The 72,089-nt window shown below is 41.9% G+C and overlaps 1 protein-coding gene and 2 long non-coding RNA genes across 3 annotated transcripts; 1 reads left to right on the top strand and 2 right to left on the bottom strand.

Moving 5' to 3' along the window:
* Nucleotides 1-38,333: 38,333 nt before the first annotated feature.
* Nucleotides 38,334-59,833, bottom strand: LOC102077578 (V-set domain-containing T-cell activation inhibitor 1-like). The gene is made up of 4 exons (XM_005464054.4): nt 59,591-59,833; nt 46,435-46,593; nt 40,702-41,052; nt 38,334-38,645 (listed from the first exon to the last, which is right to left on the bottom strand). The coding sequence occupies exons 1-4, from the start codon at nt 59,625-59,627 to the stop codon at nt 38,458-38,460; spliced, it is 735 nt and encodes a 244-aa protein (XP_005464111.2). The 5' UTR covers nt 59,628-59,833; the 3' UTR covers nt 38,334-38,457.
* Nucleotides 59,834-60,368: 535 nt separating this feature from the next.
* LOC102077474 (uncharacterized) lies at nt 60,369-61,737 on the top strand. Its single transcript, XR_003217519.1, has 3 exons — nt 60,369-60,744; nt 60,905-60,978; nt 61,094-61,737. It is a non-coding gene; the product is annotated as an uncharacterized LOC102077474 (long non-coding RNA).
* Nucleotides 61,738-65,021: 3,284 nt separating this feature from the next.
* LOC112844766 (uncharacterized) lies at nt 65,022-67,367 on the bottom strand. Its single transcript, XR_003217518.1, has 2 exons — nt 67,138-67,367; nt 65,022-67,035 (listed from the first exon to the last, which is right to left on the bottom strand). It is a non-coding gene; the product is annotated as an uncharacterized LOC112844766 (long non-coding RNA).
* Nucleotides 67,368-72,089: the final 4,722 nt, after the last annotated feature.

The raw sequence follows: 72,089 nt of genomic DNA, 5'->3' as shown, positions 1-72,089 counted from the left end.
AGAGTAGGGGCCTCTCTCTTTTTTTTTCTTTGTGATAGTAAAGAGAACAGAGCACATGCCACGGGAGCGTCACCCCCACCCTTGGTGGAAGCAGAAAAACAGGGAGCCAAGGTCATAACTCAGGCTCACAAAGAGTCAGAAAGAATGTGAATGCTTAGTTTTGTGGCTGTGGCGCATTCTGTATAGCTTCTTTTCTTTGTTTAGTAGCTTTCTGCCTTCACCTGAGGGTGTGCCCTAAGCATGTGACTTCAGGTCTCCATAATTGGAGTTTATTTAAAGATAAATAAGATGATTTCATATATTGCTCGCAGATCATGCACTAGACGGTATGTTGCAATAGTAGCCTGCTTCAACACTTAAACAAAACATCACTCTTTGTTTTATTATTATTATTATTATTATTATTATTATTATTATTATTATTATTATTATTATTATTATTATCCTGTCTCAAAACAGAAAATGAAATTGTAGTTGTTCTTGGCTGAGAAACACAAAACCTCTCTTTTTTTTTTCAAAACAAGAAACTAAGTTTTAATTTTTCAGCCTTGTCACATAAAACAAAACAGACAACCCAGCTCTCAGCTGGCTCTGGACTTATCATCATCAAGGACACATGGTGAGAGCTACTTCAGAAGTTACAGTGCTCATCACTCAAGCAACATTTAAAAAAAGGAACAAAAAACAAAACTCAGCACACTACACAGAGAACAACAACAAGACACAACTAAAGGTGTTGTTCTTGTTTGTTCTCCTTGAATTTTAGAATAAAGTTATTACATCTCCATTAGTAAATCATATGCCTAATCATTATGTGCCACTGTGATCCACAAGTATGATCACAAATTTATTTATTTTTCAACCCAACAAAACAAACAAACAAAAACAAAAAACAAATTGCCGATGGCATGAAGGCTTTACACACATGAGTCAGGACACAAAAAGAAAAAAGAAAAAGCTGCTGCCAGAAACAGAGCAGAAGTGTGAGGAAAAAACTGAGCTCACAGACAGCTGCATGTGTGAGCTTTAATATGCAGCTTCTGCTCTAAAAAACAAATAAAAATAAAAAATGTGTAACTTGCTCATCAGCTTGGTAGTGTCCACATATTTAGTTCATTTTATTCAGCTTCTCAAACCTGTAGCTTTAGCTGTTGTATACAGGGTTTGGCTTATTAGTTGTTAGTATAGGATTGCTCTTCATCTCAACAATGTCTCATCTAGGATGACAGGTTTACAACCAGGTCAAGTGTCTCTATGCACTTGATTAGTTTAGGTATTTTCCTTATTTTCTTCATCTCATATATCATTATACTGAGTTTGAGCAAACCTTAAGCTTGAATCAGACTACTTTTAACAATTATCCACCTCACATCATAACTGACTGAGGTGCCTCTTCTTATTAATAGTTTGAATACATAAGCTCTAATTTAATTTAACCCTTTGTTTATTCCACTATGCATTCCTCTTGTATTTATATGTATTCAGTTGGGTCTGTATCCAGCCCTTTTTAAACTTTGATCTCTAATCTTTTACTTGATGAGGGATTATTATGTTCTTCCTGATATGGGTGAATGTATAGTGGGACGTTTTGTTTTCTTAGGCTTTCTCCATCTACAAGCACTAATTTGTCCGGCGCCTGGACATTTTTCTCTAGCCACTGCTCGTCAGCAGTGAGTTTTGTTGGCTGATTACCAATTGTTACAACACAACTGCAGAGCTTTCTCTGGTATGAGACTCAGGAGTGGTTGCTGACACGCCCTTCTACTACTCGCGGAGCGGTGTCAGTTTTACGGGACGGAGCCCAACCTACTTCTCCTTTGTCACCAGTACTTCAGCGTCTTACAGCAAATAAAATAACAATAACAAATGGAAGCAACTCAGCAGCGTATTGTGCTGTAAAATTAGTTTACTTCCAACAGACAGAAAATGACATACACAAAACACATATATTCACTCTTGTTTCTTTACGCGCGCGGGTCCTTGCGGCGGACCAGGCCAGTTTTAACTTTTTCAAGTTAAGTTTTAGACGTCTTAAATCCTTACAGCGGATTACTCTCTTTGTGCACCCGTGCAGTGGGTCAGCCTAATGCGCTATTAATCCTTGCGGCGGATAAGACCTATGCGCTTCTCTTTTGTGCACCCGTGCAGTGGGTCAGCCTTAACGTGTCTAAACGGTTTTATTTATAGAACAAAACTTGTGTCTTACCTCCTTCACAGGGTGTGTTGCGAGTGCTCAGATCACCTCACTGCACCCCACCGTCGTGGACCGTTTCTAACACCTTGGCCTAGACCCGAATTCACGTTCTAGGACTTCTCTCCTCTGTCTAGAGAGGGCTGTCGACAGACTTCAAGGTCAGCTTCTCACGACGTCGGGATGCACTGAGGGTCTGTGGTTTGGAGTCACAGCTCAATCAGCTGTTGTTTCCAATCCGGCTCGGAGGACCAAGAAATATGTCAAATGAAAACCTGGAAGGAGAATAAGAAACACAAACTCAGTTTATTTCGTGTACACGGGCGAAGCTTACTGCGTGGCAAGACACAAGCAAGTCGCGCAGAGCCTCAGTCCGTTCTTTATTTTATAGCAGAGAATAGATTATACAGCATCTCTAGGTGGAGCATACGTAATAGAAAAACATCTCTAGATATGGTTATCGCATGAGTGGCCATTATCCATAAGACAAGAGGAACTAGTATCTTTTGTCATATCAGCTTCAGGTTGGAACTGTCTCTGCCTGAGTGTGACTTTGTATGCTTCTGTTCCTTAATCTGTAGGTTGCAGGCACATCATGTTTTCACAAGAAATTATACTTAAGCAAAATAAAAGTTATCAAAGTAAATACATGTAAAAAATCTCTTAACAGTGTGTTTGTCACATTTAAATGTTTCAGATCATCAAACAAATTTTTACTATTAGACAAAGACAACTTGTGTAAATAGAAAATGCAGTTTTTTTTAATTAAACACTGTTTGTGTCGGGTCCTTTTATCACACACTCCAAAAACTTCATTTTGTTTGTTTGTTTTTTAGCCATTCAGAGGTCGGCTTACTGGTATGTTTCAGATCATTGTCCTGCTGCCTGAGTGCTCTTGAGCTTCAGGGCATGAACTGATGGCCGGATGTTCTCCTTCAGGATGTTTTGGTAGACAGCAGAATTCATGGTTCCAGTAAAGGGAACCATCTCCTGGGTCTGGGGGCAGATAGCCCCTCCGGGGATGCTGGTGCCTGGACCCAGGAGTATAGATTATGTATGGGGAGTGTGAGTGTGTGTACCCCATACAGTTCTGCAACTGGTTTATTAATGTTTGTCTTTATTGTAAATGTGTTGTTTTGGATTCGAAACAGCTTTAAGAGAAGTGGAATTTAAAAATAAAATATATATACATGCTAAACATGTTACTTTGACCTCTTCCCTAAATAAAATTCAAACCTGACACAGTCTAAACAAACACACCAACAGTTTATTAGGTTTCATGCAGACGTCCAAAGAGCACAAACATCTCCAGGGGAACAAAGTGAAAATCAAACATCAGAGAAAACAGAAGAGAAGCTTCAGAGTCCAGGAGTCGAAGCAGACGACCAACAGACAGGAACTTAAAAAAGTAAAAAACTCAGAGGGGAGCAGAAACAGTTCAGGAGGGCATCCACAAGGTGGAGCGAAGAAGAGGAGCACTTCAGGAGAACGGACAGGCTGGTGAGTCAGCAGTGGAGGCGAGGCCTCTCCAGAGGTGTAGCATGCAGCCAGCAATGGAGGTGTAGACCCTTTGGAGGCAGAGGAGGAGGTGAGTGAGAGCAGAGCAGTATTCCATCAACACTGCAGTATAAGGGACCAGCAGAGGGTGGCTGAACTGAAGGTTGAGGGCAGTGGAGGCAGCACCACCCACTGGACTCTGCTGAACTGGAAAGTGTTGCTTTTAGTAGGAAAGCTGGGAAATGGAGTCCTGGTCAGATGAAGCTGGAGAGTGAGAACTTACCAAGTCCCTGAGCCACAGCAGCAAAACATCTACAAGCCATCATTGTTCCAGAGTCTCCTCATGAATCCTCCACAAAGCTGCTTCTGTGGAGTCTGAGCAAAAGTCTTTGAACACATTGAATCTGCTGATCCATGACTGGTCAGAGCATCCTGTAATGACAGAGCAGGGACTGGACCTAAAGGTTAGATTAAGGTCAACATTATAAACTCATCTTGTGTTGGTTTGTATACAGAAGTCCAAAGAATACAAAAGAGAAACCAGGAGCACATGAGGGAGGATCACAAGGAAGTGGGAACATCAGCTTTGACAGTGAACAAAGGAAAAATCTGTGAATCACTAACAGTATGTTGGGAGCTGAAGTTTTACCAGGCTTGTGTTCAGCAGTAGAAATGCTCATGGGGAGTAACTGTGGGTTAAGAACACAGTGGGCCTAAACCCTGTTTTTGCTCTGAGGTTGCAGTGACAGTTGATGTGTGGACACATGGAGGTTTGTAATGTCTATTATACTCCCTACAGGAAGTGCCCTACCTATTTTAATGGTTCAGCCCATATAATGTTAGCTGGGGGAGTTCAGCTCTTAGTTTTTATCATCATCACATGTTCTTTATCCGTCTCCACAGCAGCACTAACTAACAGTTTGTAGCCTCAGTATCTAAATTATTTCTCACATGTTATCTCACCATGTAAACCACAGCAGCCACTGGGGACATTTACACACTTCTTCTTACAACCAGCAGATTTTACAAACACAGTTTATTAGAAAACATGTTTTACCTTTGACTGGTACATAAATATGAACATTTCACAGGTTAATGTTGGGAAAACGAGACAGAACACCATCACAGACTTTTGATATAATATTAACAGAAACAGGCTCTTTGTAAAAAAGTTCATCTGGATTTGAACATAGTTTCATACGTCGGGAATATCAGGCTGAAGTTTTCTGTATTTAAGCGTTAACATGTATGAAACCAGTCTGATGATTTTTAAAGAAAGTGTCTCGTGTAGAGCTGCAACGATTCATCGAGTAATTCCAATAATTCGATTATAAAATTCTTTGCTTCCATGTTTCACAGACCTCCAATAGAAACGTGTTTATGAGCAGCGTGTGAATAAAAGTCTGAGCACATTAAGCCCACACAGCCTCCAGTGTTAAACACAAACACTGATAACAGCAGCAGTGATGATGCTGTCACAGTTTAACGTGGAGGCGGAGTCTGTTTACACAGAGAGGCGGAGTCTGTTTACACACTAAAATAATGGATAGCTGCAGGCCTGGTCTTGTGTGTGAGAAGCTGTAAATCAAATATCTTCTACCTGCAAAATTCCTTCAGTTTTATTTCTACAGCAGCAAATGACAACAACAGTCACCTCCAGGAGTTTCTACTGTAAAGTAAAGACTCGACAATAACAGAGAGAAACTCCAACAATCAGACGACCCCCCTATGAGAACGGTGACGGTGGGATCATCTTCATGTTCTTACAGCGTGGTTACAGCGTGGCTATGAAATCTCCACCATGTTAAAGAGTTTTTGGACCCTCGATGGGAAACTGCCCGCTCAGGCCCAGCAGTTTGCTTCAATGACCTGGAGAAGAACGCAGGAAATCCTCCAAGGTTTCAAACATGTTTCAGTCCTGGAAATGTGCAATACTACCTGCTGCATTATGAGCTTCAGTAATGAGCACAGCAGTGGACTCAGTCAGTGTTTCCATCACATCCAGGCCCAGAAGACTTGGAGGAAATGAAGATTTTGTTCTTCCACTTATTTCCTGTCATATTCTGCACTTCTTACTTCTTTCAGCTGCCCATGAAATAATGAAACTTTCTGCAAGAAAGACAATAAAGATCAGTTTGATTGTCAACATGAAGTTTGTTTTTATTTGACAGCATCAGCTGTTGCATCAAGTAAGGAGTCAAAGGCAGCAAAGAGCTGTTTGTGTGTTTTTGGAGTGGATCACTGCGGCTTTATTCACGTGTCCTCTCTACAGAAGCTCACTGGCTGTTGGGAGGACCCGGACATTTCCCTCTGGGTTGTTTGGCTCTGTTGGAACTTTGAGGAAGAATAAATCTTATAAAAGCTGATCTCTAATAATTCTCTCTGTAATGTTCAGTATATGTGTGCGTGCTGTGATTGGTGTTTTCCCTGTGAGTGTTTGATGTGACACCTGTAGCTTTAGCTCACCTTGAAAACAGAGGTTATGTTTTTGGTAGTGTGTGTGTGCGTGTCGTTCTGTGTGTGAACACGAGAGCTCGAATAGTTGTGAATGAACTCTGATCAAACTTTGTAGGGGTGTAGAGCGGGCTCATGTTAACAATCTATTCAAATCTGGCTCACATCCACCCAAGTCTTCAAGGTTGACTTCATGATTTATTGATGGAAACTGAGAAAAAGATATTTAGGAGCCTCAGACGGTGTGATGATGATCATGAACCCAGGAAAGAAACAAAGAGAGAATTGATTGGAGATCAGAGCTGAACACACACTTTTTTAAAAGCATGCAGGAGCCGTGAGGACGAGCACGGATTCATTCATTCATATCTGCACTGTAATCTGAACTCTCTCTCCCTCTCTTTCTAATCTCATGTCTGAAGGTGAGAAGGACACCGTCTCCCTAACAGAAAAGCTTCTCCACCCACACAGCTGAAGAAGAAGAAGATATTTACAGTGTGTACAATGGCATCACTCTTCCACACACAGACAATCACTTGTTGATGCAGCGTGGTCCAGCTGGGAGTAAGGAGGTAGGAAAGCTGAGCCAGTGTTCCCGCTTTAAAGAAGGCACCTTCAGCCAATCACTGACTCCACCCACAACTCAGCATAGTGACAAATACTCAGTACAGGCTAAACAGCACCACCCTCAGGCCAACATGGAGAAAAACATTCACACTGAAACAAGACAAATGATGATCTGGGCTCCAAACATTCATATCCAACACATGTAAAGCCTTCAAACGTCATCTGCTAATGTTTCTGTTTATTCTATGATTATTTTAAAATGAGCTCACAGCCACCTGTCGTCCTGCTGAGCTCCACCAAGGGGCCACTTTAAGGACCTGTCAGATAATCTTATTAGTCAATCATTATCTTATCATTTTACAATTCTCTTTAAACTTTCAGCAACAGCCGTTTAACTTCAGTGATCCTCAGAATGTCTTTGATATCCAGGAGTTTTACCCACGTCCAGTGAAAAATGACAATCTGGACAAATGAAAAAATCCACACTTTTTCTTCTTTGAGTCAGTTCCTGAAGAGGGTCTTATATCTGCCAGACTCCCAGAAACTCAGTGTGTTCAAGAGTGAGCTGACAGTCAGAGTTCCTTCAGTCTCAGCGTGATCCAACCATATTTGTGTGAACAGCATCACAGAGGATTCAGCTGCTTTAAATGGGACAGTGTGAGTAAATAACAGGGACTAGAAAGAGAGAGCAGAGTTCTCCTCAGTAACACCAGGATACCTGACCCCCTCTGAGTCTCGCTTCCCCGCCTCCATCATTTAGTGACGGCCTTCTCTACCATGTCTGTGCCGAGCGCTTTGGTCAGGGCCAAACCTTGTGTAACCATGGCAACTACAACATGACAGCATCCAGAGAGAAACTTGTGAGCCCACGACTACATTAGATGTTTGCTCTGCTGAATCCAGCCAGCCCCTACCTGGCTTTAGTCATATGGGATAAAACGGTAGGGCCAGAGGTGGAAGTAACAAAGTACAAATACTCTGTTACTGTACTTAAGTAGGATTTACAGGTATCTGTACTTTCTACTCCTTACATGTTCAAACAGGCTGGTTACTTTAGGTTTAACACATTTGAGGGGAGTTATTATTTCATCAGTGCGAGTCTTCAAACATCAAAGTGATTTGAGCCTAAACAGAAACACATGAAAGGAAATCCTGTTCATTTATTAATCACATAAAAAGAGACCAAAGAGTCAAACTGTGAGTCACAGTCAGGGCTTAAAGTGAGCCATGTTTTTATTTGATATGTTTTTGGGACGACACCTGAACGACTGCAGGTGTCTGTAAGTTGTGTTAGCGCTACTTTAGCATCTAGCTAGCCCTGCTGAAGAGGAGCGAGCATAAAGGGAGGAACGTTTTTGAAGTGTCAGCTCATTTCAAATGCAGCGTTTCTATCAGCTCAACAAACATCAGCAAACGCACAAACTGTTTGTGTGCAGTTTGTCTCACAGTGTGTTGCAGCTAAAGGTCCAGCTGCTGTATTTCACAGGGAGAGAAAAGAAAGAAAAGAAAAGCTGCTGTAGGAGAGGAACCCAAGCTTTGGCATCGCTCTGAAAACTATCACTAACAAGCAAGCATAAAGGGAGGAACGTTTTTGTTTTTGAAGTGTCAGCTAAAACCCTTAAAACTATCGCTAATCCTTTTACTCGCTGGCTTTCAAATAAAAGCTGAAATGAAATTTGTGGCGTTTGCAGGATCGAATCAATCACACAGGATCAGGGGATAAGACAACAGAGCAGCTGATTTTACACCTGAAGATAAAACCGTAATATTAGAAACATATGAAGATATTACACACACACAATACAGACTGCAGCTCAGACAGCTGCTGGAGACAGGTGTGTGTGTGTGTGTGTGTGTGTGAGTACTTTAACTCCTTTATTTCACACAGACAGCTTCAGCATTTGTTCTGCTTTCTCTGCTTTTATTTGACTGTAACAGAAAAACACGACAAGAATTTACACAAACGTGTTTACAGGCTGACTTTAATGTGTTTCTACACATGCTTGTCCTCTGGTCATGTGATCATGTGGTTTGTAGGAACGCTCCTCTTCCTCAGAGGATCCACCTGTGCTTCCTCTCCTCTCTCCTCCACCTGTTACAGTGAGGGAACGTCCTCCATGATGGAGGAGCTGCTGGAAAGTGCTGAGAGTTTCCTCCAGAGTGAGACCTCTGTCACAGTTCAGAGGATCTACGGCAGCAGAGACCTTCATGGACACTAAAAGTCTCAAACACACAACAACAACATCACACTGACTCCACTCTGACATCACTGATCAATAATCAAAGAACACACAGATCAAACTGATTGATCAGCCATCAGAGGAGTCGGATCAATGGAGCTGCTTCTGTTCCTGATGTCCCCTGTTTGATCCTGGACCTGAACTCTCCCTGCAGAGGAGACACAAGACAGTCAGAGACACACACACACACACACACACACACACACACACGCAAACAAACCTTTGACTTTGAGCACAACGTTTTTGTATCTCCAGATGTTGCTGCTGTAGACGTCACACCTGTATCTCCCACTGTCTCTCTCTGTGGGGTATTTCAGGGTCAGACTGAGTTCTCCAGTTTTCAGCAGGTCTTCATTCATCTTCGTTCGGCCTCTGTAAACCTGGTGCTGTTCGTGAGAGCCGTTTTTATACACGTGGACGATCAGTGACGGTTCAGGTTCAAGACGTTTCCACTCCACTTCAGCATCTTCAGGCAGGTTTTGTGTGGTTTTGAAGGGCAGCTGGACAGACTCCGCCCCCTCCTCCACCTCCACCTGACAGTCTGAGAGGACAACAAACACAACATGAGCTGTACAAAGTGTGATTGGTGTTGACAGAGCAGCATCATGTGACTCTTGTTCTGCACTAAATGAAGCGATGGAGTGGCACCTCCTTCAGGCAGAGAAACAGCTCATGGAGAGAAATAATTATTAGAGCAAAAACAAGAGTGGAGCTGCAAATAAGGCCGAGAGGAACGCTGCAGAAAACTGTTCATGTGTGAATTCATAACTTCATAGATTTATTTGAGCACTAAAATCAGAGCTGCTTCTATTTCTAATATGACAGCTGTACATTAGAGCTGGAACACTTTAAATGTGAGCCATAAAAACATGATACTCTACAAGTGCATCCAGCTCTGTGGCCGTGGGGCGTTTGGGCGGCTGCTCGGCCTCCACACCTGGCTCTCCTCTGTGTGTGACTCCCACAGCCTGGGCTTTAGAGACAACTTCAATGTTTTCTGGGACAGGAGGCATCTTTCTGCAGCAGATGGGCTCCACTTCAACCAATCAGGAGCCAGATCCTCTCTGCTAACATATCATATGGAGTCCAGCGTGCAGGAAACACTCCATCAAGTACCTGTCCACACCTGCCCACACCTGCTGACCGCTCCGTCACTGACTGACGTCCCCCAGGTCCTAGTCCCTATCATCTCAGTTCCACTCTAAACACTAATACATGTTCAGCTGGACTCGGAGCCTCTGGAGACATTTTGGATATTCCAGTCATAATAACTAACAGGACAGTTTGTGCAAGGTGGAGAAAATCTGCTGCATCATCCCATTGATGAAGCATTCAGCTCCACCCTACAGTCTCTCTGCTGCCTCCATCCACCTTGGTTCACTTTGCTCTTCTTAATGTTGGAGCTCTGAATAGTCAGGCTTTTATTCTGAAGGATTTTACAACTTCCCCTCAGCTTGATTTGATGTTTTGCACAGAAACATGATGAAATCTGCACAAAATTACATTCATCCAATAATTCATTGGATGAACGTAACTTTATCTTGACACTTATATTCCATCTAAACAAATTATGTTATATTAATCCATCTAGATTGTGCTGTTTGTAAGTGTACCATAATATTCACATTAACATTCAGCCTATACAGGTGGTGCATCCATGATTAGATGAGGCTTTGATGGCCTATAAGTAGAGTTCACTGAACTAAAAGGGAAATGTGATTTGATGATGGTTGACATGTTTTCCAAATAGAAGTTTTTCCTTCTAGTAAGGAGAGACAGACAGCGGCCAGAGTATTGGTGGAAGAAATCATCCCAAAGGTTGGAATCTCCTGAGAAATCTTCAGAGGCCCAGTGAGAAACAAGAACCATTCCAGGCATAGCTGACAGCCCAGGCAGTGGTCAAGGTCAAAGGCTGTGCTGTTTGGGGCCCTATTGGTCATCATGAGAAGATTCAGGTGCCACAGCAAGGACCATGAAGCTGCATTGGAATGAGAGCTGTGCCACGGGGCTTTCCAGAGGCCAACAGACGGGCACCTGAAGGATGAGGGGAGCATGCCAAGCTCCAATCAACAGCACAGAGGGAGTCCAAGGATGGCGTCATGATTCCGTGAAAAGCACAGGAACCAGAAGCTATGGTGGTGAAGACAGCAATTTCCTATGAACATCACCTAATGCATCGCCTAATACTGTGTCATTGTATGTGCTATGCATACAATGACACTTTGAACAGGGTCTTCCTTTGTGCCATTGTTGTTGTCATTTGCTTCATAACCACTTACAAGACTGCTGAAGTGACCCAACAGGGGGATCATAACAGCATTAAGACAACTGGATCCAACACCCTTTCCACAAAGGGGTTTTCTGCAGAGATGAATGGACAATAAAGGAGCCATAAAATCCCCCTCGCAGGACAAAGGCCTGAAGTGAGGTGATGGGGGTTGATAGAGGCCATAAAACAGGAGTGCTAACGAGGCCTGCAGCTTTTTGAGATAGCTGAAAGCCATGTTGACAAACAACAAAACCAACTGGTATGTTTGACTGCCTATTCTACATACATTTGGACTCTGGTCCTATGGACAGTGATAGAAACAACTGTAAGAGGCATTTATGACACCCTGCAGAACTCAAACCACTCTGCAGAGAAGATGTGTGATCTGCATGCCTAGAGGAGGAACACTGCCAAGCTGGAATGTTTTTGAAAATGTTAATTTCTGTTTTGACTATTAACAATTCATTTGCTTGCTCGTAGGATGCAGTTTACCCTGTGTGGGAGATCAATGAGGAATAAGAGGACTGCTAATACATTTGTCAACTGTGTACTACAGTAATTTAGGGTGATTAACAGATGCTGAGTATAAAAATGTTTACACTGAAACTGTCAGACATAAGGTGTTCATAACTTTGAAATTTTGTAGCATAAATGTCAAACAGGGAGGAAATGTCAGGTTTATATTGTTGGATTGTCATTTATGCTTAGAAATATATATTTATATATGCTTAGAAGTAACTTATGCATATTCAGGTAACCTCAATAAAGTGTTGCGAGGGAGCAGACGAGAGTCCGGCGCAGGTCAAGTGGGCAGAATGACACTCGCTTCAGTCGGGTCTCCCTCGTGCACGAGCAATACAAGGAACTTTGCCTACTTGCGTTTTGCTTTTGCTGTTGTAGTAAAATTGTCTTGTTCCAGCGAGGGGTTGTGCTACACAGACCCTTCTCCTGTCCTTGTCGTGCATCCACTCCCCCAGCAGGCCACTGCATAGAAAAGGGCAGTGACTATGACTATGACTACCACAGTGTCATAGAATGTCCTTAACAGAGCCCTGCAGACTCTGAAGGACCTCAGTCTCCGGCCAGAGGTTTGTCCTGGTGCAGGTGTGTCGCAGTGGTCAGGGGAAGAATCTGCGAGTTTCTCTGTGAATTTCCCATTTCAACTAAACTAACAAAACTATTAATTTGATCCAAACTCAAATCACGTCAGAGGCTTTAATTTTGAAGTTAGGGTAATTTTCAATCGTCTTCTTAGTCTGTTCATTTAAACACACAGTTGCTCCGCCTGACATTTTTGGCTTTTAGATCAAAACATTAAAGAATTTATTTTATTTAAATGAACTGAAAAGACATTCAAACTAAATGCTTTTAGAGAATAAACTCCTACATGACCTCTGACCTTTGGCCTGTATCTACAGCACTGACCTCTGACTTTCAGCTCCACCTTTCTCTTCAGCAGGATGTTTCCCTCCCTGCTGTAGACGGTGCAGGTGTAGGTGTAGGTGTCATCATCTGTGGGGTGTTTCAGGGTCAGACTGAGGTCTCCAGTTTTCAGCAGGTCTTCATTCATCTTCGTTCGGTCTCTGTAAACCTGGTGCTGTTCTTCAGGCTGGTCAGAGCCGTTCTCATACACGTGGACCTCCCTGTTGTACATGGTATTGTCCTTCCATTCCATTTTAGCATCTTGAGGCAGGTGAAGTGTGGTGTTGAAGGGCAACTGGACAGACTCCACCCCTGAATCCACCTCCACCTGGGGGACTGAGAGGACAACAAAGCACAACATGAGCTGTTACATTTACATTTAAATTTTTCACTACAAGTATGGATATGGAAACAAGTGAACAACATTTTATAATAAGTTCAACTGGAATTCTGTACACTGAAAAAAACAACAACCCAACAAGAGAGCTAAATGTCCCCTGCAAACTGAAAGAGGAAGAAGTCCCTCTGCACAAAAACACTGCAGATGACAGGCCAGGTAAACATCTATTGATCTGTTTGAATGCCTCCTCATCATGTGAGCCTTGAAGGTTTTTTCTGTAAGAAGACTAAGACCATAGTGAGGGCGTTTCATTTTCATGGACTTTCCACAAGCCACAATTTCATTTAGCACAGAGGGTAGAACACGTGAATGTTCTACCCAATATTCAGAAAATAGTTTAGATGCTGGAGACATCGAGAGGGAGATGGGGCTCCACGGAGAGTGCAGCGGGAGAGAGGCGGGGCTTTACGGAGAGTTCAGTGGGGAGCAGTCGTGAATGCTGGCATGACAATAATTGCCTTGCCATATCCCCACGCTGTATGACTGTCATGTTACAGACAGGGCAGTGAAAGTGCACCGGCATATCATTTTGTCTGTAAGAGAGAAAAAAAAGAAAAAACAACAACATGTAATTTAAATGTAGTTGTATAGAATGCAATCAGTTTATCTAACAATCAGATTGTACATATCAACAAAAACAAACAACATATTGTACATATTAACAAAAATATCCAAGCCATCCTCAATAATGAAAGCAAAATGATGTGGATCACAAGAGCTGTCACAAAATGTGGTGAACAGGAATTTTTTTTTTTTTAATGAAAACACACTTTTTCTCTTGCTGATGAATGCACTGAACTGTACAATGTGAAAAGCAACTTTTAAGTCAACAAAGAGACTGTAGAAGTGCTGAAAAGAAGTGCAACTATGAGGTATATTTAATACCAACAAACCTTTGAAAGGCAAAGCATTTAAATGTGTCCATTTATATGCTCCTCAATCTTTGCCCTGACAGTAGGGCTGAAAGTGGGGCACACAGGGCAGTGAAAGAGTAAAATGGACTGATTCTTATATAGCACTTTTCTACTGTCCCAGAGTACTCAAAGTGCTCTATACAACATATTCACTCCCACTCATACAAGCACTTCTAAACTCAAGTGCAACTAAGAAACATTCACACACTAATGAACTCATTGGCGGGCAATTTGGGGTTAGTATCTTGCCCAAGGATATTTGGCATGCAGACTGGGGAGCTAGGAATCGAACCACCAGCCTCTGGATCAGTAGCTGATCTGCTCTACCACCTGAACCACAGCCACCCAAAAGTGTCCTGCAACATGTGCATTCCTGCAATTTTGGCTTGGAAGGAGAATTCCAAATTGATATGTACATCTGAAACAGAGAGAAAAACAGATAAACACCATATACATATTTAAGTTCAGGTTTTAGCAGAAATAACACGTTACAGTTAGCATTTAAGAGATTTGGGGTGTAGCGACTTCCACAGTCGCTAGAGGCTGGAGATGGAGCCTGCCTGACACACTGTCAACTTTATGCAATAATGCGAGAGGTGGAATTGCTTGCTTGTTTATTAAAGTGCTTTGAAAGTTTACAGTAATGTGATTTGCTCCCGATTCAGACTCAAAACATCACAGGCTCGAATGCAACAAGGGAAAACTCGTTGTGCAGCGGTCAACAAAACTACGACTACCAAGCCCTCTTCTCTGTCAAAATCAAACCAGTGAATGACAGACTGACAACGCCCTCTTAATGTTACCACTAGCACCCAGGTGACTCCCGTTACACATCACCATAGCAACCAAACAAATGAAAACCCAGTGATCATCAAAAATTCTTTACAAAAACATAATATAGGAGACACTTTTATTTGTGACATTTGTATTTTTTGACATATAACAGAAAATTTAACAAAGGCTAACTAAAATCTGGGTAATAAAAAAGCAGAAAAGAATGGAACAGAGAATATTAGTATTTATAAATATATAAACCTCTTTTGTGAAAAACTTTACAATGTTGATGCAGGTGGAATGAAAGACATGAATAAAGTGCAATATGCAGAAAATGGAACAATGTGCATTGATGTTAAAGATAGTGAAAAGTAGTGAAGTGAATTTGTTCAATAACAAGCAAAAATTAAATACATTTGAAACTGGTGTCAAAAGTGCACACATTCTTACTAAAGTTTAGATACCTCGGGGGTATGACCGTTGTTGTAACGCTAACAAAGTGCCAACATATTCAGTGTAAGCAAACAAGATGATTCCTAGAAATATATAATTATTAATGACAAATTTATACATGAAAGACGATTATGTTTTCACAGTGAACCTCAGATATCCGAGTGTAAGTGAATGCAGCATCGGCTTCTGCGCTATGAGCGTCATGTTAGCAAAGTTAGGAGAGCCAAGCATGAAAGACGGCACCGCAGAAAACAGTTTTTCTGCTAAAGATGAACAGTTTACCAGATTAGCCAGATGCTGGCCGATGTGTAAAAATAACTCAGTTGTTTGGTGGTCGCTATGGCGGAGCTTCCACAGAGGCCAGCAGGTGGATGAGGGAAGGGGAGGCAGGAGGAGGAGAGACCCGAGGCGGCCGCCAGTCCGAGTGTCAGGTGAACTGAACTCCAGGTAAGAAGTTATGACCTGCAGTCTATTTGGGTCAGATATAAACCAAGTTTAGGTGGAGTTTATTTTCGTTGTGCTGATTTTTTTTTTTACCGTCATTTACAATAACTCTACTGCGTAGTAGCTAGCATGAAGGAGTTTCTATACAGCTGGGTGGGTGCTGTGATGTTACTGATAGTGAACTTTATTTTATTCATAAGGTTGGTTAGTAGAGTTGCCAACGGCTCCTTAAAAATTGAATGGTCCTTCATTCAGAGAAAATATTACAGGTTTTGTATTGAGCTGAGAAGAGACGCAGTTTGTCCCATACTTTAGCTATAATGAAAAAAGACACAAAACTGGAGTTATTCTGTCTTTATGCTGCACAGCTGCCTCTTCTTCTCTCATTCTCTCCCCTCCCTCTCTTTTCCCTCTCTATTTTCTCTTGTTTATTTATCGGCCACTTTGCACCAGAAAGAGGAAACCAGCGGATGTCGCGCTAAACAACAGCAGCACGTTTAAGCTTGATCAGCTGTTGTTAGAATGTATTTAATATTAATTTCTAGTATCAGCTGATGTTTGCTGGAGCCACAGCTGTAAAAGCTGCTGGTCATGATGTCGGTTTGGATATGTGGTGAGAGGGAAACATGAAGATGAAACCAGGAGATGTCCTTACTGAATCATCAGAGCTGAACAGCTGATGGAGAAACAGGTTTACCTTTTAGGTGACATGAATGAGTTGAAGGGAAGTTATGAACTGTTTCTGACAGACAAATAACACCAGGATCCTTTTCTAAGTAGCTGACAGCTGGTAACTGTGCAGGGGCGGATCTAGCAAAGTTTTGCCAGGGGGGCAGGTAGGGCATTAACAGGGAAAGGGGGGCACAAAGAAATACTTTCCTTTCTTATTCTCATTTAAAATATCTCGCTTTTATTAAATAATTATCTGAATCTCGTGAACAAAGTTTTTATCTGACGTAAAATGTATAGAAATCATACATATACCAACAAGACAGTGTACATCACTGTCACAACAGTGTTTGTTTTCATTCTAAGGCTTTATGGCTTTAATACCTGGTGGGCCGGTCTGTAGTCAAAATGCCCAATTTTTTGTACCAGTCCAGCCCTGCAGGTTAATACTGGCAGTGTCACCATGCCAGCTGACTGTATTTCATCATCAGCCAGTGTTGTTCTTTATACATAAATATTACCAAAGTTTACCATAAGGCAGCATAGAAAGTATTTACTTGCTTTCAGGTTTTATTCAAATATTAGTGTTTTTATTTCTTTCCCCACTTTTTTCCTGTTTCAAAATCAAACACCAGTTTGCAATAAGATTATCTTCTTTTTTTAATAGGCAGATAAAGTTTTGCATTGGCATATTTGTCAATTGTATGTTACAAATGTTCGTATTTTAATATTCAAAAATGTTTTTGCCTAAAACATATGTGCACTATGTTACGACCCGGCTCAAGGCCGCAACATAAAAGAAGATGGATACCAGATTGTGGGATGAGAAGAGGCTTTATCTTAAAATGGACAACCAGGTTGGCTAAAAATGGCTGGTGCCACTAAGGCAAACACAACAAAAGAGATGGACAAAATGGTAAACGGAGAACTAAACTATACTGGGAAAACTAAACTACTAACCCTGAACAGAAACACAAACCTGAACACAAATAACCGCAAGCAGAAAACAGATGACGGTTGGGCAGCAGGGAAACACACGGATGAGACATGGTGGATACACAGACGGACCAGCCCAAACTACAAAGAAAAACAAAGACAGAGGACGCGACTTAAATACACACAGGGAAACTGCACACAGGTGGGGAACACAGCTGGGAATAATCAACAAGACGAGACAGGGGTAAAACTGAACACACTCACATGAGACGCAGACCTTCACAATAAAACAGGAAACGAGAACAAATCCTTAAACATAACATAAAACAAAACACTGACAACATTAAATCATAACAACTATATGTCAGTAAAAATACTATGCAAATATTGCTCTCCTTGAATGCTGAATAAACACTGACAGAGCACTGATTGTATCTCTTGTACTTTATTAACGCAGTTAATAAAGTACTTCATTAACACTTTGCACCGTAGTGGTTAAAATCTCATTCTAATAAGAGTTAAAAGCTAATTCAGTTATTAGGTTTATAGGGTTATTGAATTATGGTTAACGGTTGGTAGAATTTTTTTTTTTAACATTATCTGCCAATTACATCTGCCACCCTTCTCCAAATCTGTGCCCCTACCTTGTCCCCCCCAACAAAAATTTTCTAGACACGCCACTGACTGTGGAGGTCACGTGTTTCCGGTCACGTGTTTCCGGTTACTGAGGAGGTCGCAATATGGCGCTCCCCAGTGGCTGCAGCCAGACCCCTTTCCTCTGATGGCGGTCAAGTGCATGTCGGAGTGCATGAAAAATATCTTGGTATGCAATGCTGCAAGCCGGTTAATGAGACCAGATTGTTTTACGTATAAATGCTAATAAGCTACTCATTTATTAGGCCCCGAACTCTGACCACAAAGGGAATAATGTCTGTCGAGTTATTTATGTCGGAAAAATCCTGGTGAGTCACATGTTTTTGTTAGCTACCTGTTAAGTTAGATAATGTATTTCACTAGCCTATTCAGCTCAGAAACCTTGGAAAAAAAACAGTCGGGAGCTATGAGAATTTGGTGTGTTGTTTTACTTCTCTTTTGTTCTTTACAGTGTGTTATAAGTGTTGAATGCTTTGAGCTAAAGATGTTTTACTGCCGATGCTAAATGCAATGCTAGCTGCTAATAGCTATTAGCCACCCCACTCCCCGAAGCCATATAGGGCTTTGGAGCGTGATGTCACTGGAGGGGGCGTGGTCACGATTTTTGGTCGAGCCGCCATGTTAGTAGACCAAACAAAAGGCCACAGGTGCAAAAGCACATGGAAACATCAGCTATGGCTCGTACTTGCTGTGTTGTCGGTTGCAATGTTAGATCGCACGATTGGGAAGGGAAAAAGCTGGAAAATGGGCTCTCTTTTTATCGTTTCCCCTCATGGAAGCAACACGAGGGATCTCATGTGTGTTACAAAACGAAGACATCAGGCTTGGATAGCAGCAGTGAGACGAGCTGATATCGAGTTCTCTGCCATCATTCTTTGTTGGTGTGCACATGCTGTTTTCTTTGCAAATTTGCATTATAGGATTTATTTTTGTTTTTTCTGCAGTATATAAAAATTGGTGTATCTCAAAAATAAATCTATGAAGACACTCAAAATAAATTTCCTGTTGTTGTAAACTATTTTGTGCAATGTATTTAAAGTTTTGAGGGCTTTCGCGCATTGCATTGTGGGTATGAGTGCCAACAAAATCAAAACACGCATCAGGCGCTAGCATTTCCAGCACTGGTAATCATTAATTCTGCGGTTTTAATCCCTACTTGCATTTCATTTGCCCCAAAAACAGTTATGTACAAAACGATGGAGAACACGGCAGGTCCGTACAAAAACAGAGTTGATGAAAATGCAAAAAAAAGAAAAAGTTCAAGGAAAAAAATCAAAGGAGTAAAATGGTCAGACCCATACGAGCATACAGAGTGGAGTAAGGACGTTAGCGTGCTGCCCAACTTTCATCACGCACATATTTATTATTATATGGTCCTAAGTGTGAGTGCATAGACTCACAAAATGTTTAGTAACTTCAGATCCCTGCAACAAGACCAGGTCCAGTTTACTTTGGTGATTTGGACTATTCCATTTCACAGCTGTTGTTAATTTTTTTTCCCTTTATCTCATGCGCAGGCCAACGCAATCTATTTGTCGTTTCAGGTTGTAGTATTTCACAAAATTTTCAGATCCAATAGAAATAAAAAATTTGTTTCGTAAGTCATTCAATTTATTGTCTTTATTTATAACTGGCGTTATTTTTTCATTCTATTATAGAATCTTACAAGAAAGAGGCAAAATTGTATTCCATCATGCTTTATAAGCTGCTACGGTGAAAAACAAATCAACAATGCCAAAAAAACATATCAAAACAACATACTGAAAAACAGTTATTCATCATTTGATTGCTTCAATACAACACTTGGGCACATATATGTGGGACTTTTTGTGGTTGTTTTGATATCGCTCTCCCTCTTAACTCACTGTAGTAGCAGCTTTAAACTCGTTATGACGCAGGTTGATAGAGTGTGCCCAGTCCCGATCTCTTTTCCACATTTTGTAGGCTTTTCCTACAAAACACAACAAACATTAGCCCGCAAAGCCACAGTGAACAAAGCAGCAAAACGCAACGAATTCAAATCAATATCAGGGCTCGCAAAATTTTTCCAGTCGGGCTACCAGAATCTATCCCTGCCCTGCCCGTCGGGCTATCATAGGAAGGAAAAATACATGTCAATGCTTTTGCATTCTTTCGGAAATGTAGCTGGGTAAATATGTCATTGGCATCGGTGAACCACTGTCAATATGTGACTAGGGCTGCTCAATTAATCGAATTTTAATCTAAATTACGATCTGGGCTTTAAACGATCATTAAAAATGACTGAGCCGATTATTAGCACCTCCCTCGTGCTTTACTCTCGCGCTGCTCCGTGTGGCAAATCGAGCGCACCTCTCTGCGTTTCGAACACGGCACAACAATTAAGAGGAGCTAACAGAGGGAAGCTCGGAAAGCTAAGCAGAAGTTATTTGGAGAGGAGAGTGACTGCCGTTGGTTGAAAAGAGAGGTAAAAACCCTTCAGTGGTGTGGAAACATTATGGGTTCGCGGAGTCAGACGTGGATCAAGTAGACATAGTGTGTAAACTTTGGCGTCGTAGCTGCACCACAGAGCGACATGGCAAAGTTCACTAAACATAGATGTTTACATTTTATTTTTTATATTGCAAACATTTGCACTGTTATCAGTATTTGCACACTATTTTATACTATTTTTGACAATCTTTAAAGCCATTATTCAATACATTGTTATTGTTAAATAAATATCATCAAATAATCGAGATCTCAATGTCAGTGAAAATAATCGTGATTATCATTTTTGCCCTATATGTGACATATTGAAATCGCATTTGAATTTGCGCTTGTTTTTTGCTTTCACTTTGCAATCGCACAAAATGTATATAGAGAGCGGCAGCACTGATTGGTGAGTGACGATAATTTGCGCACCAATTCCTCTGACATCGTCTTATCAATCGTTAGTTTACTATGCAAACATGACAAGTGAAATCTCCTGCAGGAAGCTTAAACATGTGAGAGGTTGATCGCGCAGAGAATCGCTGAGCGTTATGTGAGTGCGTGTGTAAAGGCAGCAGGATATATATTTTAGTTCTGCTGAGCCAAATAAGACAGGTCAGGGTGAAGAAGTGACAGCCAAAGAAAAGCTTACCACAAAACGCAAAAGTTATGACAAATCAGACTATAAGGCAAAAAGAAAGTGCAGCTTCATGGTTTCATGGACAAAAGAATTTCTGTGGCTGGAATATGACAAGCTAAATAACCAGGGGTTCACATAAGTGGTCCACAGGTGCGCATTCGCTGTCAAAATAAAATATGCGCACAAGAGAAGAAGTTGCAACGCGTGTTTGCGTACATAATTTTCTGGAGGAGGACAGACATTTGTTTAGAACTCTTAAAGATGTCGAAGAAGCTCCTTTAAGCAATTACGTTGGTGTTCCTCCACCTCCAAAGAAATGTCAGATGGAGTCCGAACCACAAAAGAAGCGCGTATTCTAGGAAAAGTGGTTGCAGGAGGTGAGCTGGGTTTAAACAAATGATGAACGCACAGAGATTTGGTGCAGAATGTGCCATGAAAATCCCACTCTAGCGGACAAAAACAGTGCCTTTTATATGGACGCAAACGCGCGTTGCAACTTCTTATCTGGTTCGTGTCTTTTATTGTGACAGCGAATGCGCACATGCGGACCACTTACGCGCACCCGTGTAAATAACATAATGATCTGCCGGTTGTGTTGTTGGTTTCCCTCGATTCCTGAGTCGACAAGTGCCTTTGTTACTGGGACCAGTAATTTTAAGAAAGGCCCCCATTAGAACCCTTGAGAAATGCAAGAAATGGATTATTGCTCAGTCTGCAAATAACATACTAAAAATCAACCTGAAAAATCTGTTTAGAACAGCCTACTATGTTGCAAAGAGTGAACTACCACTGGCAAAATTTAGCAGTCTTTGCAAACTTCAAAAAGCAAATGTCCTAGATCTTGGTTCCACTTGCCTCTTACCTGTGATTTCAGTGGAAATTTCAAATTCAGGATCTGACACAGACTGATTCCTGTTGTACAGTTCTTACAAGTTCATAGAAATTTCTGTTCAATTACAACCAAGTATTTGAGTTGATTATTGTAAACCTGTTTTGTTTCTGTTACAATATTATACATTAAAGTATAATATTGTAACGGAAACCAAACAGGAAACAAAAAAAAAAAAAAAATTGCTCCCTTTTTATTCGGGCTACTTAAATTTATTTTGGGCTACCAAAAACTGAAGAGTCCCTGCCCGAAGGGCTACCAGGGATTTTGAAATTTTGCGAGCCCTGAATATAAGACTTATTTGTAACCTACATCAACAATTATGTTATAATTAATTACGTAATAACTACAACAGAAAACTTACCTTTGTGGGAATGCTTGGAGCAGACTAACATGTAAGCTGGAGTGTTCTGAAACGTCATATTTGGCATTCAAATGGTTGCAATCCAGGCCATCCGTAGGCTCTTGGTTACTTCGGAAACATGGCTTGAACAATTTCTCCTCCACGACGTAATCTGATAAAAACCGATCTCTTTACCCGTTGGCTTCCCATGGCTGTCATGCAACTGGCTATTGTAGTTAATAATACAACAGCTTCTTGCCATTCTTGGTGTTTCTTTTTATCGCTGTATGACCGTTTTCATGTGAAAGCCTGCGTACGGTAGTACCGCTTGCCACTCATACCCACAATCCTTTGCGGTTTTACTCCGGAATGATGTCACATTTTCAATCTCTATTGATTTGATCCAAACTCAAATCATGCCAGAGGCATTTATTTTGAAGTTAAGTATTCTGGGACACAGCCAGAGGACAGACAAGTGTTCATTATTGGAAGCAACTTCACTCAAGAACTTTGGAGGAATTATATCTACACAGCTTGATGAACGTTTCAGTTGTGCCACAGTCCTTCAAAGCTCCTCCACAGAGACTGGCAGAAAAGAAGATCAGATATTGTGGCTGGGGTCGGGGACATCAAGAAAAGAATCAGGAGCTGTTTGAATGATCTCAGCAGCTTTAAAACTATTGACATTTATACATTTACATTGATTTGGAGTAAACTAAAAAAACTATTGATTTGATCCAAACTCAAATCATGCCAGAGGCTTTTATTTTGAAGTTAGGATCATTTTTAATGGTCTTTTTAGTCTGTTCATTTACACACACAGTTGCTCCGCCTCACATTTTTGGCTTTTAGATCAAAACATCAAAGAATTTATATTATTTGAGTGAACTAAAATAGATTCAAACTAAAAGCTTTTAGAGAATAAACTCCTACATGACCTCTGACCTTTGACCTGTATCTACAGCACTGACCTCTGACTTTCAGCTCCACCTTTCTCTTCAGCAGGATGTTCCCCTCCCTGCTATAGACGGTGCAGGTGTAGATGTAGTTGTCTCCATCTGTGGGGTATTTCAGGGTCAGACTGAGGTCTCCAGTTTTCAGCAGGTCTTCATTCATCTTCGTTCGGTCTCTGTAAACCTGGTGCTGTTCTTCAGGCTGGTCAGAGCCGTTCTCATACACGTGGACCTTTGTGTCGTAATTGTTCCTCCATTCCACTTTAGCGTCTTCAGGCAGGTGAAGTGTGGTGTTGAAGGGCAGCTGAACAGACTCCACCCCTGAATCCACCTCCACCTGGGGGACTGAGAGGACAACAAAGCACAACATGAGCTTGGATGGAGACATTTGTGTTGACTCTAACAGGCTGAATGCTGCTGCTTCACTGGGAGCTCACTGTTAGATAGAAAGTGGTCAGTGTGAAGAGGAGACGCAGCAGAAAGATGAAGACTGACAGGAAGAAAGCAGTGAACAGACTGTTGGAGCTGCTGTTAGTGGGACAGGACTTTATTCAGTCTCTGAGGACCAGATTTGACTTGATGAAGCAGAGAAACACAGTCTGAGTGTTTCTGTCACACTCACTTCATCACACAGCTCAGTTTGACAACATTTGGAAGAATTTGATAGAAGCCTTCCTTTAGTAAAAGCACCAATAAAACACCATGAAAACACCTCACTACACACAAAACTGCAGTACTGGCAAATTGGACATAAAGTATGAGAAGTCAAAGTACTTATTGTGAGCAAAAAGTTTCCATCAGTGTCTATGGATCAATATTACTGTTGCACATGCTTAACCCTGATGCTCCCGCCAGGGGGAGCGGCGGGGTCGGGGATGCGGGTCCCTAAGGTCGGTGCAGGTGGACCGCTTTCGCCGGCAGTGTCATCGTCGTCGTCCTCCTCCTGCTCATCGCCAGTGCGTTTGCCGTACGCGGGGTCGGCTCCAGTCGCTCCGTTGCTGCGACCGGCCATGTTTCGCTATGGAGGGCTAGGGGTCGAGGAAGACTAAGACCAAGAGCAGCAGCAGCAGCGGGAGAACTCGGAGCAGGAGGAGAAGGAGCAGGAGCAGGAAGAAGAGACCAAGGAAGAAGAGCAAGAGGCCGGGGGGGTTAACGACTCGACAACCCGAACGCTCGCAGAGGAGGAGCGGTACTCGGAGGATCAGGAGGACGAAAACGATGAGGTGGCGGACCATGGGTGTGTGACCGCAGAGGATCATGGCTACGAAATGCCGTTGCAACTTGGCCAGGATGGCAGCTTGCAAGGCGAGTCGCACGGCCGGGAGGAAGACGAAGAAGCAGGCGCCGAACCGGTGCGGGGGGCTTCGGAGCTTTGGCAAGAGGACGTCGGCCGTGCTGCAGGTGGCGTTGATTATCTTGGGCGCGATCGCGGGCTTGGCGATGTCGGTGAAATTTGCGATGCAGATGCAGTCGATGATTACGACGATGACGATGAACAAGAAGATGAAGACTATGAAGACAAAGACTATGAAGAAGAAGAAAAAGAAGACAGCGACACGAGAGATGAGGCCTGCTCGTTCATGGCCTACTTCCCATCAGTTATCGCCATGACCAACCTGGAAGCGGACAGGCGCAGGCCCGCCATCGACGGATGGAAGCCCATGGGCCGCGTCGAGTTCCGGGCCTACGTGGGGCTGCGTGCATGACTGGGGGATGAGAGGAGGAGGAAGAGGAACGACGACAACACTAGCTTTGTTGTATTGTTGTTGGGTTCTGCGTTTGTGCTTTTACATGACTTTAGCTTCCACGCTTGCACGTGTGTTCTCTGTCAAACTCACGTCTCTTCTTCCGTTTCTACCCCAATCTCCCCCCAATTTCCCACATCTCTTTATCTATCTCCCTCTATGTCTCCCTCTCGCCATCAGGAAGGTATCTGTTCAGACAGTACATGACCAGCAAACCGGCCAGGTACGGGATCAAGATATGGGTGGCTTGTGACGCGCGTTCCAGCTACGCGTGGAAGATGCAAGTCTACACCGGCAAGCCCGACAAGCGCGGCCCTCCTAAAAAGCACCTGGCCACTCAAGTGGTCGTGGACCTCACAATGGGATTGACGCCGGGACGCAACGTCACGTGCGACAATTTTTCACCTCCCGCGAGCTCGCCGACAGGCTCTGTCGCGAAAGAGGCCACACTGTGCTGGGCACTCTGCGATCAAACAGACCCGAGATCCCCAGAGAGCTGTGCTGCGTCAAGGGCAAGGCCGTGGGCTCCGTCGAATCCGTAGTACTTGGCGGCTCCGCGGGACGAAGAAGAGGAGGAGGTGGCGGAAGAGGGCCCGACACGATCATCCTCTCCTACGTGGCCAAGAAGAACAAGAACGTGCTGCTCCTCATCACCGCTCCTCGCTACCACCACCACTCCGGCCCCGAGCCCCGGCCTAGCTGCTGCAGTAGCGACGGCGGCAGTGGTGGAAAACCGCCCTTGGTGCTGCATTACAACCGCACCAAGGGAGGCGTCGAAAACCTGGACAAGGTCGTGAGCAAGTACAGCTGCAGGAGAAAGACCTCCAGGTGGCCCGTGGCCCTTTTCCACAACATGGTAAACGTCGCGGCCTACAACGCTTTCGTGCTCTGGAGGGAAATTCCCCGAGGGGGTCACTACGAACCCCCGCGCTATCACCACCATCATCACCATCATCATCATAATAACACACACCCCCTCGGGGGGGGGGGGGGGGGGGGTGTCACCACGACCAATGTTCCCTATAAGCTGCGCACGTGCGCAATTGTGCACTGCTGGCACGGTTTCTGCGCACAGAAATTCTGCGTTGCGCACTGTTACGGCCCTAGCAGGGCCTCCTCCTGAAGGTGCCTGTGTGGGTGTGTCCTACAATCTCCTATCTGCCTGAGGTGCCACCTTTCCCTTTTGTGCAGCTGACTCTCGTCAGTAATTAAAGGGATTTAAGCCCAGGCAATGGTGAGCTCTGGGCCAGAGTGCCATGTGAGTGGTTACAGCTAGTGAGCTGGGTGTTTTTGCCGCGTTTGCAGCTAGTGAGCTGTGTGTCTGTGTTTGCAGCTAGTGAGCCAAGTGTCTGTGTTTGCAGCTAGTGAGCCAAGTGTCTGTGTTTGCAGCTAGTGAGCCAAGTGTCTGTGTTTGCAGCTAGTGAGCTGTGTGTCTGTGTTTGCAGCTAGTGAGCTAAGTGTCTGTGTTTGCAGCTAGTGAGCTGCTCTCTTTCTTTTTGACTTTGTGCTTTATTGACCAACGCTTGAGTTTTGTTTGTTTCTTTAAATGGTGATAGCGGCTTGTCCGTCTCTTTTAGTTAGTTTTAATACAAACTTTAATAAAGCTATTTACTTTAACCATTTTGCCTTCTTGTCTCCTTTTTCTGACCCGGACACTTTTTGTTACTTCCCCTCACCGCGTAGACCCCTCAGGGGACCGTAACACGCACAAAAAAAAAAAAAAATCTAACCTGAATTGAAATTAAATTTAAAACTTTAACAATTCTGTTTTGCAGTGTTAGTCAGTAAGTGACTGGCTGCTCCTGTATGGGATTAGACTGATGCCACCTTATTCCATAGTCCAGCTAATGATGCGATTCACATTCGTATATACGCAGCCAACCAACGTCGTTGACAGGCTATGACAGCGTCCTTATGTGCCGACACCTGTGTTTTAGCTAGCAAAGCGTCGTGGCAGATGTGGAGTGAAGCCACGTTAATGACAAAGTGTACAATCATTGGAGATGTGAGCAGGACAGATAGAACAATTGACGGAAAAAGTGTGGACTTTATACCAGTTTTTAAATTGTGTTGATAGACCACGTAAAACCAGAGTTATGATAAAAATATCTGCAATGTTTGGTTTTCTTTCTGAATACTGTCGTTGTTTATATTTACTGCGGGAAGAAACTGTAAAAACAGCGTTTTATAAGAAAAACGCTCGAAAGCACTCTCCACCTGTGAGCAACCCCCCCCCCCGCCACCAACACCGTTTCCTATTGGTCGAAAAAAGTACCATGTCGACCAATCAAAAAATGATATGGCAACGTGGCATCTAGTTGTTAAGAAACGGGGGGAAGTTTTAGGAGTGGCGGCGGTGTTTAGAGATGTGAGAGATTTGCGACGTTTAGCACAAATCTTGTGTAGTTAGTGTGTAGTGTAGTCAATAGTTTCCTTGTGTGTGTCAAAACAATGAGGCGACTGCTGAATGTTACAGGTGCTACAGGAGTGATACATCTCCTGTTGTCAGGCCTGCAGGTATCAGGCTGTTGTTCTCCTTTATCTCATAGTGGACAGAAATTATTTTTTGGAGTGGCACAAATAATTTGTGTGGCATCAGATTTGATGCAGAACAGCTGATTGTTCTGTAAATAGTTTGAAATGTTTATTTTAAAACGCCTTGGCTGCATTTAAAAAAAATAGCTGCAAAAAACTTTGTTGTTTGCCAAACTGAGTTACTTTTTTGAAGAAGTAACTATATAATTAATTGCCCAACATTGGTCATTATATACTGTATTTGGCAGACAGAGTGACAGGACTCTCTCACAGACCACAGACTCACACTCATAATACAAGTCAGAGCTTTATGAAAAAAAAAGGAAAAAAAGAAAGAAAGTTGTGTTTTCAAAATTAGAGTTAAAGTTATTTTTACTTCCAATACTGTTAACATACTACACAGGTCATGAACAAGATTTTTTAAAATTTTCATTGTAAGTGAGCTAAAGCAGTTAATTCAAAGTAGTCTAACATAAATGTAAATGCTGTAATTTGATTATTTTAATAAACCATGTAACTTGGATGAATTAGATGCTGGCGTGACCACAGTGCACACGTCTGATGTCGCTCACAGTGGTCCAAGGGATCGCTCAGGGAGTTTGTGTGTTCGCTCAGACACATGAAAAATTAGAGGGAACATTGACCACGCCCCACGCCCCGAGAACAGGCAGGCGCACAAGGGTTAAGGCTGAGCTCATTTCAAATCCTTTCTATTGTGTTGAATCTGCAGTAATGCATCATATTCTATAAAATCATATGTTTGTAGTGGCTGTCCTGTGAGGACCACGTATCTCTAAATAAACAGCTGTTAATGAGCTCACAAACACAGGCCTACAGCTGGATTTGAAAAAGTCCATTCAATAGAAAATCAACAATCACAGCTGGATTCAAAGGCTTGAGCTCTGTGTGACATGGTTACCTGTCAGTATCTACAGGGGGATTCAAATATGAAGGAAACATGAAGGTGGTGCATTAGAAAAACTGCTGCTTTCAAGTGCAGAGCAACAATGTGGAGATTTTCACAGTTCTGCTAAAAATCATCTTCTAGTTATTGTGACTCAGATATGACTGATTATAGATGAGGACCAAAGAAGGTTTTTACAGATATTTGAACTGACTTAGCTGAAGCTTTTACATTTGTGTGGAAATCAAATAAAAACCAAAACAGCCACAAACATCAGACATGCTAACACTGTAACATTATTGGATGGATTCCACTGAGACTGAACCACCATCATTAGTCTGACCTCTGACCTTTGACCTGTAACTACAGCACTGACCTCTGACAGTGAGCAGCACTTCTTTTTTCAGCAGGATGTTTCCCTCCCTGCTGTAGACGGTGCAGGTGTAGGTGGAGTTGTCTCCATCTGTGGGGTGTTTCAGGGTCAGACTGAGGTCTCCAGGTTCCAGTAAGTTTCTCTTCATCTTTGTTCGGTTCTTGTATTTATCGTCCTGTTCTTCAGGTCGGTCAAAGCTGTTATCATACACATGGACCTTCCTGTCGTTTATGTCCTTCCACTCCACTTTAGCATCTTTAGGCAGGCAAACTTTTGTTTTGCAGATCAGCTGGACCGACTGCGCCCCTGAATCCACCCCCACCTTGTAAACTGAGGGGACAACAAAGGACAACACAATAACATCAGCAGCAGCTGTGGTGGTTACATGACCTCCCTTTCCCCTCCTTGTCTTATAGGTCGTTCATGGGCTGCATCCTCCTGAGAACCCAGCCTTCGCGGTCTACGTGCGCCGGGTCCTCAGAAGGTTGGGTAGGCCGGAAGTAAACAGCTGTGAAATGGGACGGTCTAGCCTTCTGATTAGCGTCACCGCTGTCTCGGTGGAGTTTAATAAACTCCGCCGTCTGCTCCTTGCTATGTAAAATATAACAGGACACTGGCGTAAATTCTCGACCATCTCACACTTCTGTTTAATCAGTTTTCTGTTTGACGTTTATTCAGCTGTGTGAAAACCAAGGAGGAACCCACCTGGGGGATTAATAAAGTTTTATTTTATCTAATCTGATCTAATAACTTTAATCTCAGCCAAACCCATTTACTCACGAACAAATAAAACACTGCAAAAGCCAAACAATTTCATTTTTAGGTTATCTAAGTGAATTATATATATCATTTAACCTGCGTAGCGAAACTCTGCGGTGTTCTGAAAATGATGTGCCGGGAGTTCGCTAACAGACATCTCAGAAAATGTCGGAGCACTTTTGCAAATATGTGATATCTTGATAAACCGAGCAGATATTTGAAGTTTACACAGCTACATTCTCACCTGAAAATGTGTTAAAAGTTTATTTTGTGACCCAGAAAAATTAATAAGAGTAATATTAAAAAATTTGTAGTGGCTGCCATTGTTGAAAACTGGAATTAGCTGGGCAGCGCTATGAATTCTGGGATATGGTGGGCCATGAAGGACACACCCGACCCATCGTCCAAATTCGGGGAAAAGGAGGACGCATTTGTCGGCTGCATTCGGCACGTCGCTGTGACATAATCGGCCTACAAATGCGGCCTCAGGAGGATGCAACCCATGAATTTGGATACACCCTAGTCTCAGTTAGATTATGGGGGGTGTGCCAATCCAGCGACCGCACACTTCGTAGTGCGCATTTGTAGACCAATTATGTCACAGCGGCGCGACGAAGCGTATCCCAATTCGAAGTGTACTTCAAATGCGGTTGACAAATGCACTGTTCATTTCCCCAAATTTGAAGTGTGGTCTGGTGTAGATATCCTGGCCCCACATTATCCAACATTTCATAGCGCGGCGGTGGTTGTGGATATTCTTTTCGGAATAAAACGGCAGATGGCTGAAACGGGGCGACCGAAGAGTAAACTTTCAATGGTAAGTACTGAATATTATGTCACTCATTTATTTTTGACTGTTTAATAATGAAGAACATTAAAACATTACTGTTGGCCACATGTTGGCAAAGTTATGTGACATTAGTGATGTTTGTGCTTTCAGCCTCAACTTGGTTTTAGAGCAGGCATGTCCAAAGTCCGGCCCGCGGGCCAATTGCGGCGCGCGGTCCAGTTTTAATTGGCCCGCAAGTAATTTTATAAATAGAATAGAATATGGCCCGCACTTCAACTTTTGCTTAAGTTTATTGCACTTCTTAGTTTTAACACCAGGGGGAGCTGCTGTTGATCAAGGCAGTTGCTCCACCAAAAAGCACAATCACAGAAGAAATTTACCCCCAAGTTACTGAACATGGCAGAACCAAAGAAGCGAAAGGTAGAAAGTGAGTGCAGAAAATTTCAGACAAGGTGGGAGAGTGAATATTTCTTAAAAGAATTCAAGGGGAAGTGTGTCTGTTTGATCTGCACTGAAACTGTGGCAGTTATGAAAGAGTATAGTGTACGACGTCATTATGAAACCAAACATCAGGCCTATGCATCCTACACTGGTGCTGAGCGACAGCAGAAATTAAAGCAAAGGGTAGCTCTCCTGCAGGGTCAGCAACAGTATTTTTTTCGTGCTCAAATTGTCCAGGAAAAGGCTCCAATAGCAGCTATGAGGTCGCCCAACTCATCGCAAGACATGGCAAGCCTTTTTCAGATGGAGACCTCATAAAACGCTGCCTCGTTAAAGTCATCAAAATAATGTGCCCGGAAAAAGTGCAGGACTTCAACAACGTCAGCATGTCCAGAAATCCAGTTGTGCCACGCACTGAAGACTCATCAGCCAATATTAAACTGCAGCTGTCTGATAAAGCTGTGCTTTTTATTTTTACTCCATCGCATGCGATGAGAGCACCGATGCCACAGACACGCACAGCTGCTAATTTTTTGCGGGGAGTGGACGAGAGCACGAGCGCTTTAGGTGAGTAAAAAATATATTCCACAGTACCCGTGTGTTAATATGCAGTTACACGTGCTTCAAATATCAATAATGCGCATCAATTCTGTCACTACCCTGCTTTTGCGCACCACTTTCTTATATGCGTTTTTCTTGTTAACACACAGAGTACACACCGCTGTGCACAGCGCACGCACAGGCAAAGTCAGCTGATCTCATCTGATGCAGATCTGCTCCTTGATCAAGTGACATTTGTCTGGATTTTTGGCACGAGTGGCGTACAATCAGCACCGCGGCTGGATGGCTCGATTTACATACCCAGCGCAGCTGATACTCACCAGAATAATTTACTAAAATTATATGCACTCATGTTATTAAGTCCAGTGCAGTCTGTTAATGCTGATAACGGTTTCAAACGAACATTAATAGATGTTATGCTAAGCCTAATAACGTAAATAACAAACTTGAAATGTATCCGTCCCATTTTCCCCTTTAGTGTTTTTTCTCTGTGCTGTAAATCTTCTGTCTAAGAAGAAATCTGCTGCTGTTCTGAGAATGAGCTACCAAAGCTTTTTCTGAATAAATCAATAAAGATCCATTTATGGAAAACTGTGATGAAGGCAGTTTTGTCTTTAATTATATTCAACAATATAACACATTTGACCACTTTTATGTGATTTTTAATACAGTAAAGTTAAGGTTATATACCTAATTTCTAGTAAGTGGCCCAGCCCCTCCTATATTTTTATGTATGTGGCCCTCAGCGAAAAAAGTTTGGACACCCCTGGTTTTAGAGCCTTTACTGTAAAATATACGTTGTTAGATAATCGACCTTAATCTTACAGAGAATGTGATGATTTTATGGATAATTAAAGTCAGTCATATATCCACAAACACAACAAGCTGAAAGTCAGTGATGCTGCTCGGTTTGCAGTCCTGAATATGACGGCACAAGCAGGATTCACTGCACTGTTAATGTTAGCTATGTTATATTGCTGCCTCTGTTCGGTGGTGTCGAGCCAAACGGACTTTAACGTGTGTTTGAACGAGCTGACGGTTCACTCGTTAAGCTGAAAGAAAGATGCTTTAATCACAGGAGTCACACATGTGTCCACTGGACCATCTGGAACTCTTCTTGTTTAGCACTCGTAATAACACAAACACTAAATCCTCCTTCTCTTGTGCTGTTTTGTAGCAGTGTGTACACCTGAGACTGTCACCTGTCTGTCTGTCCTGCACTCTCTCTCTGTTTCTTTCTCTCTGATTGTGGAATAAAAGTATGAACATGTATTTATAAGTTACACTTGTGTTTGAATCCTGCAGCTTATCACACATTTGATTTCCATGTGTGACAACTGCAAGTGTCCAGAGTGAGGACAGACTGAGGGACCCACTGCTCCACATCATCTGTGAGGCTTTGCACCCCTGATGATCCACCAGGACAAACTCAGCAGTGTGTGAGGAAGAGGAGGAGGAAGAGCCAGCAGCAGCTGACAGATGGAGAGAATAGACAGACTGTTCCTGTTTGTGAAGCACTGCTAGGAAAGTTTAACATAACTAATTGTCTGTCCTAAATCAGTCTTATTAGGTAATGTTCAAATAATGTTATCATTCCAGTGTTTTCAGTGTGGGAGAAAGTACTCAGGGCCTTCAAGTTACACACTATGAAAGGCAGCAACAAGTTTAATATTCAGAAACCTAAAGTATGTATCAGCAGCAGAATGGAGCTAAAATAAATGTTTGTTTCAGCTCTTCTGAGGTAAGTTGATCTATAGTGTTACATTGTATTCTATAAGGATGTTATGTGTTTGTTTACTTTCTGCCCAGTTTGACCCATTTAGCAGAAGTCAGCCTGTTTAAGGCTCTGATATCTATTCTGTATGACTTAAAGCAGTTATGACATGGTCTGATTTTCTCACCCAATAAAGGAATATTTCATATATCAGTCTGATCTTCATTCTATCAGAAACAGTTATCACAGCTCGTACATTTTCCTTTACTAGTTACTTCTTCAAAAAAGTAACTTAGTTAGTAACTGAGTTACAATATTCTAAAAGCAATTAATTACTTGAAAAGTAACTATTGCGTTACTTTAAAAAAAACATTTAACCCTCTGGGGTCCAGGGTATAATTGGCCATTTTTGACTACTTTTGATTTTACCTCCACATTTCACCTTTAAAAACTATTTACTCTGCCCTGTTTGGTATCATCCTTTTCAGCACAACCTCACGTGTCTGAATTTACAGTTGTTTTCATTTTGACATACTGTATTAACACAACTGATCTAAAATCAGACAAAAACATAAAATCAGAGTAGAAAAAGTTATAATTTTTACTGTAACAACCACAAACATGTTTAATGAATCATATTTCATAACTTTAACTGCAAATATAAATTGTCAATTTTAAAATCCTATGCACAAGTTTTGCAAACAACAAAGTTATTTGCATCCATTTACCTTTTACCCTTTTTTAAAATAACCATTTCAAACTATTTACAGAACAATCAGCTGTTCTGCATTCAATAAGATGCCACACACATTATTTCTGCCACTCCAAAGAAATAATTTCTGTCCACTATAAAGGAGAACATCACAGCCTGATACCTGACAGCAGCAGGTGTATCACTCCTGTTTCTACCTGAAGACAGCAGTCGCCTCATTGTTCTGACACACAACACAAAACTGTCCACAACACTACACACTAACTACTAGAGGTGGACTGATCCAATATTAGGTATCGGTATCGATCCGATACTGACGTAAATTACTGGATCGGATATCGGCGAGAAATAAAAAATGTAATCCAATCCATTAAATATCAAAAAAAGCACTTTGCACCACAAGGAGGAAAACAGCGGCTGAACAACAGCAGCACGTTTAAGCTTGATAAGCTGTTGTTAGAATTTATTTAGTATTACTTTCTAGACCAGGATCCTTTTCTACGTAGCTGACGGCTGGTAACTGTGCAGGGGCGGATCTAGCAAAGTTTAGCCAGGGGGGCCGATAGGGCATGAACAGGGAAAAGGGGGCACAAAGACATACTTTTCTTTCTTATTCTCATTTAAAATGTCAAGGTTTAATAAATAATTATCCGAATCTTACACCCAAAGTTTTAATCTGATGTAAAATATATAGAAGTCCATTACTGTATATAGTAACTGTTAAGTCTAATATACCCCAGTAAGCTTTAGTACTTTTTCCTTTGGGAAGGTACCATCTGTGCAGTCTGCAATTCTGTTGAAGAAAGATGTTGAATCTATTTAATTATTCTTGAAAAATAATTTATTTCTGTGCATTTTTTTTCACACTACATAAAATTAAAGTTGATTATGTCGATTAAGCATCATGAGGTGGAGGGTGGTGGGTGGTTCCCTTTTTTTTTTTTGCTGGGAGTTTGCAACCCTATTAGTTAGGTTGCTTAATATTTCTGCTAAGTACTCTTTAAAATACCAGAATAGGAAGGATGGTGCAGGTTTAAGTTTATTAGATTGATCAGTATTGCTGAACTATGAAATATTTTGGGTGTAGTGTATTTTTTACATACAGGTATAACAGAATAGCTTTAGTGTTATTGTTTATTTAAACTTGAGTATGAACTTATACAAAATGCAGCAAGATATTTAAAAAACAGTTTTATTGATTAAGAAACACACTATATCGGATTAATATCGGTATCGGCAGATATCCAAATTGCTGATATCGGTATCGGACATAAAAAAGTGGTATCGTGCCATCTCTACTAACTACACAAGACAACACATTAACTACACACTCCAAACATGCTAAACATCACAAATCTCTCACATCTCAAAACTCTCTCTCTCTCTCTCTCCTAAAACTTCCCCTGTTTTGTTTTGTTTTTTTTTAAATTTTTAAGTCATAAGCAGAGAGTGCTTGCTAGCGCTGTCCTTAGACAGTTACAAAACAATTGAGGAAAAAACGTCGCGTATAGATTGTTTATCATGACTCTGGTTTTACGTGGCCTATTTATAAACTGGTATATATCGCCTTGTTGCTTTGTCTTTAAGTGGTCATGTGATTGACTTACCACGACTACTTTATTCTTCCTCAGTCAAACAGCAGCACTCATGCCATTGTTTTGCTTCCTTAGCTCCAGGTGTTGTGCTAGACAGTGATCATGACTACCGTCCGCGGGAGCGCACAGCTGCTTAAAGCTGTAGCATCCAGATTACTTACAGCTACTTCCGTGCAACTGATATAAGATGAGGTAAACTGAACACAGCTTCAACCGTCTGTTTGTTGAAAAATAGTAATGGACCGCATTTTCTTGTTAGTAACTGTAACGGCGTTGTAACGACAGGAATAGTAATTAGTTAGATTACTCGTTACTGAAAAAAGTAACGTCGTTGGTAACGCCGTTACTTGTAACGCCGTTATTCCCATCACTGTATATGATACATCTATATATACACTGTCAAAGATACTTGTCTTTGTGTGAAGATTTAAGGTGATAGAAAATACAAATAAATGCAACTTAAATCTTTACTGAAGCTCAGTATTTGACACAGAGTTCAAGCTCACTGCTGTAATATATCCTGGAATATATATATAGAGAGATAGATAGATAGATAGATATAGATCATAATACTCTGACAATAAATATAATATTGGCCATATTATATGTACATTACCAAAGTGTGATGATTTTAGTCTCATGAAAAACATTAGCTAATTATTATTTACTAACTAATCTTAAAATGACTGTTCAGTACAGAAATGAAGCCCAACTATCATGTTTTACAGTCCCGTGGTCTCAGCCTCAGATACTCAACTAATCAAAGTGATGTCATGACAAAAATGAATGACCAACAAAACATTTTTTTCTCCTTCATTTCTGTAAAACAAAGCTGTATGAAACGTTTCTTGCGGTTAGAATAATGGTTGCTAGGCAACCTGAGCAGCGTGACGAAGACCAGACCATCCCATTTCACAAGCCTCTCACTTCTGCACTTCGTAGTACCCGCCCCACGTAGTCCGTGATGTGCGCGGTACTACGAAGCGTGCGGTCGCTGGATTGGGACACAGATTGTGTCTCAGTTTGTTCCTGATGTGTTCCTGACTCGTTCTTTGGTAACTAGTCTGCAGCGTCCTGTAAAGTGCTGCAGACATGTTGGATGAAGAGCAGAAGAACAGACAGACTGAGCCTCCACAGTCGGCCATGTCTCACACACATCAGCACAGAAACCATGAAGATCTCATGTGTCTGCTCTGAACATCTGAAGCTCTCCACCACATGACTGAGCACAACTCAAGGAGGAACATTTACTGAAGCTGCTGCAACATTTACTGTCAGCACATGTTTCCATGTCAGCCTGCTGTTTACCACCACAGAAGAAGAACAGCTTGTCCACATGCAGCCTCTGTGTCAGATCAATACAGTGAAGCACACACACTGTTTAGTAAAGTCATGTTGTGGAGCTGTTTCACTGATCAATGACTGAGTCTGAAGGAAGTTTTCTGACTTCTGGAACAAACCTGGAAGTTTCTCTTCAGCTCTCTGTATCAGCTGTTTGTAACTCTCAAACAGCAACTCTTTCAGCTTCTGGAACAAGTTTGTGTGAGCCACAGTCAAGGAGCCACCAGAGGACACCTGCTAACCATCGGCATTATGGGTAGTGTAGTAGGAGACACTCACCTGACATGAAATAGTGCCGGAAATGAAATAAAAGACCTCCAGAAACCACAAGAAGAACAAGGACAACCAGGAGAACAAGGAGAACTATAGTCCAGGATGGAAACCGTTCTGTAAAGAAACACAAAGAACAGCATGGCCTTGGAGCTTTGACTGAATGAAAATAATGGATTAAATGAACAGGCCCACATTTCAATCAAAGAGCCACCATGGTTATTCTGAACAGGGTTTTAATAGTTTTGCAATTTTCATTAGTTTTTATTTTTATTTCGTTTTGACTTCAGATTTTCAATTTTATATTAGTTTTAATTAGTTTTTACCAATTGTTTGCTAGTTTAGTTTAGTTTTTATTTTTTTGAAAATCCTTAGTTTCAGTTTAGTTTTGATTAGTTTCAGTTATAGTTTTAGTTGTGTTTGCAATAATTAAGTGTAACAAAATCCCAGTTTCATCATATCAGTCATTCTCTTCTGCTTATCCTTGGGTATGTTGCTATTCCAGCTACCATACCCTGCACCCTGGACAGGTCGCCTGTCTGTCGCAGGGCTGACACGCAGAGACAGACAACTCACGTTGCCACCTATGGGTTCTTTAAATAAATAAATAAAGGCAGATGAACAACCATTGATACCAGGCAACTATAAAATGTATATCTTGGCCCCAATGAGACTATTAACTCTTGCAGCACCGGGTGTAACGGCAATTGACTCACACAGTTATGTAGATATCCCAGTCCTGTTGTCTCGGGATGCATCACGCTGCCTTCCCTGGGGTTAGCTTCTGTTTCTGGGGATGAGGGTTGGGCGTGCTCCCTTACCTTCTCAAGGTAAGCTAGGTTAGCCTTCTTGTGTGAGCTTTTCAAGTGCACTTTAAGGTTTGTGGGATTTTTTTCCCTTTAGAAATGTCCCTCATAATTTGTCTCGTTCCGCTACAAGACACTTGCTTTATCCAAAACAGAGTCATATTCAAAGTAATCCCAAATTGGAAGCTGGCGCTTTCTCCAGACTTTTCCTGACATGATTCTGCGTGTGGACGGAGCAGCGACACAGACGACTCGACTAACGTGCTGCCACCTGCTGGCATAATGAGACACAGCAAGAAAAAAACCTGGAAACTAAACTTCTTTTTTACCGTTGACTATTGTATGACACACACACATCAACGAAAACTAAACATATTTTTGTTATAAATTCAGTTAATTTTAGTTAGTTTTGTGAACACTCATTACAGGTTTAGTTCGTTTTCCTTTTTTCGCTTTTATTTTTATTTCCGTTAACGAAAATGTTTTTTCACTTCTAGTTTTCGTTATTTCGTTAGTTTTCATTAACGATAATAAAATTGATTCTGAAATGTTAAAATTAATTTTCATCTTAGTGATGTCAGACGTATCAGACGTATTGTTGCTGACCTTTGACCTGCAGCACGACTTTCTGTCTCAGGATATCTTCGTCCCTGTAGATGGTGCAGATGTATCCTCCTGTGTCCCAGTCTGTGGGGTATTTCAGGGTCAGACTGAGGTCTCCAGTTCTCAGCAGGTCTTTGTTCATCTTTGTTCAATCTTTGTAAAGGTTTTCTTGTTTTTTAAGGAGGTCGCTTCTGTTTGAATACACACGGACCATCATGAGCTCTTGGTCAGAGCGAGTCCACTCCACTTTTGTGTCCTCAGGCAGGTCAGGTTTTGTTTTGCAGGGCAGTAGGACGGACTCTGAGCCTTCCTCCACCCCCACCTCCACCTGCTGGTCTGAGAGGACAGTAAAACATGATATAATAATACTGTAGAAGCAGCAGCAGTTGTCATGGAATTGGCTAAGTGCAGGCAGGCAGTAGAGGACCCAAACGCACACTCAAACACAAAAGGTAACTCAAAATCCTCAGCTTTATTGCTGGCAGGGAAAACAATAAGATAAGATAAGATAACCGTTATTAGTCCTACGCGTGGGAAATACGCTTCGAAGGCGTTTGGAGGGGGTGGGGCAGTCAGTGTAGGTCTGTGTCAGTGTACATGTGTATCTGTGCGTGTTCTGTGTTCAGCTGAGAGAAAGTGTCCCCTCACCCAGTTAGGCAAAAGTCAACAATCTTCGGTCGACGCGGGTGGCCTTGAATGAGGAGGGAGAAAGTCACAACACAGTCTTGTTATCTAAGGGAGAATTGTTATTCCCGTTGCCTTGAGCATCCAGCTGGCGCCAGGGGGGCCGCATGAGATGAAGATGGTAGTTGTTTTGGTTAGTGCGAACAAACTGCATCCAATTTTACAGTAGGTCTAATGTCCGTCATGGGTCACCAGGTCTCTCAATTCCCGTTGTTCTTGTTCAAGATGTTATCCATATTGCAGAGCCACGAGCTTCTCCAAAATCTACAAAACCATATACAAATATACAAAACTATCCTGGGGCATGATAAACTGAGACACGAGGAAACACAGGGAAAACCCCACAGCTCCAGGGATGAGACACTGACGACGTGACACTAAGCACGGGGAGCACAGGGCTTAAATACAAAAGGCAGCAACAAGGAAATGAGACACACGAGGGGAGCACTGCTGGGCCTAATTAACATGATGAGACAGGAGGTACAAACCTTCAAAGTAAAACTAGAAACACACAAACTGAACTTACAGACTCAGGGGAAACACAGAGGCATGGGACCAGGGCAGGCACAGAGACACAGAACAGGAGCTCAAAATACAACCAAAACCCAACCCTAAAACCCACAATTAACCTTAAATATAAGAAAATAATAACCAAATATTAATAACCAAAACCACTGAGTCACAGACTCAGGATGCAGGACAGCATTAAAATGATGGAAATCATAGTGATGACATACATGTTTCTTACGTTTGATTCTGTCCTACCAGCAGAGATAAAGTATAACAATATTTGTTGGCTCTTTTGTTTTGAATAACTAAACTGAGGGGTGTGAGATTATTATATTATCTTATGCCACATTATACATTAACATTATACACATTAAAGATTGGGAAAATTATTAATTAGTTTTAGTTTGCATTATTCTCCTGACTTAGAAGAAGGTGATAACTATTACATTTATTAGACTGCTGATTTATTACATTAGACTGCTGATTTATGATGAATGAATGATATTGTTTTATGATGCATGATGCTGCTGCATTATAAGAAATACTGTTTTTAAAGAATCATGGCTTTATTTGTCTGATTAGAAAAGAACAGAACATACTGCAAGCCAAGGTCATAACTTCGGCTCACTGAGAAAAGAAAGATTGTGGGTGTTTAGGTTTTATGACTTTGGAGGGGAGCTGAAGCTACAAGAATGTGAGAAATGGTCAGGCACCTCGAGATCTGCTGTGACCCTCTTCAGCACATCTCCCATCTGGATGTATTGCGCAAAAGTGTTTGTATGGAATAATGAGAATTGTATGGAATAAAGAGATTGTTGATTGAGCATTTATACACCGAGTGTTGTTCTTCCTTCGGCCCAAAGATTAAAGAATTGGGATATTTAACAAGGGTTAATATAAATATACAGTACAGTAGGTTACCATGGTGATGTAACCAGGTATTAAGAACTGGTGATCACTCGCTTTCCACTCAGCATCTAAATTATTCTGGTGTTGTTTCATGTGAGCCCCAAAAAGGTTTAGTGAGCTTCATGTTTACTGTCGAGTGTCCACAGTGTGTAAAATATTTGAAAATAAGCCTCAACATTTTGTTTGCTTTTCTGTTTCCTGGAGGTTCTTATTCTACCAATCAGTCTGGCCTCCGACCTTTATCGACAATACTGATCATTTTGTAGTTAAAGAGGAGTTTGTTGCTGACCTTTGACCTGCAGCTGTATGTTTCTCAGTCTCAGTTCTTGTCTCTCATTACTGATGGAGCAGGTGTAGTTACCGCTGTCAGTCTTTGTTGGTTTTCTCAGAGTGAGGCTGAAGTCTGAAGAGTCGAGCGCATCAGACCTCATTGATGTGCGTCCGCTGTAAAGCTGGTTTTGTCCTCTAAGATCGTCTCCTCCTTCTCGTCGTATGTGGACAGATTTTGGATCCAGATCATCACGAGTCCACAGCACCATGGGATTGTCCTCAGGTATAAATCCTGAGTACTGACAGGGCAATGGGACAGACCCTTCTCCCTCATTCACCTCCACTACCAAAGCCAAGGCAAGCTGGGAAACTGATGACACACAATAAAAGAAAAAAAACAACAACAATTTTATCTGCAGAAAGGAAATTCCCCATTTTTACAGCCAGCAAATGAACAGCTAAATTTAATGTGAGACAACAAATGTTAAGACCGAGTCTGTGTCTTTAAACTCAATCTAAAAGCTGGATTCTCAGATGGACCACCCAATGTGAGAGACTAGAAGTAGTCTGCTGCTGTGTAGGTTCTCAGTCATGGTAGTCTTGAGAAGTTGAAAAGAACAAAGTGGATTTCTTTAGGTTCTCCATCCAACAGGGTTGTGAAGCAGTCACAGATGTGCCATAGGCTCCTCTATGTCACCCAGAGCAGCCAACTTTTGGAGGAAGTGAAAAAGGCTCTGGGCTCCCTCAGAGGGAGGACACCTAGCCACTGGTTCAGGTATGTAGATGAACCCAAGAAGTGGAGGCCTTCACCAAACACATCAACTCAGTCAAAAAAACATCAACTTCACTGAGAAGGAAGAAACCTCAACAATGAAGTTTACTGAAAGCCCCCACACACAGACCAGTACCTACTCTTTGACTCCCACCAACCACATGTAAAGAAAGCTCTTAAAACATTTAATTATTCTGAACCTTCATAAAATCAGCAAAGATGCTGCAGAAAGAAGATCAGACACCGACCAAGAAGACACACAAAAGACAAGTTTTGTCAAAAGAATTTTCTCCAAGCGTAACATCCCAGTCCATTTCACACCAACAACATCCTCAAACAAAAACTGGCTGTCAAGGTCAAAACTCCCAAACACTAGCAGTGCAGCGAGGAGAGCTCGTACCGCCATGACTATCAGACACTTTACAAATAAATGACACAATATAGAAGAGCCGCCTGGACAGGACAAGACTCAGTTGTATACCAGCACCTAAAGGTCAAAGGTCACACTTTTGAGGACACCCATTGTTCACATGTTGGACCAAGAAGACAGACGGCTTGAGAGGGGAGGAAAGGAGACCACCTGTGTCCACTGTGAATGACCAGCTTTGAACAGAGGGCGGGGCTTATGACACCAACTATCAGCCACCTTTTTTTTTTTTTTTTTTTGTTTTTTTGCCTGTCCCGTTTTGCCATCAGAATTATTGTCTAAAGGCGAAGAAAGATGCCCAACGGATTTACTTTACCAAATGGACCATCCCAGCCTTGCCGTATTGGTCTATTTGATTCACCTTTTGTTGTTTATTTTATTTTATTTTCACTTGCTAAATACGGGACAGACTTGACTGGGGGAAAGAAAGGGGAGAAAGAAAGAGGTAAAGAAAAACAGTGGGGAAGAGGAACGGGGATAAAGGGCAAAAAACCAAACCAAGAAAATAAGCAGACAAAAAATACATATATCAATCACCTGGATCACCTGTTGAGAAAGAAAAAAGAGAAAACAAGCAGAAGAACAAAAAAAGCAATATAATAAACAACATCACGATGATCTATGGGAATACAATGGTAAATACTAAACATTAAACATTATTGTGCAGCACGTAAGATCGACAGCGCACAATGTGCTTTGAGGTAGGAGCCAAAAAGGGTGTAGTTTGTAGTTTTTGGAAAGTAATTTGGGGGTTTTAAGAGTAAGAAATTGTACCACACTTGGTGGTGTTTGTAGTTCAACTTGACCCGGTTTAAATTTCTTTTTTACTATGGATTTAATTTGTTGATATTCTAAAAATCTTTTCTTGTTGATCCCATATTGTGTAACTAGTCTGTCAAATGGAATAAATTCTGTTATTAAATTCTTCTAATATATGTTCTAAGTATTTGATTCCTTTACCACTCCAATCTGGAAAGTTAATCATATTATTGTTTTGTAATATGTCAGGGTTGTTCCAGATAGGTGTACGTTTGCATGGGATTAATGAGGACTCTGTCATTTTTAGAAACTCCCACCATGCTGTCAGAGAAGAGCTGATGCTGATGCTTTTGAAGCATTCATGTCGTTGGATATTTGAGCTGATAAATGGTAGGTCTTGAAGGAATGTTTAGCTTATTTTAGAGTATAGAAGTGTGTTAGGTAGGATGTAGAATTATTGTGGAGACACTGACACTGCCCTGGATGTAATAAAGGCCTGACTGTGTCATAAACTTAGGAGTAGATCTTAGGAGACCCTCCCTTAAACTGTGAACGTAAGACAAAGAGAAATTAATGCTGAGTGGAAATTCCCCAGGGGATACCTGGGTGGGGGTCTCAACTTTTGTACTGAATAACTTGGTCTGGAAGGGAGATGGACTTTTATGACCCCCAGGTAGTCACGTACGCAGAGTACATACACATATATACACATGCACTTACACACAGGAACGCGCACATGCAGGCACTCACGTGCTCGCACACACACAAGCATGTAAACACAGTGCTTAGTTTTATGGCACCTCGTAGAGGGTTTAGAAGGGGGGTCACTTATAGAAAACTGTGTGTAACAGTAACAGTTTCTGCATCTAAAGAAAATATTGTAGTTTTTACTGCATGAGTGGTCTGTTAAATTAAGTAATCTACGTGTATTTGTTGATGAGTGCCTACCTTTTATGAAACCAGTTTGGTCAGGATGAATTAAGAGGGGGGTTATTTTCTCTAGTCTCTTCGAGAGAGCTTTGCAGATAATTTTGAGGTCTACATTTATAAGGGATATTGGACGATAGCTTGAGGGATATACAGGGTCTTTGCCTGGTTTTAGCAGGAGATTAATGTTTGCAGAATTCATATTTGATGGAAGTCTGCCCTTTTCTTTGATTTCCAACAACGTTCTGTAAAAAACTGGTGCTAGAATCGTCCAGAATTCTTTGTAGAATTCTGCAGGAAAGCCATCTGGACCTGGAGCCTTATTATTGGGCATACTTATCAGGGCTTCCTGGAGTTCACCTAATGTCAGTGGCGAATCCAGTGCCATTGCTTGAGTGTCTAATAATTTTGGAAGAGTTATGTTGTCCAAAAACTGATCAATTTCCTTTTTAGATGGGTTTATTTGTGGTGAATACAACGATTTATAGAAATCCCTGAAAATGTTGTTTATTTGTTTCGGGTCATATATTGTGTTCCCAGATGAATCTTGAACAGCACATATAGTTGTTTTTTCTTTATTTATTTTTAGCTGGTTTGCTAGAAATTGACCGGATTTGTTACCATGTTCATAATTTTGTAACCGTAGTCTTACAAAACATTTTTGGGTTTTTTTTATCAGTTATCTCATTTAATTCTAGTTTTCTTTTGCGTATTTTGTTCAATGTTTCCTGATCTTGGTGTGACACGTTGGCTTCTTCTAGGGATTTGATGTTTTTTTCTAATTCCTGAATATTTTTGTTTTCTTTTTTCTTTTTATGTGATGAGAAAGAAATTATTTTACATCTCATCACAGCTTTCCCTGCTTCCCATAGAACAGAAGCTGATGTTCCGGGAGTGTCATTAAAGTCTAAATATGAAGTCCACTCTTTTTAAAAATATTTAATAAAGTCTTCATCTTTAAGCAGTGATGTATTAAATCTCCAGTTTTTACTTGGTTTAGTATTATTCTTGTGCATTAGTGTTAAAGATACAGGAGCATGATCGCTGACAGCTATAGGGTGAATCTCAGTGTCTGAAATGTCACTCAGCAGTGAGCTGCTGACCAAAAAATAATCCAGACGAGAGTAGGAGTGATGAACATGTGAGAAAAAAGTATATTCCTTACTGGTGGGGTGAAGGGAGCGCCATGCATCGCAAAGACCAAAGTCGCTCATATACTGTTTGATTATATTTGTGGACTGCCAATTACGCTGAGTTCCTGCTGTATTGAGCCTATCCATTTCTTCATTTAGTCCCAGGTTGAGGCCGCCTCCAAGAACAAGTGTGCCATCTAAGTGTTCAGAGAGTGCACTGAAAAAACCGTGAAAGAATGAGGGATCATCAACATTTGGACCATAATACTTACAATACATAGCTTTTTATCAAGTATAGATAGTTTAATGATTAAGAATCTGCCCTCTGGATCTATAACTATATCGAGTACTGTGAAATTAAGATTTTTATGGATTAAAATTTCTACTATCAGCCACCTACATGCATTTCATGCATTTCTGAGATCCCCTCTCAGGTGTTTCAGTCTCCACTCACACCTTGTCTCAGGTGACCTGAATAGCTCATAAACACTTTTCAATCTCTCAAGACTACTCTGATGGTGAACCAGTGTGGCAAAGAAGACGAAGACCTGATTATTAATTTCAGAGCTTACTGACCCTGAACATTGGACCACAGCCTTATTCAGAACAAAAACATGTCAAATGAACTACACAAGATGCCGTGCAGCGATGTCCTCATGTGGTCTAAAGGTTTTTGTTTTGTCCCCCAAAACAATTTTATCAATTTTATCAAATAGAATTATAAGCAAATAAAAAAGAAGCGGCCGTTTATTAGCATTTGTTCTGGATTCAGACCAAGTGGAAATGACTTTGGATGGAGTAAAATTTTTTGTGATCTTAAAATATTTACGTTTAGATCTGACAGTGACTAAAACCAAATTAAAGAGAAAAAAAAAGTATAAATGAAAGAACTGACCAGTTCATTAGGTTTCATTCAGAAGTCCAAACAACACAAACATTTACTGGGGAATCCTGGTGTTGTGATCTGGTGCTGTACAAATAAATTTGAATTTAACTGAAAATACAAAAAAATAAAACTCATAGGGCAGTGGTGTCATGGCCGAGGCCACACAAAACAGACTCAGGAGTGGAACTCACACGGGAGCACAGTTAAGCATGCTTTGCAGGATTTTATTGCACAAAAACAGGAAATTGCAAAAAGAACAATACTATGAACTAAGATTTTAGAGATCTGTGATATAAACCAGAAACTATGACTAGAACCTGGCACAAAAACATATAAAAATGACAGAAAAAACTAAATTTATTAGTAAGCTTAGGTTCAGGGCAAGGAGGAAGGGCAACCAGGAGTGTCAGTACACTGCAAAAGAGAGGAGAATAGATTTAGAGAAGAAGAATCAAACAGTGGAGACTGAGAAGACTGGTCTGCCCTGTGAAACATGAAGTAGTGGGTGAATACGAAGGACCATGACAAGTGGAAATAATTCAGGAGCTCATCCAGAAGGTGGGTTCAGTAAGAGGTAGATTTCAGGGAGTTGGCCAGAGACCAAACAGAGTTGGGGGGCAGTTAAGGAGAAATGGCAGACTGCCGAGTCTGTAAGCAGCAGTGAAGCCAAGGCCACTCAGAGCTGTAGCACACAGTCAGCAGTGCGGGCAGGGGGATTTAGGAGGCCCAGGAGAAGGTTGATGAGAGTAAGGAGTAGGAGTCAAGGAGCAATGCAGTACAGGGGACTAGCAGTGGAGACGGAGTCCTCTGGGAGTTGAGCTGGAGGTCACGGGCAAAGGAGGCGGAACCTCTCTGGAAGCCAGGTAGATGGCTGTCAGTGATGGAGGAGTGGTCTTCTTTGGGAATGGAGATGAAGAGGCACCCAGCAGAACTGTTGCAGGCAGTGGACCTTTCATCAGGCTGCTTACAGAAATCCATGGAGCAACAAGGATGCATGAACAGATACACTGACAATGAACAAAAACAGGGATACACACATTATGTGGAGGAAAATATCAGGCCACGCCTCTTAATCTTTGAATTCAGGTGTTTTTAGTGACAGGTGTTTTAAAACAAAAAAAGCTAAGCTAGCAAAGCCTGACAGGTCAACTGGTAAATCTGGTTGGATGAGCAGTCAGGAAGACCCAGACAAAGCTCATAAAACCTTCTTTCTGCTGGAAAAGGAAACAGGTTAAGAAAACAAATCAATAAAACATTTCCCTGACATTAGTTATCTGAATCGGTTTATTGGTTTATTCCTTTACGCTCTGCCCAGCTGTGCTCCGATCACCGGCTCGTTGAGAACAAAAAAATCTGACTGCTGAACAAACTATACAACATCAACACTCATAATGAGGTTAAAGTTGTGTTTCTCCCATCACTAGTTTATTTTTTAAATTTAACTTTTATTTAAAATTAATAATTATAAATTATAAATAAATACAAATATATCAGTCGGACTTTAATAACTACTGATTAAGAAAATTACTTTACAATACCAATCTTCCATCTAAAGTGCCAGTCACTGTTTGTAAGCTCATTTGAATTACTATCAATACTGCAGGGTAGCTTAAGTCTGATCTTAAAATAATCAATAACTAAAGCTGTCAAATAAAGTGATGGAGTGTAACATACAATGTTAAGCTCCCAACAGTGGAGTAAAAGTAGAATGTAGACAGACTATACTAAGTACTATACATCAGAATAGTACTTCAGTTCATCACATGAGTAAATATACTGAGTAATTTAACCCCACCAGCCAAAACATGCTGGGGTGACAGGAGGACCAATAATGAGGTCTGTGTTAGTGAGTTTTAGCTGAGTCATATCAGTCAGCCACAGAGCACTCATGTAAAACATGTAGATGGAGGGTGAACCACAGCTAAGGTCATATGGATCATGTTGAGTACAGTTACAATAATCATAAAATATTATGTTATTTTCATTAAGCACAAATTAAGTCCGAGTAAAGTTTCAAAGCCAAGTGATGCCAGTTTACGACTGTTCTGGGTTTAAAGTCCTTAATATTAATGCTGCTGTGTGTCCTCTTTTATTTCTCCTGATACTTGATAGTTATATTGTTAATAGTTAATAGTTTTCATCCTCTGCATGCTGGAAAGGCACATATGTCCAGGATCAGCATCAGCTCAGCAGGAAAACCAACATTTCACTTTTACAAAGGTTGTTACCAGTGATGGGAATAACGGTGTTCAAAGTAACAGCGTTATTTACGCTGTTCCTTTTCTCCAGTAACTACTAATCTAACTTATTACCATTTCTATCATTAAAACGCCGTTGTCACGGTTAGCAGTGGCAGACTGTGTAGACAGTGTGTGGAGGACCCAGGTGTGGACACAGACGAGGAGACAGCGCTGAACTTGAAACGAAAAGCGAGCCTTTATTTTAGTTAGATGAAAGGCGACAAACAAAGCAGAAAGCACAGAGGCAAAACTAGAAGCTGAACTGGGAAAACAGAGAACTTGAAACTGAGACTTAACTAAGACAACTAGGAAAGCTAAGACTAGGTGACTATGATGACTATGATGACTATGATGACTATGATGACGATGACTGAAACAACTATGACCATGACCAGCACAGAGTCCTGAAACCTGACGTAACATGGGAGGAAGATGCACAGATGACACAACAGACTGAATGAAACACAGAGACTAAGGCTACGTTCACACTACAGGTCTTAATGCTCAATTCTGATTTTTTCATCGAATCCAATTTTTCTGTCTGCTTGTTCACACTACAAGTAAAATGTGACAGCAATCACGCTCTAGTGTGAACGGTTCACGGCCTTAAAAGCAGCCCGCATGCACAAAAGAAGATGTCACACACAACGCGGTCTGTTTACGGAAGTAAAAATGGCGGCTACAGAGCTAGTAGGTGTTGTTGCAGCAGTCAATTAATTTCTGCACAGTCGTAACCGACACAATTAATTAGAGGAAGAAGGACACTGAGAAAAAGAGAGTCTGTGCTTTAACAATGGCCTTCTCCGGCGCTGGTAATTGGTGTCAGTCTTGTGTCAGTGACTTAAAGACGGATTTAATGCGACATAACGATTCACACAGCAGTCGCTTTCTAAAACATCAGATATGTATCGGATTTAATACCACATATGAAAGTAACCCAGGTCGGATTTGAAAATATTGAATTTGTGCTGTTCACACTGTCATAACATGATTGGATATCGCATAGGGTCAAAAAAGTCGGATTTGACACGCTTTCGTCTGCAGTGTGAACGTAACCTAAATACCTACAGGGATGATCAGGGGAAGTGGAAACACATGAGGGAGAACAGCTGACACACAGGAACCTAATGACTGGACAGGGGAAGTGAAACTAAACACAATGAACGAAGAAAACCCGACTCTTTCAAAATAAAACCGGAAACATGGAGACATAGACATGACACAAACTTGACAACAAGGACCACACAGACATCAAACATGACAGGTAGACGCACGGACCAGAGAGACTTAGTACAGGGGGAGATGACAAAAAGAACTAAGAAACCAAACAGCATCCTAGAAATTAACTAGATGAGCTAAACTAGAGCACAAATCAATACAAAAGATACATAAAAACTCAAACACTGGGTCACACGACCCAGTACCATGACAGCCGTTACCATTACTAACAAATGCAATCGCTTCACAATTTTTCAACGCTCAGATGGTTGAAGCTGTCTTCTGCTTACCAGGAGCTAGGGGTGGCGAAACAATCGCACCAATGCTGCTGATTGGCTGAAGAAGAGTAAACCTATCACATGACCAATTTAAGATGACATAGCAACAACATGTTATACCAACCCAAGTTAACACCCAAGTGTTAAAAGTGTGGACTTCAACCTGTATACCAATTTTGTAATTGTGTTGGTAGGCCACGTAAAACTAGAGTTAAAAATATATGCGATGTTTTTCCTGAATACTATCGTTACATTTACTGAAGGAAGAAACGGTAGAAACACTGTTTTCTAAGGAAAGCACTCGAAAGCATTCTCTGCTTGCGAAAACAAAAAAAAGACCCATTTCCTATTGGTGGAAAAATCTACCATGTCGACCAATCAAAAATGATATGGCAACATGGCATTTGGTTTTTTAGGAAGAGTGTCATGGTCCTGTTAGTTTTTTTGTGTTTTTGTATTCTGTTAGTTTATTATTTATTCTATGTTTCCTATGTTGTTTAGTTTATTGGATTTCCCCTTGTGCCTCCTTATGTGTCTGTGTTGATAGAGTTGTTTGAGTTCTTGCGTCATCTTGTTTCCCCAGCCTGTCATGTCTGCCTCTCTCCTTCGTGCTCCTCATGTTCTCTCTCTCCCTCTCCAGTCTGTCTCTGTGTACTTCCTGTTTTTCTTTGATAGTCTCCGTCTGTGTCTGTCATGTTGTGTTTGCTTTTCTCCCATCTCATTATTATCATTATTCATTTCAGCTGTGTTCCCTGTGTGCTCCTACATTCCTCATTAGTTTTCTAATACGTGTTCCGTTTCATGGTTTCCTGCTTTTTGATTTCTGTTTACCCTTTGCCAGCAATGAAGCTGAGGGTTTTTGAATTTAAGTTACCGCCTCCGTGAGTCTGCATTCTGGGTTAGTTTCCTGCCTCCCTTCACACACTCATGACAAAGACAGGACATTTTTCGAGGGACGGCGGCGAGAGAGAGTGGCTTTTGAGATGTGAGAGATTTGTGACGTTTAGTGTGTAGTTAGTGTGTAGTTAGTGTGCAGTGTAGTCGATAGTTGTGTTTTGTGTGTCAGAACAATGAGGGGACTGCTGAATGTCCCAGCTGCAGCCAAAAAGTCACCAAAGGCAGACTGCAGTGTAAACGCTGTGATACACCTGCTGTCAGGTCTGCAGGTATCAGGCTTGTGATGTTCTCTTTTATCTTAAAGTGGACAAAAACTAGTTTTTGGAGTGTAACAAATAAGTTGTGTGACTTCTTACACCTGATTTGTCTTGGTCCTGGCTCTCCTGACCCAGTGTTTTGAGTTGTCATACATTTTTGATAATTTTGTGTTATTTTTGAGTTCTTGTATCCTATGTTATTCTGAACAGTATGGTTTATTAGAGTTCCCCCCGCGCCCCTGTGTCTCCCTCGGTATATCTGAGTTCCTGTGCCTTGTTTCCCCTTTTTGTGTTTTATTCTTTGTTTCCCCAGCCCGTTATGTCTGTGCTCTCCCTCTGCTCTCTCTCCCCTCCTGTCTGCCTCTCTGTGTCCTTCCTGTGTTACATTTAAGGTCTGCGTCTCGGGTCAGTATTTTCAGTTCTGTGTCCTCCCTGTCTTCTGTGTAATTGTCCTCAGCTGTGCTCCTCATGTGTTCCCACGTCCCTGATTAACTTCTGTGTGTTTATGTCAGAATCACTCTCTGTTCCAGGTCGCGTTGTTAACGTCGGTTTTCCCCTCATGCTGTGTGATCCCCTGTGTGCCTCACTGTGGAGTTTTAGGTTATATTTTCCCAGTCTAGTTTAGTTCATCACTAGTTGTATCATTTCCCTGAGTCTACCAATAAAGCTGCCTTTTTGATTTCATTCCCGTGTTGCGAGTCCTGCATTTTGGGTCCAATCTCCTGCCTGCACACGGCCGAATAGTGACTTGATTATTCTGTAAATAGTTTGAAATGGTTATAAAAAATGTCTTGGCTACATTTTTAGGTAAATACTTGTATATAACTTTGTTGTTTGCAAAACTAGTGCATAGGTTTTACAATTCACAATTTATATTTGCATTTCAAGTTATGAAAATGATTCGTTAAACATGTTTGTGTTGCAGTAAAAACATAACTTTATGTTTTCAGTCGGCTTTTAGATCAATTGTGTTAATACATTATGTCAAATTTATGTTGTGCTGAAAATAATGATACCAAACAAAACAAGATAAAAAATGAAATGTAGAGGTGAGATCAAAAGTAGCCAAACAGCCATTTCTACCCTGAAGACCTGAGGGTTAAACTTTTTTTAAGTAACGCAATAGTTACATTTCCTAGTATTTAGTTACTTTTATAATATTGTAACTCAGTATTAAAGAAGTAAATCGTGCTTTACAAATAAAGTGTAGAAATAACGTTGCAGCTAACAGTTGCTTCTCTAAAGTCACTGCTGATGTTTTTGTATTTTGGCATCGTGTTCTGTGGAAGCAGATTTATTTTCTGTTGTATTAATCATATATTTAACCATATCACTTTAGTAATATATCACTTTCACATTAACTGCACACATGTTCATCAAAAATGGGCCTTACGCTCTACCACACTTACACACTGACACAGTGAGGCCATTGTAAGTTCATGGGGGAGACGTTAAACAGATAGTGAGACTCCTGCTTATCAGGGATGTAAATCGTTAGGTAGCGTGGCCAAGCAGGAAAACAAGGTCATAATTCTCTGTGGGGGGGAAGCATAGCTGGACTGGCCATCGGGCATACCGGGCATTTGCCCGGTGGGCCGCTGGCGATTTTTTTTTTTATGGGCCGATGGATTTTTTTTTTTTTTTTAGGAAGGGTATATATAATGAAAGGTGTTGGATTGGCCAATTGGTCATGATCGACTCTGGGCTGGACCAATTACAGCCGAGGAGGCCGGATGCACCCGCCCCCTTGTTAGCAATCTTAGACGAACTAAAGAAAATGGAAAACAAAAAAGGAAAGGTGTTTATGAAAATATCACTAAATCTGTCATTTGTTAATTTTAATATTAATTAATGATCATGTCTCACCTCTAGTGTTCTTGGTCTTAATTTAAGGTTTTTCCAGATCACGTGACTTTCGCGCATTGCATGCCGGGAACACGAGGCAAAAACAATCCAAGTACCGCATCAAATGCAAGCATTTGCAGCACCGCAAAAAGTTCATTCTCCGGTTCCAATACCTTCTTGGTTTTTCTTTGCCGCACAAAAAAGGAATGTACAAAACGAAGGAGAACAATGCCGGTCCGTACAAAGACAGACTCGACGAAAAGGCAAAGAAAAGATACGAGGAAAAAATCAAAGGAGTGAGAGGGTCAGACCCTTACGAGCACACAGAGTGGACAAAGTTAGCGTGCTGCCCAACTTTCACCACGCTCAGATTTATAATTATACGTTCTTGGAGTGAGTGCATACACTCATGAAGTTTTTAGTAACTTCAGGTCACTGCAACAAGCCCAGGTACAGTTTACCGACGGATGGGTACAGGACCTTGAAATGCACCGTGTAGAACGAAAGACCATCGTACAAACAAAGGTAAGTTTACCAGTCTCACAAATCCTCATCATAAATACACATTCGTTAACCGTTTATTAATATAACCTTTGAGCTCAACGGTAATTAATTAGTAGTGGAAATAATTTCTGGTAGGCGTTACAGAAATGTAGCAGTGACAATAATATTGTATGTTGTCATCGCACTGGACAATTACTGATACAAAACAACTGTTTTATCCTGTGAATAAAAGTATATGTTTTGTCAATGTGTAGCCGCTAAACTGGTGACCTAAATCTTCGCCACCACATCTATATACATACAAGCATAAGGGGAGAGAGTGAATCAGCGCTCGGAGTACGGACACTGGGCCGGCTTTAAACACACCATTTATTTTTTTAGAAGAAAAAAGAACAGCCAGAATCACAAGTAGGAGTTAAAATCCCCACTATACAATAAAAAATAAATGTTCACAACCCGCTAAAAGTCCTGCCGGCAGAGATTAAAATACAATTAAAAAATCAAAGCTAAATGAATGTCCTTTTTATACGATAAGAACTTCCCCCCCCCAGAGTCCTCTATTCCCAATGTCCAACCACACACACTCGGGCAAATGTTCCTTAGCTGAAAGAGACAGAAGGGGGCCCCTCTTCCGGGATGGGGAAATCTCGCCAGCAGAAGGCCAGGGAGGAGGCTCCCATCCCCACCTGGCAGCGCATGGCCGTGCAGTCCAGCCGCTCTCCGCGTCCGCACACGGCTTCCCTCATAGCCCGGCCCTGATACAGGCAGAGGCGTCCCCTCTGCCTTCTATGGATTTCACACATCGTCTCCCGCTGTTACTATTCTGTCCGTCGGAACTGGATCGCCGGAAGTCTCGCGACGCCTCACAGGCAGGCCAGTCCTTCTATACATGTGCTCGTCTGCACCCCACGTTCGGTTTCCTGTTCTTCGCTGTTCATGTGTCTCTCTCCCGTCTTTGCGCTCACCATCTCCCTTAAGTCCGTTTGGCGGCCAATAGGTCACCTCGGGGGCACGCCCCCACCTCACAGGTGCACGCAATTATCTGTCCAATCCACAGTGGAATAAAAAAGAATACTATACAGCGACACAAAACACAGTATAAGTATGGGGATAAAATCATGCAATAAGAACATCAATAAACAATCATGCAATAGCACTATAACAATAAAACATGCAAATAAAATCACTATGTAGCAATACACAGTCTGATTCAAAACAAAATATAAAAACACAATTTTCCACTGTGTGACATCCCCCCATATTTTACCTGTGACAGTCCCTGTCACAACATTCAGGTGTTCTGTCCAGGAGGGTGGCTGGACAATATTTAACCTAGCGGGCTACTGTGTCTCTGGTAGTCCCTTCTGTACACGTAACACACAAAACATCAGCAATAATCTGCTACCGAGGAGTTCCTTTGAATGCATCCTAGAAAAGTTGCAGCATAGGTGAGTTATACAGTCCAATTGCCACATCCAGGTAACCTGCTTTTCTTCAATTTCGTGACCACATAGCATAGCTAATGTATGGGATTACCAGAACATTGGTTCCTCTCAGCTGGGCACTGCTGGGATCCTTCCAGGCATAGCCTGGTCTTCGTGCTTCTCCTAAGCACTACTGCATAGCAGCAACCCATGATCCCACAGCCAGCAACTCTTGAAGCTCAACTCCTGATATCCCTGTGGTTGAACACTACTCATGAATCCTCACGTGGCAATAAAAAGTCTTTTCTGCACACCCCTTCCTTACAACCCTCAGCGAGGGTAGCTGATTAAACACTTGGTTTTGCATTCCATCATCTATATCTGTAGCCCAGGCACTGAACACTGCTCCCAAACTTGTATCCTGTCGACAAACGCCAAAAATATGTAGCCGCTAAACTGGTGACCTAAATCTTCGCCACCACGTCTATATACATACAAGCATAAGGGGAGAGAGTGAATCAGCGCTCGGAGTACGGACACTGGGCCGGCTTTAAACACACCATTTATTTTTTTAGAAGAAAAAAGAACAGCCAGAATCACAAGTAGGAGTTAAAATCCCCACTATACAATAAAAAATAAATGTTCACAACCCGCTAAAAGTCCTGCCGGCAGAGATTAAAATACAATTAAAAAATCAAAGCTAAATGAATGTCCTTTTTATACGATAAGAACTTCCCCCCCCCAGAGTCCTCTATTCCCAATGTCCAACCACACACACTCGGGCAAATGTTCCTTAGCTGAAAGAGACAGAAGGGGGCCCCTCTTCCGGGATGGGGAAATCTCGCCAGCAGAAGGCCAGGGAGGAGGCTGCCATCCCCACCTGGCAGCGCATGGCCGTGCAGTCCAGCCGCTCTCCGCGTCCGCACACGGCTTCCCTCATAGCCCGGCCCTGATACAGGCAGAGGCGTCCCCTCTGCCTTCTATGGATTTCACACATCGTCTCCCGCTGTTACTATTCTGTCCGTCGGAACTGGATCGCCGGAAGTCTCGCGACGCCTCACAGGCAGGCCAGTCCTTCTATACATGTGCTCGTCTGCACCCCACGTTCGGTTTCCTGTTCTTCGCTGTTCATGTGTCTCTCTCCCGTCTTTGCGCTCACCATCTCCCTTAAGTCCGTTTGGCGGCCAATAGGTCACCTCGGGGGCACGCCCCCACCTCACAGGTGCACGCAATTATCTGTCCAATCCACAGTGGAATAAAAAAGAATACTATACAGCGACACAAAACACAGTATAAGTATGGGGATAAAATCATGCAATAAGAACATCAATAAACAATCATGCAATAGCACTATAACAATAAAACATGCAAATAAAATCACTATGTAGCAATACACAGTCTGATTCAAAACAAAATATAAAAACACAATTTTCCACTGTGTGACATCCCCCCATATTTTACCTGTGACAGTCCCTGTCACAACATTCAGGTGTTCTGTCCAGGAGGGTGGCTGGACAATATTTAACCTAGCGGGCTACTGTGTCTCTGGTAGTCCCTTCTGTACACGTAACACACAAAACATCAGCAATAATCTGCTACCGAGGAGTTCCTTTGAATGCATCCTAGAAAAGTTGCAGCATAGGTGAGTTATACAGTCCAATTGCCACATCCAGGTAACCTGCTTTTCTTCAATTTCGTGACCACATAGCATAGCTAATGTATGGGATTACCAGAACATTGGTTCCTCTCAGCTGGGCACTGCTGGGATCCTTCCAGGCATAGCCTGGTCTTCGTGCTTCTCCTAAGCACTACTGCATAGCAGCAACCCATGATCCCACAGCCAGCAACTCTTGAAGCTCAACTCCTGATATCCCTGTGGTTGAACACTACTCATGAATCCTCACGTGGCAATAAAAAGTCTTTTCTGCACACCCCTTCCTTACAACCCTCAGCGAGGGTAGCTGATTAAACACTTGGTTTTGCATTCCATCATCTATATCTGTAGCCCAGGCACTGAACACTGCTCCCAAACTTGTATCCTGTCGACAAACGCCAAAAATATGTAGCCGCTAAACTGGTGACCTAAATCTTCGCCACCACGTCTATATACATACAAGCATAAGGGGAGAGAGTGAATCAGCGCTCGGAGTACGGACACTGGGCCGGCTTTAAACACACCATTTATTTTTTTAGAAGAAAAAAGAACAGCCAGAATCACAAGTAGGAGTTAAAATCCCCACTATACAATAAAAAATAAATGTTCACAACCCGCTAAAAGTCCTGCCGGCAGAGATTAAAATACAATTAAAAAATCAAAGCTAAATGAATGTCCTTTTTATACGATAAGAACTTCCCCCCCCCAGAGTCCTCTATTCCCAATGTCCAACCACACACACTCGGGCAAATGTTCCTTAGCTGAAAGAGACAGAAGGGGGCCCCTCTTCCGGGATGGGGAAATCTCGCCAGCAGAAGGCCAGGGAGGAGGCTCCCATCCCCACCTGGCAGCGCATGGCCGTGCAGTCCAGCCGCTCTCCGCGTCCGCACACGGCTTCCCTCATAGCCCGGCCCTGATACAGGCAGAGGCGTCCCCTCTGCCTTCTATGGATTTCACACATCGTCTCCCGCTGTTACTATTCTGTCCGTCGGAACTGGATCGCCGGAAGTCTCGCGACGCCTCACAGGCAGGCCAGTCCTTCTATACATGTGCTCGTCTGCACCCCACGTTCGGTTTCCTGTTCTTCGCTGTTCATGTGTCTCTCTCCCGTCTTTGCGCTCACCATCTCCCTTAAGTCCGTTTGGCGGCCAATAGGTCACCTCGGGGGCACGCCCCCACCTCACAGGTGCACGCAATTATCTGTCCAATCCACAGTGGAATAAAAAAGAATACTATACAGCGACACAAAACACAGTATAAGTATGGGGATAAAATCATGCAATAAGAACATCAATAAACAATCATGCAATAGCACTATAACAATAAAACATGCAAATAAAATCACTATGTAGCAATACACAGTCTGATTCAAAACAAAATATAAAAACACAATTTTCCACTGTGTGACAAATGTACCATGGTAATAACAGAAGCGAAACGCAATATTGTGTCAGGACAATTGACTATTTATGCACAATAAATAAAGGAGCATAGCGCGACAATTTCTGTTCAGCGCCAGACTTGCTTGTAACCTATATCACCAATTATGTTAAGAAAAATATGTATTAACTACTACAAAACACTGACCTTTGTGGGAATGTTTGGAGCAGACTAACATGTGAGCTGGAGTGTTCTGAGACGTTATATTTGCTTTATCCAGGCTCTTACTTCGGAAACATGGCTTAAAAAATTTCTTTTCATCGACGTAATCCGATAAAAAAATGATCTCTTTGCCCGTCGGCTTCCCGTGGCTGTCATGCGACCGGCTATTGCAGTTAATAATACAACAGCTTCTTGCCATTTTTTGTGTTTCTTTTTATCGCTGTGTAACTGAGTTCAATTGAAAGCCTGCGTGCGCTAGTACCTCTTGCCTCAAGTTCCCAGAATCCTTTGCGGTTTTACCCCTGAATGACGTCACATTTTCTATCCTGGTGGGCCGGTCTCTAGTCAAAATGCCCGGGCTGATTTTTTGTCCCAGTCCAGCCCTGGGGAGAAGGTTTCGAGGTTGAGCTGGAGCTGAGGGTATTGGGTACTGGATTCATGCTCCCTAAAACTGCCAATCAGGATGAGTGGTCACAATGTAAGTTTCTGACCAATCACAAACACGGTTAAGTGTATGAAGATGTTAAACACACAGACTGAAAGCAACAGCAAACCAGCAGTGTGTAAGAGGAATAGCACCGTTAGTTCAGTATTAAATGTACTAGCTGGTCCACGTCCTCATTTTAGGTTTGACAGCATTGTTAGTAGATAAAGACAGACAGCTTAAACATGGATTGAGCTGTGGTTTGGGGAAGGCCTCAGAGGGGACTGGCAGCAGCTCCCATGTGACAGCATTCAGGCCTCCAGCTCCCCCAGGAGGTCCTGACGTGTACTGCAGCCAGACATCAAAAAACGTAATCTAGTATTTCCATATTTCACAGGTTCTCAGATAACACTCCTACATTTCATGTAATTCCATTTTACCAAGAAAAAGCCTTTTTAGAAAAACATTAAACTGACTTAATTGTTAAAGGTAATGTTTAAAGTCTCACTGATTTACAGTCAATGTGTGCACAAGTTTTTCTTCGTGCTTGAATCTAAATAGAGTCGTTCAATTCACAACAACAGGCGCTTCAAGGTAGTTTAAACTGTAAGACCTGTAAAGACAACATGACAGAGAAACCCCAAATAATCAGATGATATCACACAAGCGAGTATTTGGTGACAATGGAAAGAAAACATCCACTTTAATAGGAATACAATTAGAACTACAGTATTAAAGTAGTATTATAGTGGCTTCACTCAGCTGGGTAAACAAAGCAGCGAGGTCAGAGCTCCTCAAGAGAACTGAACAACCATCTGTGCTTTTTATCATCTGTGCTCGAATGTGATGTATTGGGGGAGGTTACCACATTTGCCACCACATGACCCCCATCTGGATACGCCCCTGCCTCCAAAGCTGTAAAAAGCTGCATTTATTAACAGTTACACACTGACAGTGAAACTATTGGAGAACACAGACCATGCTAAGCTAATAGCTATGCTAAGCTAGTGAAACTGAGAAATAAATGAATCCTGTTGTTTGAAAGTGAGTTAACAGAATGACGTCCATAAAGCATGTTACTGTGTAAAAGACTGTAAACAAGCTACAAGCTACAAGTAGAGATGTGGAGCAGAACAGCACTGTGTCCTGTGAGAGTGTCTGTTACTGTTATTTATTTCATTAGTGGGCTTCTGTCTGTGGTCTCAGTGGTTCCACATGAGGTTTCCATGCTGCACATTTTGAAAACTATGGTTCAGGCTTGTCTGTCAGTCCCAGATTCTGTGTATGTGTAATGTGAACTTTCATCAAAGGAAAACACATTGATCAAAAATCAATACGTGAATAAACCCACAGCTTAAAGATGGCACAGTCAGTATTCAGGACAAGATACCCAGCACCGTTAAAGGTGATGAGAGGAAACCTGATATGTCAGCAGCTGTAAATAACATGCAGTGTTAGTCTGTGTGGGCTGGGATGGATTCAAATCCCCGACCTGATTGGTTGTTTCAGTCTTTTCCTTTATGTTAACATGATCACCTGAAAAGGATCTGCACCTGTTAAAGGTGAGCCATGTTAAAAGGAACTCATGTTTGTGTTGTATGAACACACACATGCTGAGTCACTGAGTTTGTGTTCAATGAGGATCACAGCAGCTTCCTTACCGAAGACCAGGATCAGGAGTGACAGAATCAGGTTCATCCTGCAGCAAAAAACACAGAAATAATCTCTTTAAATCTGCTCCTCCAACCAGCCGACAGCCCACAAACAGCAATCACTGCACTGCAGCTGGCTCAGGTTTACTTTCACTTTCACACAGGTCCTGTCTTAACCTTCAGTATAAAAGCTCTTAACTGCAAATGACTCTCAAAGTTAAAGTCAGAAGAGAAACACAAGAGCATGTACTGCCTTCATACTCACATGGTACTACTTTTAGTCACATGTGGTTGGAGTCTGGGATTAATGTCCTGCCACAGTTAGAAAAGCCTGGCTGGACTGCATGTCTTTCACTGGGTGTCATATTCCTCTGTCCGATCATCAGTAAAAATAGACACAGTGAAAGATTCAGATCTGAGCTGAGCTCAGATTGTTGCATTCATGGTTCAAGTAAAAGGTTTACACCGACCACAGTGTTTGTGTAGCACATGCTGAAAACGCCATATTTACCAAGAATATAGTGACAAACAGTGTTGGGCAAGTTACTTTAAAAAAAGTAATTAATTGTAGTTACTAATTACTTCCTCAAAAAAGTAACTGAGTTAGTAACTAAGTTACAACATTTTGAAAGTAACGAATTACTTGTAGAAGTAACTATTGTGTTACTTTAAAAAATCTTTAACCCTGTGGGGTCCAGGGTTTAATCGGCTTTTGACTGCTTTTGATTTTTTTTACCGCTGCATTTCACCTTTAGAAACTGTTCACCTCACCTTGTTTGGTATCATTCTTTTCAGCACAACCTCTTTAGATTTTGTTTCTGTGCCTCTCTTCTGTCCCTTGTGTTACGTCTCGCTCTCGTCTTTGGTGTTTGTGTATTTCCTGTTTTACTTTGACAATCCCGTGTCCTGTGTTAGTGCATCCTGTTTTGCTTCCTCTCTGTCTTGTCATGTGTGATTAGTCCCAGCTGTGTGCTGTGCAGTTCAACATCACACTAATCTAGAGAAACACCAACGTACTAAGAAACACAAAGCTGTGACACTTTAAGCGTTCCAGCTGAACAGCAAACATAAAATCACCGTCTGCTGTTTGAAGGGCGGCAACAGTTGAGAGCGTTGCTGCCTGAATGACAAACACTGAGGTGAAAGAAGATGGCAGTCAGAAAGTAATGGCTGTTGTTTGCAGCAAAGGATTTTCTGAGTATTTTATTAGTAATACTTGGTGTTGTGAATGGTTTCCAGCTCTCTAATAGTTTTTCTTACAATATTGTTTGATGTCAGTGGAGCTAAAAGTAGAAACATTGTTTGCTACTGTTCAACATTCAGGGAACGAGTGAACATTTCCTCAAGGACTTCAACTCCAACTCTTCTCCCACCTCCTCTCCATTGAAAAAAACATGGTAAACTTGTGATATGCTAACTTTAAGTTGCAGAATTTTACCCTTTTTTAAAAATACTTTTTACTGACAGTGTTATGAGTAATACATGCTTTGAATAATTCTTATATTTGTACAGTAGTACCTAATCACACTGGACAACACATGTTTGCATGGCAGTGTACGTTGTCACATAAACCTTGAGACCAACACACTTCAGACCCCCTGGCATGTCTGGTTGCTGGTGAAAAATGTGCATTCTCCAACCTGACTGCTGGCTGGTGAAGTTAGTCACAAAGAGGGTCATCCACCAAAAACCTCCATGTGACTGCTTTGATGGATTGAAGGTTGTCCTGATTGGCTGTAGCTTGCAGGGGAGACACCAACGTGCCTGTAAACACTCGCTGAGGATTAGTGAATCTGTGGAAAGTGCCTTTAGAGGAAAAGTTGAAGCTGAAGCACGTTGGCTGCAGAGGTAAAGCCCAGCTTTTACTTTGAAAGTGAAGCTCTATGTCTCTCGTTTGGATTGCACTTTCTCAAGTTGTTGATTTTGCAGGTAAACTTCTATGCAGACTGTGGGCAACTGCAGCAATCTGCACATGTTCTAGGCCCATGTGTCTGGGACATAACTAAAGCTGGATTTACATCTTTGTGTCCCTTCATGTACCTGTTAGATGAGACAAAGAAAAATGCCAGTTCAGCACCACAAACCTGTGGAGATGGATCGTCCTGCAGTCCTTTAATAAGACAGTAGAGTGTAACCTCTGTGCTGCTGAATGGCAGCTGGTTGAAATGTCAGCTTGAATAAGAAGAGCAAAATGAATTTGTTTACTTCAAAAAGCTCTTTGTCTGTTATGATTTCTGTCTTTTCCTGGCAGGGAAGAAGTTAAGGACAAACAAAAAGCAGCAGCTTGAAAAAGCTTCACCTCCTTTAGAAGCTCTTCTACATATTTTTCTACATATGATGACAGCAGCTCTGAGAAGCCTTGTATAGGACCAGTACAGTAACAGGACCCTGACCAGTTCTTTCATTTAGTTTTTAACTCTGGTTAGCAAACAGCTTGTAGGCGTCTTATTGCAACCTTCTGGCAACAGCAACACAACAACAAGTCTGAAGCCCAGGGTTTAGACTGACCCACACAGAGTAGAGACCAGTCAGGAATCATATTATAATATCCACTCTAGAGCGAACAAAGGCAGGTGTCTACTAACCAAAGAAATCTACAGACGGAGGTTAAGTGTGCATCATTTCTATACAGTCAAAGTCAATAGAAAATGATGTTAAAATGATGATGAAGTGAGTGAACCAGGCCACACAGAAATCTGATCCCAAACACTGATTCAGGTAGATTATAATAAACTGATAATACAGATATATTTCTCCTTCTAATCCACAAATAGAAAGTACTTCATGTGTTGGTCTGTGGGGCATCTCTGATCTCTAGTGTCAAACAAAACCCTCCATTTGAATTTCATTTTGAAGAAGAACACAAAGCTGTAGAGACACAAATCTGCTGAGTCGGCGGGTAATAAGGGAAGATTTTCTCCGTGTGAGCCGACGGGTTTGAACCCACCGTCGGGCCTTTCTGTGAGAAGTCTGCATGTTCTCCCCACGTCTGCGTGGATTATTTGCTGAGTCTAAATGTGCCAATGCTCGTCTGTCTCCATGTGTTAGGCCACCTGTGGATCACTTCCTAGTTAAAGGAAGACTCTTCTTAAATCTCTTGTTGTGAGAAGCAGCCCAGACCCACTGATGCACATGGGCACTCAGTCATGTATCAGAGTGGGTAATAAGGTGGAATAAGAAACCAGCAGTAAAACCCTGCATGAACAGACATCTGCTCCAAGGACAGAGACACGTTTTCAACAATGTATTAGCTGTTATTGGTTCATGCATGCAGCTGCAACAGATGTTGTACAATGGTCATGATGGAACTGGAGCTGGACTGGACCCACTCAAGGTAACTGCAGAGAATCACTGGAGGAACTTCTTTCACAAACTTCTGCACTCAAGCAGATCCATCAAATATACAGGCTCCTTTTTACCAGCATGTTATAGAATAACTGTGGTCGGCCTGAAAAATAACTATGAACTCATTATTGATTTAAATGCAGACTCCCATTCTGCTTTTACAACATCTAATTATTGTCCACATGAACTGGACTGAATGTGATTGGTGTGAGTAGTTGGAACTGTGACATCAATGGTGTCTCTGCCTCCTCTCTTAAACACAATTAGTCTCTTTAATTCTGACTGAAACTGAAGTAAACACAACTACACATCTTTGTATAGAAAGCTCACACAGTCACTTTCACTTTAGACTGAAAGAGTAAACTGAATGAATGTGTCGGCTTTATAATGTGCATGTTTCTCACAGAGGGGACAAAAGCCACACAGGTCAGGTTTCACAGAGATACAGGATGGAGCTGAATCCCAAACTAGTTCAAAGCTCTGACATCAAGTTATGAAGAGCAACATGTTTCCTTGCTCCTCTGTCCCGGAGTGCAGTCTGTACCTCTATCCTGGAGGATCCTTGTGGCCTTTGGGACACACTCAGAATCCAGAATGACTCCACCTGAAATGAAGCTCAAAGGGAAAAAAGGCTTTGACTGAGCAGCTCAACTTCCAGTTATGCTGCTCTTTACAATACATTAGAAAAGTTCCCCCTTTTTTCACTCTTCACACAAACATTTGAAATATGATTTGATAAAAACAGCCGTTGGTTTTTCAGACGATGAATTTGTAATTAAAACTATTTAACAGTTTGAAAAGATTTTCATATTTCTAAATGACACAGCTGCTCTTAAAAACTGGATTTCTTCTATTAAAGATTCAGTTTTATTTACACAGGCGCCAAATCACAACAACGGTCGCCTCAAGGTGCTTTATATTGTAAGGTAGACCTACAATAATACATACATGAGCAGCACTTTGGCAACAGTGGGAAGGAAAAACTCCCTTTTAACAGGAGTTTGCAAAACTGCAAATCCTTTCATGAGTCTGCAGTTGTTCAGTTTGGATTTAATTCATGATTTGTTTTTATAAAATCAAATGTAAAGATGATGCCTGCTAATGGGCGAGGACGTGCTGTCTAGTGCAGCATTACTGTAGCTGCCTACATGCCTGGAAGCTCAGTTTACTGTCTGCCTTTAATCCACAGGAATCAAACGATTCCAGGGAGATGCTGATTTACAGATGAACACAAAGCTGCGTCCAATCTGCTGATGCTGATGTAAAACCACGTCAGGTGGAGTTTCATGTGTGAGTTCAGTGTGTGGGCTGATTATGGTCTGTGGGCTGGCACGGCTTGGATGAGGAGGGAGGACATAGAAGACAATTAGAGAAGAACATGGGGGGAGCGTCACGTTTAGTTCAAATAAACGGTTGAACATTGAGCAGCTGAACAATGAATCATTGATGTCACACATTTGTTACTGTGGTTGGAGCTGTTTTTTGCAGGCTAACAAATATTGCTGTAAATGCACTCGTGTCTTCAGCACTCGCAGAAAGAAGGTGTGCAGATTTAGCCGCAGGCAGCCATGACGTGATGTGCATCAGACAAACTGCAATGACAGCAAATCTTGAACTTCCACTAGAAAAGGTCTCTATAAGCTGCTGGGAGGAGTTTTACCAAATGAACTCAGCAGGATGTCTCATGACTGGAATCTGCTCCAAGGTTAATAAAGATCAACTCTTTGTTTTTGCTGTTTGTGTTTCTGTAAGTGGACGAGCTGTTTGGTTTGACACAGCAGGGCTGAGCAGAAGGATCATCTGTGTGGAAAGAACATCAACACAAATATCTGCAGTTCTAAGGGCTGAAAGAAGAAAAACAATCTTTACAATCACTGACATGAAATGAGTCCATTCAACAACTTTTTGAACTCGCTGTATCAAAGGACCAAGTTGTGTGATGAAAGGCCAGCAGTGCTGTGCACTACCAAGTAAATCCATGAGCAGTGTTGCTCATATCAATACTAATACTGCTCTGTGTCACTTCTAATGGCAGTATATGTATGTATATGTAGGGGAGAGCAGTGTGTCAGCATTTATGAGATGAACCATCATCAATGTTCTGAACACATTTTAATGACACTAAATCACTGTGATGTTCACATTCTGCAATAATTAGTTAACACAATAAAAACACAGCTTTGAGCTTTTTTGGACACCTTGAATATAAATGTGCGTCTCAGTAAAACACAATGTGCTGCAGGCTACAAATAAAATAGGTGTGATAGTCACACCAAAAGCTTCAGACAGTTTTCATTGTGCATGTTTGACCTACTTTGTTTTCCCCCAAAATATTGATGTAACACAGTCCAGTGTCTGTATAATGAACTTAGAGCATAGAAACAAAGTCTCAGTCCCATCACACTAGTATTGATCCGACACCAATACCAGCGTTGGTATCGATTGGCCACCTTTAAGGTCCAATTCATGCCTTTATTGAACAACTAATTCCTGCCTGTTCAAATGAAGTTCCTGCAGAAAGCTTTAAAAGGAGCAACATTTCAGTCTGTCACACTAACACATGCTGGAGCAGCTGTTCATATTTAACATGCACATATTGTTCACAAGCAAACAAAGCGCTGCAGTTCTCCCTCTCTGTGAAGCAGCACAGTTACATGGAAAAGATAAAGCCTACAGTGGACAAGCTGCTGATCTCAGATCTGTAGGTGATGACAGAGAGCACATGTGGCTGTGCATTTATTAACACTGGGAACTGTGGGAACCAGTAGAAGAAGAAGGCTGCTTGATGATATTAAGGTAAGTGTGGAAACTTCTTCACACTGAGCATTTAAAGCCTGCTGGCTGCTCATGTTGTGAGTGTGTGTGTCCTCACTCATCAGGAGTGTGTGAAGCTTTCATGTGCATCCATCTGTTCCTGCATCAGTGTGTGTGTCCTCTATGAAAAGCTTGAGAGCTCCTCAGACCGTGCACACACACACATGAAGACCAGGCTGTGTCACAAAGTTTACACGTTTGATCCGACTGTGTGAAGAACACAACATGTGAAGCTTCAGCTTCTCTCTGTGTTTAAACACACTCACAGGCAGCCATGTGACTACCAAGCTTCAGCCAATCAGAACAAACTGGAGCAAAGTTCAACATGTTAGAAGTTAGTTTGTGCCCAGTGTGCATGTTTCATGAGTGCTGTGATAACTCTGTGTGTGCGTTTATTGAAATGGCTTTAAGATGCTTTGTTTCACTTTATTGGCAGCAGTGTTGTGACTGCACGAGCTGTGACTGAAAGGATCAGGCTGAAGGTACGAACGCCATCCGTGAGCTTCCTCTGAAGGGCGTCTGGGTGAGGCGTCCGACTGGGAGGAGACCCCGGGGCGGACCCAGGACACGTTGGAGAGATTCAGTCTGTCGACTCATCGGGGAACGCCTCAGCATCCCAGAAGAGCTGGAGGACGTGGAAAGAGGTGTGAGCGTGTGCGCTGAGACCGCCGCCCCCGTGAGCCCGACCGGGACGAGCAGGTGTATGAAGAGGGGCGGGGCTTAGTGAGGCTCTCTGAGTGGATATGATTGGCGTTTTACAGCCACAGCACCCTGAGCAGCCCCGATCTGACATCATCTCTGAAAATCAATCAATAATCAATCAGCGAGTTTGTTTGATTTTCACTGTGAACTTTGTTTCAAAGATGGAGGCCACGCTGCTCTCAGAGGACTGTGTGTGGTTGTGGTAAACGTGTGAGCTGCTGCTGGTTCTTCCTCACATGTTTGACATGTTTCCACCTTTTTCACAGATGTAAACGGCTCCAAAAGGCTCGAGTGGTTCTGGATTTGACAGCACGAGGACTTTATGTCTGCTTCCAAACAGAAATGAATGGTGGCAGCAGGATTTCTGTCTCTACTTGGAGTTTGATTTTGGCTGTTTGGTTTGTGTTATGGTTTCTTTCAGTCCATGTCACAGATCCAGACACTGCACATCCCGCTGACTTCACTGAGCTACATGAGTTTGCTTATTTTACTTTTGTTATAGAACATTTTTGCTCAGCTATCATATCTGGCCTCCTCCCTTTGGTCCTTCCCATGAGCTGTCAGATATCAGGATGTTTCTATAAAACCAATTCCTGTAGAAATGACATCATTACTGTGGGAATATTGTCAAATATTCCAGCACGACTGGATTCACAGAGGAACACGAGGAGGAACTTTGTTTGCTGTGAACTCACCAGAACAGGAAACTGATGACATCCATGAGCTGCTGTAATCCTGAGAGCTGATTTCAAAAAGCGTGAAATGTCCCCGACGCTCAGACCTGACGGGTCTGTGGACTGTTTGAAGGAAGCGTGGACTGTGATGTTCTCCTCACTGAAGCAGATTCAAACTCATATGGACACAGAACACAACCATGATGTCAGCGTGACCCAGGTCTCATTGCTGAGTGACATTTCCTACTGTTTAATGGTCGTGAACACGCCACGGTGATGTTGATGTGGGCGTGGCAGCCACACACTGCAGCTGTGGATTTTCCTCTGTGTGCTGGAACTTTGTTTCAAAGTAGTTATGATGAGTTTATAAAAATGTGTGTGAGTGAAACTGATGAGTGTAATGTGCTGTCGGAGTGAGGAGTCACTTTGAAGCTGTGTCCAGGAGTTATTGTGATCACACAAACTCCTCTGGTGAGTTGGTCTGATGCACATTCATGGTTAGTGCTGCCCTGTTATACCTCAGTAACACAACTGCTGTGATGTTCACTGTCAGCCATCCTGTAACGTATGAGTGAGATTATTAGTAGATTATTAGCTCTCTGCCAGCAGATTAGAGGCTAAGCAGGCCTGAGCACTACAGCTGGCTGTGAGTACAGATGTGTAACAGCTGCATGAACTTAAACATCATCAGATATTTGAAACCAACCGTTTCTGCCACAACAGAAAAATACATTTTCTTTACTGGATTTGATTTGTTTCTAAATCTGTGTCAGCTCCAGATATCAGTGATCGGTCTCATTGATTACTGATAATCGTCCACATCAGTCCGTCTTTATTTTTAAGGCTGCTGATATTATGATAAAGAAGCTCAAAGACTTCCTGACACACAGAGGCAGCTGTCACAGCTGTTTGCAAACCTGAGTTTGTGGAAGAACTTTGCAGAAACAAAAACACAGCTCAGTCTTGGATTCAGATTTTGACTTCAAAGCGACACTTTCATCGGGAAGTTGAAATGAGACGTGTTTAATAAACTGGCACATTTCTTTCTCCTGTTTGTACAAAGCTCTCATTTTGGTGACGTCTTCAAAGAAAACACACCTTTCACTTCCACCAATGATTTTTGGGCTCTGACTATTTCCTGGATCCTTTTCATGGACCTAAAGTGGCCACGTTGTGTAACACGGATCCTTTCAGCTCCTTCTGGAGATGATTCCAGGAAAAAGGTGGAGCTCATTGAAAAGACTCTGAGCACAAACATTAAAATCCTGTGAGAGCGAAGCCTGAACTGATTCTGCTTTTTCCTCATGAATGTTCACAGATAAGAGGAGAGATTCAGAGAGGAACCAACCAATGTGAAAGTGAGAGACAGACGGAGACAGCAAGGAAGGAAAGTGAAAGGTTTCCAGCATCAGACGAGTTCAGGTGGATTCATAAAGAGAGATCAGCAATAAAAGGAATGAAGTGTTTCCTCAGCTGGAGGCAGAACCAGCAGCTGGACTGTTTCCCCACAGCTGGACTCACAGGTGAGACACCTGCAGCTCTACTGACACCCAGTGGACGCAGCAGGAAACTGCAGCAGCTCAGACAGTAATTCAAGTGTTTATTCAGGGCTGCTGTGGCTCATTAAAAACTCTGAAATTCAAATAAATGAAGGTCTTCAAATGTCTCATATTTCCACAGAATCATTAAATGGAAGTTTTTTCAGACTGGAAGGAAAAATGAAGCCAAGAAGAATTTTTTCATTCAGTTTTTAAAGTTTGACTCGCTCAGCGTCTCTCCTCTTATCACCGCTGATCAGACACATTTATTTATTTGAAGATGCAGTTAGCGGCTGACACGCTGATGATGCTCAGTAGATCTGATCTTTGTATCTGGATTTATTTGACAGGGACAGTGTTCATGTTCATGGACATCAGGATAAAAACAGGAGATGGAAACCTGCCAGATTTGAGCTAAACTGCTCATTTCCATGTGTAGTCCCTGGGCAGGTCACATGACTCTATCCAACATACAAAGACACACAGACACACAAGAAAAGCCAGAGAAACAAAGACAAATCCAAACAATCCATCATACTGAGTTAAAGTGATCACAGGTCTGCTTTGTTGGAGATGAGCCTTCAAAGTGGAACATGTGGACTGTTCCTTTATTACTACCACTGAAGGCCACGCCCCTCTGGTCATGTGATCATGTGGTTTGTAGGAACGCTCCTCTTCCTCAGAGGATCCACCTGTGCTTCCTCTCCTCTCTCCTCCACCTGTTACAGTGAGGGAACGTCCTCCATGATGGAGGAGCTGCTGGAAAGTGCCGAGAGTTTCCTCCAGAGTGAGACCTCTGTCACAGTTCAGAGGATCTACGGCAGCAGAGACCTTCATGGACACTAAAAGTCTCAAACACACAACAACAACATCACACTGACTCCACTCTGACATCACTGATCAATAATCAAAGAACACACAGATCAAACTGATTGATCAGCCATCAGAGGAGTCGGATCAATGGAGCTGCTTCTGTTCCTGATGTCCCCTGTTTGATCCTGGACCTGAACTCTCCCTGCAGAGGAGACACAAGACAGTCAGACACACACACACACACACACACACACACACACACACACACACACACAGACAAACCTTTGACTTTGAGCTGCACTGTTTTCCTTCTGATGATGACTACACGACTACAGACATAACACACATATCTCCCACTGTCTCTCTCTGTGGGGTTTTTGATATCTAAGTGACGACATCTAATTGACATAATGCCTAACCCTAACTTAACTGTAATCATCACACTCAAACCAGAATTTGAGTCTGAATCCAACACATCTCATCCCAATTCGTAAAATAGAGATGATTTTGACAAGTCGTCTGTAGTTTACGTGTTGGGAATGAGAGTGGGTTGGAATGAATCTATAAATGTGTTTTATGTTTGAAATGAAAATAATAAACCTAACAAACCATTATGCACTTTTAATTTGTTCACTTTCAGATCCTGAATCACTTTAGAAAACACTATCTGATGGCCACAACATGAAGCTATTTCATTGTTGAATTATTATTATAATTATTGTGTTTGTGTTGGAATAGGCGACTGGAGCCTCTGCTTTAAGCGTCTCTTACTGCCGCAAGCAGGTTTATGTTGGAGTAAACCGAAGACCAAGAGCGTTTAATAAGGACGTGGAAGGGTACCGTTTGCTTCTATGGGCAGACAAATGATCAGTATTTTACACATTGGGAATGATAATGCTCTGCTCAAAAATGCTTTCAACCTCATGGGGAATTTTGTCCCCATAAGGGCTGTTGGTGCCCACAAGTATAGTAAACTTCCATTTTTTGATCCTCACAAAGTAAACATGGCACACACACACACACATACCTTTGACTTTGAGTTGCACTGTTTTGAATCTCGAGATCTTGCCGCTTCTGATTGCACAAGCATATTTGTAGGTGTCTCTCTCTGTGGGGTGTTTCAGGGTCAGACTGAGGTCTCCAGTTTTCAGCAGGTCTTCATTCATCTTTGTTCGACCTTTATATAATTCACTCTGTTCTCCAGGCTGGTCAGAGCCGTTCTGATACACGTGGACCTTTGTTGATGTTGCATAACGTCTCCACTCCACTCTGGTGTCATCAGGAAGGTTTTCTGTAGTTTTGAAGGGCAGCTGGACAGACTCCGCCCCCTCCTCCACCTCCACCTTACAGTCTGAGAGGACAACAAACACAACATGAGCTGTACAGACAGCAGCAGGTTTCAGAGTTGTAGAGAAAGCTGAAGGACAGAAGCAAAACATGAAAGAGAACAGATATTTAGAAAAGTCAAAGCAATTTTTTAAGTTGTTGGAGACGATCAGTCTGATGGTGCTGTGGTGTTTTTGTCTGTGTGCTGCTTCACACTACTGTCTCCTGTCAGTGTGAAACTGCTGTCTTCTGATTTTCGCTGTAGATCTCAAAATGAACATTGATGAACGTTCAGAACAAATGTCTTCTGTCATGATCTTTGTTTTCTTCTTTCTTCTCTGTCACTGAACTTTAGTTCCACACAGAATTTCCGAGACATCTTCAACACGATGCCACATAAACCTTCTGTTTCTGCAGCAACATCACTAAATCCTCAGGAGCCACTCTGATCACCTCCACATTTCTGTCAAGGCTGTTCTGTTGGATCAATAAAGTTGATCATTTCAAGTTAAACTGTCTGTGAAACAGTGAACTGACTTTATAAACATCAACATTACAGTTGTTAAGGAGTTCACAGTCTCGTTTATTCCCAACGAAGATTCAGAATCAAAGAGGGTCACTGTAAACCTTCAGCATGCTGATCAGTGTTAGAAAGTTTCACTGAGATTTTCTGAATCCTACAGATACAGAGCACAACGAACTTTAGACACGTAAATGAGAAACAGATAAAATTACAAATAGACTCAAGTTTTAAAATACAGATTAAATTGTTCTTGACCCCTGTTGTTTGTATCTTCAGTGGTGATATATGGACACATTTACAGGCACCCTGGTACTATTGATAATAAACATTATGTTGGGAACATAGAAGGATAATTGCATACAGGCTTACAATACACATAATCTAGGAATGTGCCAGGCCTCTGAGGCCTCTGAGGCCTTAACTCATTTTTGTGTCTCACTGTACTTTTGTTCTCCTTGGTAACAGATGACTAGAGTTAATAATTAGACCTTAGAGACTTTGAAGACTTAAGATTATTGCCTTGTATGGTAGGTGTTAGTAAAATGAGAAGTTCTATGTCTGATTATAGCCATTAAAGATGTACAAGATGTACCATTGACTGTAAACAATGTATTTTTAATCTGTAATTGATGTACGTGGGGGCGTGAACCCCAATGCTATAAAATCATTCTCAAAGTGTATTTTTGTCAGAAGACATAGGCTGATGTTTTCTCCTGGCTGTTAATAAACTCACGTTTGATTGCACGTTTCTGGGGCCTCTGTGGTTTGTTCGC

Source organism: Oreochromis niloticus, unplaced genomic scaffold (genome assembly GCF_001858045.2).
Source record: "Oreochromis niloticus isolate F11D_XX unplaced genomic scaffold, O_niloticus_UMD_NMBU tig00001486_pilon, whole genome shotgun sequence".
Lineage (NCBI taxonomy): Eukaryota > Metazoa > Chordata > Actinopteri > Cichliformes > Cichlidae > Oreochromis > Oreochromis niloticus.
The sequence above is the reverse complement of the archived record's forward strand: the minus strand, read 5'-3'. Positions and strand labels throughout refer to the sequence as shown.

Bases quoted from the DNA above. Each gene is read 5' to 3' on its own strand.
- LOC102077578 (XM_005464054.4), bottom strand. From the start codon at position 59,627: ATGAACCTGATTCTGTCACTCCTGATCCTGGTCTTCG. The intron at 41,053-46,434 runs GTTCCGCCTCCT...GTGTGTCATCAG, and splicing joins TCTACCTGGCTTCCAGAGAG to TTTCCCAGCTTGCCTTGGCT. The intron at 38,646-40,701 runs GTCAGCAACAAA...CTGTCCTCTCAG, and splicing joins CATACAGCTGCAGGTCAAAG to ACCAGCAGGTGGAGGTGGGG.